Source organism: Lampetra fluviatilis, chromosome 45 (genome assembly GCF_964198595.1).
Source record: "Lampetra fluviatilis chromosome 45, kcLamFluv1.1, whole genome shotgun sequence".
In the NCBI taxonomy this organism is placed as follows: domain Eukaryota; kingdom Metazoa; phylum Chordata; class Hyperoartia; order Petromyzontiformes; family Petromyzontidae; genus Lampetra; species Lampetra fluviatilis.
The window spans coordinates 5,253,853-5,325,941 of record NC_136319.1 but is presented as its reverse complement, the minus strand read 5'-3'; the positions used below and the strand labels follow the sequence as shown (position 1 = coordinate 5,325,941).

Below are 72,089 nucleotides of genomic sequence, written 5' to 3'. Positions count from 1 at the left end.
TGAAAATGTGCTTAGAAATGGCTCCGTGGTCTTTACCTGGTAACATGCAGTTCAAAGAGAGAGAGAGAGATTTAGACTTAAAACTTTCACCACTGCAGGAATTCATATTCTTGGTTCTTTCGGTAAAGTCACGCAAGATAGGAAACAAAAATGGTTGAGGGACACTTCTGAAAATTGAGCTACACAGCTCAGTCGGGGGGGGGGTGGGTCTTACCTGGTAAAAAAAAAATATTTTGAGATGTTTGACTATCGTCGTTGTTGTTGTCGTTCCAGTTACGTGGATTCTGACTCTGACTCGGGAGAAGGAGACGGGGCGGAGGAGGACGACGACGAGAACGGGGAGGGAGACGGCGACGCGGGAATGGACCCTGAGATGCAGGCGGCCTTCGAGATTTTCTGCCAAGAGGCGGAGAAGAAGAAGACCAAGGCGAAGTGAGCGCGAGAGAAGCACGGGGGGCGGGAGGGGGGGGGGAAACGCGGAAGAACGGATGATTCTACACGAGGAATGGGGGGCAACGGGGGGGACATGGAATATACGGGGACAGACGCAGGGGAGGTCCAGCGGGCAGAGTAGCGGCGGGCGTGGGGGGGGGAAAAGAGAAAAGGCTTCGTGGGAAAGGAAGGAGAGACCGAGAGAGGAAGGAGAGACACATGGAAAAGAGGAACATGTGGAGACACGAAAATCTGCGGTACGTGGACAGACAATTAATCCTTCCCCCCCCCCCCGCAACCTCCGATTTAGCAGCGTTGGCTACGTGGGGTGCGAAAGAAGTTTCGACGTACGTACAAAACGAGGCGGGAGACACGGGTAGGACGGGGGCAACTCGCGGTGTAGATGGAGTTTCCACGCCGGTTCTCATCAAGCGACAAAATTGCTTTTTAATCACGGCGACTTTGCTACACGACTTTCCCTCGTTTGAAAGCGAGCGAGCGAGAAGGCGTCCGTCGCAACCTTTGACCTCCACTGGAGTGCCGCCGTCATGAGCGATGGGGCAGCTTCACACCCATGACCCAGCAGTAGCCAATAGCAGTTGTGGAATAAGATAGCCCCTCCTCCCCCCACCACCTAACCGCATCATGTGACCTTTCAGCCAATGGCAGACGAGATTCTGCTTAATGCGCGCGTGCGTGCGTGTGTGAGATAAATTGTTGCTTTTAAACTATTTTTTCGCATTTAACTTTTCGTTCGTTTCAAGTTGAGGTTTTTATTCTGGTATTGCCGCGGAGAGCCGATTCGCAAGACCCAGGTTGTACACAGAGACACCGCAGCCCAAGAGAGATCTAACTCTGAGACAGAAGGGGGGGAGAGCAGTCATTGCCCTGAAACATCCTGGAAGATTTGCCGGCGTTGGTGCACTCAAGCCCGACTCTCGCTGCTGACAATGTCGCCGCTGAAGTTTGAAACTCGTGTGAAATGTACACATGTGCGTTGGACTTCTTTTGCGCTATACGTAGCCAACCGTGCTCATTGGAGGTGTGGATGGAAGGACAACATAACAAAACGCCTAAAGCAGTTTTAAAGAAATTCGTTTTCAGTCTACATTTAAAAGTGCACAGCCCCGGTGGCTTCCTGATACCTGATGGGGGGAAGAGCAGTCCTGACTGCTGGAGTTTGCGTGATGATGGTTCATGTTCCTTCATCTGGCCCCAGGCCAATGGGGTGAATCAGTGCGGCCTTCTGTTCCTCCACGATGCCCCACTCTCCTGGATTCTTTGTTCGTGTGCCGTGAAGATGATGGGGCGGCGCATTGCCGAAAACGTCGCCGATCGTGGTATTGAGTAAATCCCCGAACATCTGAAGACCGACACCCCGGAAACGGGAATTTTTTGCGGGAATTTCCACTCGAGTTTGCTCCGAATTAACGCCGACGTCGTGGGGAAATGATGCGCGGCTTTTGTGGCGCACGCACGCACACACACGCATGCGCACGCACCACAGGGCGACGAGTTTTGTTATCGTTGCCCCTACCCTCCCGCCAGGACAATTATAACGTAACCGACGATCTTAGAACAAGAATAAGAAGAAGAAGAAAATAAAATATGGACTTGTTCTAGAATCCGAAATCATCCGAAACAATGCTTCAATCCAAAACGTTCCATCCCTAGTCCATGGCCACCAACACAGCCATAAGAGGATTTGCATGAACATATTTTCGTCTCTTTGGGACCTTTTTTGGCAGCGTCCAAATTGATGAAAAGTAAGATCAGGTTTTACTCTTTCTGGAAATAAAACAAGAGTTGTGTTAAGGTGTTCCAACACCAAATGGATACCTTTTTGCAAGGCATCAGTTTGACAAACAATGCATATATCATCATTCCGTGTGGTTAATGCAGACTTGATGACGCCTTGCTAGAAAGATATCTGTCTGGTGTTTGAACATCTTAACAACTATATTCTTGGTTCTTTCGGTAAAGTCACGTAGAAGGTAAGTAATTAAATAATAATAACAAAATAAGAAAACTTATTATTTTATTATGTCCCTTCTACGTGCTGACTTTACCGAAAGAACCAAGAATATGAATCCCTGCAGTCACGAAAGATTTAAATTGAAATCTTAACAACTATCGTAATTTGAAGCATCCGTGACTACAGGAATCCATACTCTTTGGTTCTTTCAGTAAAGTCACGTGGGTAGTTCTTCCTAGTTCAGCAGTTCTACTGCTGGATTATTATTTTTTTCCGCCTGAGGACGATCGCTTGTATTGCGATCGAAACGTCGTGATATCTATTTTTTTTTATCTTCTTGGCTTTTTCGGTAAAGTCACGTTGAAGGGAAATAATAAAATAATAAAAATGTTAATTGGAGCGCTGTCTTTCAGACAGCTGTCTTCACCCGAGGACGGCTGCTTGTGTTGTGGCTGAAACGTTGTGAGAATTGTATTTTATTATGTTTTATTTTTATTCTTTTATTATTTCCCTTCTACGCGATGACTTTACCGAAAGAACCAAGAAGATGAATCTCTGCAGTCACGAAAACTTTAAATCAAAATCTATTTCTTTACTTTATTTTTCTACCTACGTGACTTTATCGAAATAAAAAAGAGTATCTTAACAACTCCTGTTTTATTGGCAGAAAGGGTAAAAAACTATTATTTTTCGTCTTTTTTTTTTCTTCTGGAAAATAAAACCGGCCCCGAGATTCTGCTCAAATCCAACTCCTGGCTGTAAGGGGGACGAATTATCGCTGTTACCGCTTTCAATGCCCCCCCCTGCTTGCTGTGGGTCAGTGTTTAGGCCGTGGGTCCGTGTTGACGCCGTGGATGGCGAGTGTTGGTTGAGGCTGTGCTTGCTAACAGTGTTAAAAGACTGCGGGTTTGACGTTGAGGCCCTTGGGTTCGTGCCGAGACCCAAGTTCATATTTTAATGTGGATGTTGCGGGGTTCCGATTAAGACTGCGAGTTTCGTGTTGAGGCTGTGGGATCAGTGTCGAGAATGTGAATCTGACCTCGTGTGGCGCAGCCCCCGGGTACACAGTCTTCGTGTGAAGTAACAATATAAGATCTTTCGATACTTTTGGTTTGTGTTTTCCTTTTTTAAGTCTCCACAAAGTCTAAATGAATTGCTGAATAATTTATTGCTGAGTAAAGGGGCTGGCGATACGTTTATCATGTAGCCCTTAGGATCGCGCGCAGTGTTCATGGACTTTAATCAACAATGCTTGAGCTTCTGTAACCAGAGCCATTAAATTTGACAATTCACACAAAAAATACTTCAACTGGTTCTCTGCAGATGTCTGGTTTCACTATCAAACACTTGTTTCAAATGTAAACTGCGTGCGGCAGAGGGTTGAGAGGGTCCTCGGGTTTTAGTATGAAGTGTGGAGGCGTGGTGGAAGTCGAGATGAGCGAGAGCATCGGGGGATTTTGTCGGGCGACTTCCGTTGACGTCATAGAAACCAGACTGAGAATCCTGATACTCTGGGGGCTATGAATCCACACATCTAGGATATGAACCCATACATCTGGACAACAAACCCACAAACTTGAATAATCAACCCAATTAATCCGGACCCCGAGCCCCATCACCAATTGGGAGTTGTGGGAGTGGAGTGTCTCATGGTACAAAATACCCAGGCAGGTGCTTAGTTTTGGTGGGGCTGATGGTAAGGCCCCACCACTTAGTCGCACGCTCCAGGTTCAGCAGCAGCAGCACCTCCAACTCCTCCTCTGAATGAGCAGCAATTACGAGATCATCGGCATACATAACGTGGTTGACCAATAGGGAGCCTTCCCTTGACAGCACCCGGGCATCGATCAGCCTCCCATTGTATCTGTACCAGATGGAAATTCCGTTGATATAGCCGTCAAAGGCTTCACGAACTACGTGGTCAAAATAGATGTTAAATAATGTTGGAGCGAGAGGACATCCCTGTCGCACCCCAAGGTGAACAGGGAATGGCTCCGATTCTCGGCCATGTAGTTTTACCCGGGCCCGCTCACAATCATGAAGGTCCTTAATGATTGTGAGCAGAGGGACTCCATAAGCACAAAGAAAAGCCCAGAGACCAGGCCTACTGATGGTATGATAGGCCTTTGCCAGGTCAATAAAGCAGAGATGTAGGTTATTTTTCTACCTACGTGACTTTACCGAAATAACCAAAGAGTATATGGATGTAGGTCTTGTTGGAATTCCCTACACCTCTGCTGTAGAAGACAAAACATGGATCTGTGCAGGACCGTCCTTTCCTGAAACCACATTCAAGCTCCCCAAGCCTCTCCTCGGCGTGCCTGGCAAAGCGATGTTGAATAATCCTTGCCAGGACCTTTTTCGGCAAACTGATAAGTGATATGCCCCTGTAGTTTTTACAGTCTGTGCGGTCCCCCTTCTTAAAGAGGGGGACCACCAGGGCATCCTTCCAATCCTGCAGAACCCATCCAGTGGTTCAGACTGTTGTTATGATGTCATGTAGGGCAGTTTGTGCATAAACGCCACCCTCCCTCAGCATTTTTCTTGGGAAATCATCTTTGCCCGGTGCTTTTCCTGGTCTCAAACTCTGGATCGCCTTCAGTACTTCCTCAACAGATGGCACCTCAGCCAGCAACTCACAGGGCGTGACTACTTTCAATATTTGAGGCACAGCAGCCTCAGCAGGGTCATCCCCACTTTGCCCCATGATGTTTTCCAGGCTGAGAGATTTCCCCTCCCACAAGACCTCAGAAATGCTCCACAAATCTGTAAACCTGTTCCTGGGGTTGGAGATTGGATCACCATTCTTTCCCCTAATGATGGTGATAGGTATGGCGCTGCAAGTAACTTTTTTGATGGCATTAAATAATTATTTGTGATCGTGGGCCACTGAGGCAAATTCCATCTCAGTAACCCGCGACCAGCACCGATCCTTGCAGCGCCTCACGGCTCTCCGAACCTCCTAGTGAAGGCTGTGGTATGCAGTAGACAGTGGGATGCTGTAGACAGTGAGTTGCCTGTCGCTTTTTCTCAGCCAGCCTGAACACCGCCTCTGTCAGCGAGGGTCTGGTGAGGTCTGAACCGTGTACCCAAAGCAGCCATTGCAGCTGCATTTGCAACAGTCCTAAACCTCATCCATTTCCCCTCGGCATCAGGAGGAGTGGGGATGATGCCAACCCCAGCTGGAAGCGATAATGAAATTCTCACTTGCAACTTTCATCAGCTAGCTGAGACCAGGCCACTGTGGGTTTGAATGGGGTCCTGGGTGTACACCCACCACCGGACTGGAAGAATGGTAGGCACATTTTGACTTATCACTTTCGTGACTGCACGAATTCATCGTCTTTGGTTCTTTCGGTAAAGTCACGTAGATAGAAAGAATAATCAAAATGAAAATAAAGTGAATAACAATATCACGACGTTTCAATCGCAACACAAGCGGTTGTCATCAGGAAAAGGGGTTAGCCTCTAAAGGCGAACTGTTTATAAAGGTTTGGAGATGGGCGTAGCCCAAGTGTATCAGCAGCACCAGGAGCATGGGTGGGGCGGCAATGCCAATGCAGCAACAATGCCAATGCAGCAGCAATGGCAATGCAGCAACAATACCAATGCAGCAGCAATGCCAATGCAGCAACAATGCCAATGCAGCAAAGGGTGGCCAAGAAATCACTGCACCCCGCTCCACACACCACACTGCTGACGGTGGAGGTTGATTGACAAGAAAACACTAGTCAAGTCATGACCCAAAGTGGTTGATGACATCTTTCCAATGATTGCGGAGTCTATAACCTTCCTCTCGGTGAAATCGTGTCTGTATATATGGATGGCTTCATGGACGAATCTTTGTTGATAGCCAGTCAGCTTGCAAAGTACCATCGTCTTAGAGAAAAAAATTTAGTGTGAGCCAGCCTCATTAAAATAATGATTAGCCACGGCAGAAGTATTGGTCCTACCGCGTTTCAAATCTGCCTTATGTTCACGAACACGGTCCGAGACATGTCGCTTAGTTTCCCCAATGTAACTGCTGCCGCAGATACAGCTTAGTTTGGAGATGCCGAGATATTGCATTTCAGGAATCTTGTCTTTCACAGGTGGGATCAGATCACGCATTTTATGTACTGTGTTAAATCGGACCTGGATCTTGTGTTCATGATTTTGGAAGTATTTTTGGTTACCCCTGCTATGTATGGCAGGGTGATGGTTTTGATTGGATCCTCAGATGGCTCCTTCCTCAGAGTTGGGGTGATGTATTTGCGGATTGTGTAGTCAGACTATCCATTCGCCTTGAGAGCTTGGTGTACGTGTTTGAGTTCACTGGTTAGATGTTCATGGTTGGAGATACATTGAGCTATATGGTGTAACGTTTTGATGAGGGCATTCTTCTGGGATGAATGGTGGTGGGAATCAGGTTTTAGGTAGGCGTCAGTATGGGTTACTTTCCTGTAGACAGAATGGCTCTTTGAGCAATCTGGTCTCTTTTTCATTAGGACATCCAAGAAAAGTAGCTTTCCATCCTTTTCTACCTCCATGGTGAATTTTATGGCTGGGTGTATGGAAGTGATGTGGTTGAGGAATTGGTTTAGAGCCGGTTGACCATGTGGCCTGATGACAAACGTGTCATCCACATACCTCTTCCACAAGGACGGGCGTAGAGTGGATGCCTGGATGGTGTCCATCTCAAAATTTTCCATGAAAATATTGGCTACAACCGGAGATAAGGGAGAACTCATTGGGGTGCCTTCAGTTTGTTTGTAGAATGTTCCATTCCAGGTGAAGTGTGTATTGGTGAGGCAGTGTCTCATCAGGGCCAGTGCATCAGCATTCAATCCTTGTTGGACCAAATCTTAAATTATTGCAATGGTATCGGGCACAAGAACTTCTAATTCCCTGTGCCCGATACCATTACAATGAGTTCTGATATTACTCCTGTCCATGACCTATAAACTCCTGGACCACATCCTCCAGAGAATCAACCCCCTCATTGAATCAGTGATCTCTGAAAAACAAGCAGGATTTCGGCCTGGACGCAGCTGCTGTGACCACATGTTTCGGATTCTAGAAGAAATTCAAGACCGGCGCAGCCTTTGTGAACTCTCATCAGCCTATACTCTTTGGTTTTTTCGGTAAAGTCACATAGGTTAAAAAGAAAACAAATAGATTAAATCACGACATTTCGGAGGCAACACAAACCTCCGTCTTCAGGTGGAACCGTCACAGCAAAATTACTGTATCAAGTGAAGAGAGCTCTAAGAGACACGACCTTATATACTGGTTAAGGGGAGAGGGGAGGAGCCAGGATGGGCCGTGGGGGAGGTGTTATAAGCTGGTGAGGTGACGACCAGTGCTGCAACTGCGGCTATGCCTGGAGCTGCAGCCGAGGCCTTGTGATGTAGATGGCGTAAGTAGATAGAGCAGGATTACGCCGCCTTTTGTTATGCACGCCGGTGGGTTGCAGGCAAGTAGTGTGTGAAAAGCTAAAAAACTACTATGGCTGTACAATTTGAAGGCAGCTAGAGTTTGGCTTGGTTGATGACATCTTTCCAATGATTGCTTAGTTTAAAACCATCCTCTCGGTTGAAGTTGTGTCTATGTTTGTATATCTGGATGGCTTCATGGACAAATCTTTGGTAGTAACCGGGAGGTTTGCAGAGTACTTTGGTATCGGAGGAAACGATATCATAAGAACCCGCTGTGTTGAAACAATGATCAACTACGGCCGAAGAATTCGTTTTGCCGTGTTTCAAATCTGACTTGTGCTCGCGAATTCGGTCAGAAATATGTCGTTTCGTCTCCCTGATATAGCAGTCACCACAGGTACAACTCAATTTGTAAACACTGGGGTACTATAAGTCTGGAATGACATCCTTTACGGATGGGATCAGATCACGGATTTTGTGTACTGTATTGAATCGGACCTGGATCTTGTGTTTGTTTAGAATTTTGGAAATCTTTTTGGTAACGCCTGCTATGTATGGCAACGTGATGATTTTGTTCAGAGTTTAAGGTGGTTATTTCTGCATGGTGGGAGAAACAGCTTGGCAGATAGTACGGTCAGAGTATCCGTTCATCCTGAGGGCCAGATGTACATGTTTTTATTCACTGGCCAGGTGGTGTTGGTCTGAGATGCAATGAGCCCTATGGTATAGTGTTTTGATGAGGGAATTCTTCTGAGCCGGGTGGTGGTGCGAATCAGGTTTCAAGTAGGAATCTGTGTGGGTGGCCTTCCTGTAAACAGAATGTCCCAAAGAGCCATCAGGCCTCCTGTCAAACAGAACATCCAAGAATGGTAGTTTACCATCTTTCTCCACTTCCATGGTAAATTTGATGGATGGGTGTCTGGAATTGATGTGGTCTAGGAATTGTGTGGTCTCATCAGCCTACGATACATTCTGGATTTAGAGCTTGATGTTGAAGCTCACAAGGACCATTCCCTACCACAAAACAATACGCCTGATATGGACGATGCTGAGCAATGGGCAACAAATCCAGCACACCCCGGTTCCTCAACAATGGATTGGCACTTTGTTCAATACTGGTGTAATGCGGGCGAAAGCGACCTTCCGGATGTGACGTCACGAGGAGGCGGAGCCAGGTGACGTGGGTGAAAGGTAGGGGGTCCTTAAGCGGGTAAACCGGAAGGAGAAGGCAGTCGGGGTGTGAATGGAAAGGTGTGGGGCCACGCGGGCGTACGAGCCGAGGGGGCACCGTCAGAAGCGGGAGCCAACCCTGGGAACAGTAGGGAGCTACTGGGAGGTGTAAAGCTGCAGATAGAGATAGGCAGTAAGGCTGTGTGTGAGGGGCAGCGGGGTGGCTGCCAAGAGTCGCAGGAGCGACGAGAAGGCGAGACAGCACGAGGCTGTCAGAGCTGCAGCAGGAACAGCCAAGGGAGCTGTGTGAGAGTACAGCAGCGGAGCTGCTGTGGGGCTGCAAGAGCGACAAGAACAGCAGCGGGGCTGCTGATGTGGACTGGAGTGACATCGGGACCAGCACAGAGAGAATAAGAGAGACAGCCGTGTGGGAACGCAGTACGGACCGAATAAAGGACACTGAGCCAGAGATCGTGGTCAAGTCTTTTATTACACTTGCGCCAATGCTTTATACGAGTGACATGCCACCAACCGGGTCACGCAATTTGTATATACGGATGACCTTTACCTGGCAACGCAAGCAGCCACTTTCAACGCCATCGAATTTACTCTGAACCAAGACCTAAAAACCATGGGGGAATATTTCCGTAAATGGCGGCTCAAGCCAAATCCCTACAAAGCAACATCCACTGCATTTTATCTTGATAATAGAAGTGACCTGTGGCAACACTGTGCGACACGACCCCACTCCAACCTATCTCGGAGTGGTGCTGGACCGTATGCTAACCTCACCATGGTCACTTGAAAAAGGTAGCCGCCAAGACAAAAACAAGGGTCAATCTTCACCATTGGAACCTCAATTGCCAGTAGCAAAATATGGTAATTGTTTTTTTACCCTTTTATCTGGCAACAAAACTGACACCTTTTTTTTTAACAAGGAGTCATGTTTGCATTGACCACAATGCCTGCAGTCGGAATGCAAACAAAAAACACAACTCTGATAATGTATGCACTGTCCTTGAAATTGATTGGTCAGTTTTGTTGCCAGATAAAAGGGTAAAAAACCAATGATCATATTTTGCTACTGGAAAATGAGGTTCCAATGGTGTAAATGCTTACCCCTAGCTCTTATACTCTGATGGTGCATATGTCTTTGAGTTGTGCGCCTTTTGGCGTCATCTGGTCCAACACCATGTGAGACTAGGCTCTAAGGAAAGCTGTCTCTGGTATGGACCAATCAACTTCAAGGACTGCATACATTATCAGAATTGTGTTTTTTGTTTGCATTCAGACTGCAGGTATTGTGGTCAATGCAAACATGACTCCTTGTTAAAAAAAGGTGTAAGTTTTGTTTCCAGATAATAGGGTAAAAAGCCAATTATCAAGGGTCAACCTTGTCCAGAAACTGGCAAACACAAGCCGCGGAGCCTCAGCACTCAGTGCTACAGACATCAACCATGGGTGGCCCTTGTGTACTCTGTAGCCGATTGCTGTGCACTATACTTAATTTGGAGCTTTCTTGACTGCAGGAATTACTCTTTGGTTCTTTCGGTAAAGTCACGTATAAAGAGAAAATAATAAATTAAATTCTAGCATACGACGTTTCGATTGCAACACAAGCAATCATCATCAGGTATAAATGAAATAGAAACACAAATCTAGTATACTCAGAAATGCAATGCAATACAACAGAGAGTCGGACAACACAACAGTCACCACCCCACCTGGTTGATCACGTTCTTCCTGAGAACGCCAAACCTGAGAGAGAGACAAAACACAGAACCAGAGACATATAGACAGACATACAAGCAGAGACAGACATCACAGAGACACAGAGAGAGAGAGACGTACATAGGCACATAGAGAACGTGCTGTGCACTAGTATAGACCAGGAGTAGTCACACTCGACTTGTTGATGTCCAACTGAACACTGCAATGCGGTGATTTACTGGAAACCTCAAGTCGACCCCAACACCCCGGCTGTCCGTGCTGTCACAAATCTCTCTCCCGCCCATCTGCCACAACGCTGCAACCCTCTGGGAAGTTCCACGAATCGAGGAAAACAGTCGCATTCCCATTCATCAGGACCTCTAACGTTCGTTGACATCGCTTGAAGTCATGCAATTCATTTTGAACCCATGCGCTTAACCTTCTACAATTCGAGTTCAACCCGCCGATGGAATTCAAAAGAACTCGCAAACACCGTGTGAAAGACCCAACGCCCAAAATCCATGGGTTTGACCTTCCAGGAAGCTCATGGTTCACCCTAAAACCGCATCCGCACAGACCATGACAGATGCGGATACCTGATGCAAAAATGGAAAATTAACAACTCCCAAGTGTGTGAATATGGTCATCAAAAACAGAGACCATACAACATCGACGCAATGCCCTTAGCCACTAATACGAATGAGACATTACAGCGATAAACTCTGCTTGCTCCTGACGCAGTTATCTGCCTTGACCAGTTTAACACGTAGCAGGCTTTCGCGACCAATATTATTCATAATAAAAATTTTTGGGTTTAGATCGCGTTACTTATAAATGTGTCGTAACCCTCCACCACCCGACACGGCCAATCAGTAAAAAAGTGTCACGTTGACAAAAAACAAATAGTTCAATACTTTAGCCCACCGGTGTGTTGAAGCGTGAATCCGCCTTGACCAACTGAATATGAAATTGCAGTTGTTGCTCCGCTTCCCGTTTATTCATCAGATATCGTTTAATTATTTTACTAACAGAACCATTCAACTGTGATACAGGCTGTGAATGTGTTTTTCTCAAAGCTGAGCCTGTGTAAATATGCATTTTTTGTTTGTTTTGTGTTGTATTGTTTGTATAGATATATTATTTGTGACTAAACCTAGCAGAGTTCGTAAATCTACAGCTTCGCCTACACAGGTATGTGCTGTAGCCTTGGGCCACATTCCATGTTGTGTCTCATCGTATTTATAGCTGCACTCTCAGTCAGTTTGCTTCCTTATACTGGTAGGAACCTCCTGGTTACATCAGCCCACAGGGGATTATTGTGTCTGTCGTGCATGGAGGGGCTGGGTGGGGTGGGAGGGGCTGGGTGGGGAGGGGAGGGTGGGGAGGGGCTGGGTGGGGAGGGTGGGGAGGTGCTGGGTGGGGAGGGTGGGAAGGGGCTGGGTGGGGAGGGTGGGGAGGGGCTGGGTGGGGAGGGGCTGGGTGGGAAGGGTTGGAGAGGGGCTGGGTGGGGAGGGGCTGGGTGGGGAGGGTGGGGCTGGGTGGGGGGTAGGAGGGGTGGGGCTGGTGGGGAGGGGCTGGTCACCCCGTGGTGCCCTTATAAAACTCAACGTTTAACCTACTCACGCCGGCTTGTGCCCGCCCTCACAGTCGGGCATATTTGCGGAATACACCACGCCGCCGTTGACCCTGGCCATTGACCGAGCAACCCAACGTTGCTACCAGCTCCCTCCGCAGGAATGTGTTTCCTTGTCACCCTGAGTGATGATAGTGATGATGGTTGCTGATGGACTACGAGGATGATGATGTCGACAATAACTACTTTTGTTGGATGATAACACCACCATCCTCCACCACCATTCATGCACCATCATACCCACCACTATCCTCGACCACCTACTATGTGGATAGCTGTTGGGTATCACCCTTACATCCAACAGCCACCCATATACCAACCACACACCCACCACACACCAATCACACATCCACCACACACCAACCACACACCCAACCACCGCATGCCAATCCCACAGTAATAACTGCCCAGTAATACAGATATTTAATCCATGAAAATGAAAGAGCATTCGGCAAAGAACTACAAAAAAATGGTTGATGAAGATGTAACCCTTATTAAAAATGGCAATGCTTAAAACACAGATACTGAAAAAAATAAGGACAATGGAAAAAACGCGAACGAATGTTGACCTTTAATTAGAATGCTTTTACAAGGTGCGGCTTGTGGCAATTCATACGGCCTCACCCTAGCCTAGGGGTCGGCAACCAAAATAAGAGCCATTTTTTCCGAATTTTGTAAAAAAAACTCGATATTTCAAGATGGTGGTCCTTAAGATATATCTTCGCGAAGCAGTCCTCAAAGAGCCGCATGCAGCTCCGGAACCACAGGTTTCTGATGCCCGCCCATGGTAAACTGCACTCCCATAGTAAACTGGACTTCCATGGTAAACTGGACTTCCTTGGTAAACTGCACTCCGATAGCAAACTGGACTTCCATGGTAAACTGGACTTCCATGATAAACTGGATTTCCATGGTAAACTGCACTCCCATGTTAAACTGGACTTCCATGGTAAACTGCACTCTCATGGTGAACTGGATTTTCATGTTAAACTGCACTCCCATGGTAAACTGAATTCCCATGGTAAACTGCACTCCCATGATAAACTGGACTTCCATGCTAAACTGGACTTCCATGCTAAACTGGACTTCCATGCTAAACTGGATTTCCATGGTAAACTGCACTCCCATGGTAAACTGGACTTCCATGGTAAACTGCACTCTCATGGTGAACTGGATTTTCATGTTAAACTGCACTCCCATGGTAAACTGAATTCCCATGGTAAACTGCACTCCCATGATAAACTGGACTTCCATGCTAAACTGGACTTCCATGCTAAACTGGACTTCCATGCTAAACTGGATTTCCATGGTAAACTGCACTCCCATGGTAAACTGGACTTCCATGGTAAACTGCACTCCCATGGTAAACTGGACTTCCATGGTAAACTGCACTCTCATGGTGAATTGGATTTCCATGGTAAACTGTAACTCCCATGGTCAGGGGTCGGCAATCTTTCAAGAATAAGCGCCAGGAACGCAGTGACGTCGTAAAAGCGGGGACCACCCAATTTCAAAGCAGTATATTTCACGATGGCAACATGTTACAATTACACAAAAAGTTACAAACGGTTGAACGTCTTATCAAGTTTTACTAACCATTTTATTAGTACTCGATGTGCCCTCCACCTGCTGTATGGACAACATCGAGACTATAATTGAATTCGTCCCAAACGCCTCTCTTCTCACGTTTTCCTCTGAGGTGCGTGGTCGCCCTGTGCTCTTCCCCTTACATAAACAGCCTGTTTCCTCAAATTGTCGGTACCAACGACGAATGCTCTTTGACATTGGCGGATCAATGCCAAAACGCCGTTGAAACGCACGCTGCACCGCAATTACGGATTCAGTCTTGCTGAACTACAGAACGCAAAATGCCCCTTGTGTTGCGGGGTCGCCATCTTGCGAATGACTGAGGCTAGGGGCTGTTTGTGTGCTGGGGGAGGCATCTCGCGGTAATCATTTGAAACTCTATGCCCCGCCCTCTCTATGCCCCGCCCTCTCTATGCCCGCCCTCTCTATGCCCCGCCCTCTCTATGCCCCGCCCTCTCTATGCCCCGCCCTTTCAAGTGGTAAGAGTTTCATTCATAGGTGGTTTGTGGTTGCAGAGATATAGTGATTTCAAATCGTGTCCATGTTTTTAAAACACCCTGTATATTTGTCTGCTCATATACATTTCCACAACGCGATTAAGCCACTTCGTTGAGCTGCTGTCATTTGTGATGGTCAGGTCGCTTCTATAAAAAGAGCTCCTACAGCTCAGTGGGGTCTTACCTTGTCAAAAAAATACAGTTTTTTATAGTTTATCTCAGAACACAAGCTGGTGCCTACGCTGGAGAGTGGGACGACGCCTCCTCGCTCATCCTCTCTGGCGTCGTCCGTTCGAGGAGCCGTGCACAGCTCACGATTCACGATTTAATTTGTGTGCAGCATTTCCTCGTTATACACGAACTTCCGTGAATCCGCGATTTTGGCTCTTCGCGAATCGCATCTGGAACCTGACTGCATCGCGCGAGAGAGAGGGAGAGAAAAATTAGGAGAGATAATGTGATGCGAGAAAGTGATAAGATAATGCGATGATAAATAAAGTGATGAGAGATAAAGTGCCGAGAGGTAAAGTGATGAGAGAGAATGCGATGAGAGAGTGAGGAGGGATACAGTCATCAGAAAGTGATGAGAGACAAAGTAATGAGAGACAGGGATGAGGGATAAAGTGACGAGAGAAGGTTACGAGAGATGAAGTATTCACGAGCATTTCTAGAACATATCTCTCGTGAATAACAAGTGAACACTTTAAAATAAAAATCCTACAATTGTATTGCAGATTGTGCTCTCGAAATTATGCAATTGTAATAAAGGACTCGATCCTGGGTCTGTCTCCGTTGTCCTTTATTCGGGTTCTTACACTTGTCCCACACGGCCCTCGCTCAGAGCTCTCCCCTTGGCAGCTCCATAGCTGCCCTCGCTCCCGTAGCCTCCACACCTCTGCAGCTCCGCTGCAGATCCCCTGTGCAGTCCTCCGGCTGCCCTCACTGCAGCTCCACCGCTGCCCGTCGTTCCTCCGCGCTTGGTCACCGCTGGCCGACGGTGCCAAGTCTTACTCTGCGTGTGTGTGGCGATCTCACCACTCCTCGACCTCCGCCCTGCGTGGCCTCACTCTAACTCTATCTCCCACACTCTCCCGTCTCTTCCGGTATCTCTCCCTTAAGACCTCACCCCTCTCTCCCACGTGACCTAACTCCTCCCCCCCATGACGTCATATCCGCGAGGCCGTTTACGCCCGCATTACACCACCCTCCCCCGTAGAGAAAATCCAGCCGACCTCGGCTGAACAATAACGAGACAAGTAATGCGAGCGAACACAACCATCACACATTCAAGGACAACGAAGCATACAAAAATATAACAACAACAACAACACAACAGTAAAATTCAACGAAATGTAAGGGACTTTGAGCGCGTTCGGGTCGCCGGTCCGTCCCGGACGGGCGGCGGCCCTCCTGCAGACCGGGAACGTGACGGGGTTTTAGGAGCGACAGGATGAAGTCCTCCTGTCGCTATTGGAAGCCCGTCAACGTCCCGGTCCCGTGTGCCTGAAGGCCCAGCGTCGGGGGTGCGTCGCGATCGTGTCTGCGACGGGGTCGGAAGGGCGGCGGGGCTCGGAGTCCCCGCAGCCGTGGTAGGCACACCCCGAGCAGAGTCTCCTGTCTCCAGCAATGTTACGGCCGGCTTGTCTGTAAAAGGCACGACAGGCGCTCTTGCAAGGTCAACAGGCACAGGCAAGGATGAGTCGGCAGCCACAGACTCCGGCAAGGCAACATCGGGAGATGACACATCGTTTCGAGGGGCCACATATGGTTTCAAGCGCGACGTGTGAACGAACCAACGCCGAGATCCAAACCGAACACGCGCAGACTGTGGGTTGGGAACCTCGATGAGGCGAACCGGCCCTTGCCATGGTTTGTGTAATTTAGGAGAGGTACCTGGCCGCACCTGCGGGCAATGGAGCCAGGCCATGTCCCCCACCTTCCAGGGGCACTCCCCCTTCGAGCGTCGAGCACACCGCTCGTTCCGGGCCTGGGCTTTGGCAGTAGCCATGCGGGCCCCCTCCCGTGCCTCAGTAACCCGGCGAACGGTATCCCGAATGTAATCAGGAAGAGGCTTAGCAGGTCCCCTCACTCCAGTTCCCAACTGCACATCCATTGGCGGCACGTTCTCGCGACCATACATAAGGAAAAACGGCGAATATCCTGTAGCCGCATGCGGCGTCATTCGGTATGCCGAAAGTACCCCAGGGATATGCAAATCCCAATCCGATTGTTTTTCACTCACGGTGTGACACAACATGGCGGACAATGTCCGATTGAGCCGTTCGACCATACCATCCGTTTGCGGATGGTAGGGAGATGTCCGTATCTTTTTAGTTCCAAGAGCCGCGCACACCTCCCCCAACAATTTAGAAGAAAAATTACGGCCTTGGTTTGTGAGGAGCCTCTCCGGCGCCCCCTTGTCCATAACGTACCCGAATAGAAAGGCTTCTGTGATAGACGCCGCTGACTGGTCAGGCAAAGGCCAGGCCATCGGCCAGCGGGAGAGGTACTCCACCCCAACTAGCAAGTATTTATTTCCCTTAGCGGATGGCGGGAAGGGTCCCAAAATGTCCAACGCCACCAATTCGTTAACTCTAGACACCTGAATAGACTGTATGGGCGGCACATATGGTTGTTTAGGTGGTTTTCGCCGGGCACAATCGGGACACGCGCGAACGTGACCGACGACATCCGTTGTCATACCGTGCCAAAAATAGTCTCGCTGCAGCGTCAATAGGGTCTTCTGCACCCCCAGATGTAAAAGCGTGTCCCCATGCAGAGTCCTAATCAACTCGTACCGCAAGGATGCCGGTACAACCAGACGCCAGCGTTCCTGTAACCATTCCCTCCACATCAGCAGACCATCGCGGAGAGCGGTTTCCGGCATACCCCCCGTACCCAGTCCCCCACTCTTCTTCGCAGTCCGATTCCGTAACGAGACCAATGAACCATCCAACATTTGTTCCCGAATCCACACAGCCCTTGGAAGATTCAGAATCCCATCAGCCGGTCCCGGCTCCTTTGGAGCTTCAGGCAAGTCGACCGCCAACGCAACAGGCTGAGGGGGTTGCTGAATCGGCGCACATCTATGCGTCCCCGACGCGCACGCGCAAGGGGATTGCTGCGGCAACCTAGAAAACGCGTCCGCATTCACGTGACGCACCCCCTTCCGATGGTGAATTTGGAAGGAAAATTCTTGCAGCGTGTCCAACCACCGCGCCAACTGGCCGGATGGTTGGTCCATCTTAAGAGCATACTGCAAGGCTGCATGATCCGTGCGAACAATAAACGAACGACCATAGAGATACGGTCGAAATTGGCGGAAAAAGAAAAGAATAGCCAAAAGTTCCCTGCGTGTGACGCAGTAGCGAGTTTCTGCGGGAGACAAAACCCGGCTACCATATGCCACCACGCATTCCACACCACCTTTTGATTGAAACAACACGGCCCCAATGCCCATGTCACTCGCATCCGTATCCAGAATGAAGGGGTGATCGATATCAGGATATTCTAACGTCGGTGCCATAGCCAGTCGATCGCGCAGGCCCTGAAACGCCGCCTCTTCCGGCGGTCCCCAAGCAAATTTCCTTCCTTTACCCGTAAGGAGGTGCAAGGGCCTCGCGATCGTCGCGAAATCCGGAACAAACCTCCGATAGTATGAGGCAAACCCCAAAAAGCGACGTACATCCCCCACCGTGGCCGGGGTTGGCCAGTCACGGACGCATGCTGTCTTGTCCGGATCCGTGGCCACCCCGTCCGCACTTACGATATGCCCCAAATAGCGCACGGACCGTTGCAGTAGGTGACATTTCTTAGGCTTAAATTTCAAATTTGCGGAACGCATCCTGGCGAACACCGCCTCCAACCGCAGTAAATGCTCATCAAATGTGCGGCTGAAGACGATAATATCATCTAAATATATCAGACATGTCTCCCACATCAACCCCGATAACACCAACTCCATCAACCTTTGAAATGTGGCAGGGGCAGCATTTAGCCCCATCGGAAGACAATTAAATTGGAATAACCCCTGCGGCGTACGGAAAGCAGTCTTCTCCCGCGAGGGCTCGTCAAGGGGAAGCTGCCAGAAGCCCGAAGAGAGATCTAGCGTTGAAAAGAAGTTCGCCCCCGACAAGGCATCGAGGGAGTCGTCCATACGCGGCAGGGGGTACGCATCTGCCACAGATACTTTATTCAATTTCCGAAAGTCGACACAAAATCGCAATTTGCCATCCTTATTTTTAACCAAAACAACAGGCGCCCCCCATGGGCTGTTAGATGGAGATATTATGTCCGCAGCCAACATGTCATCCACTGCCCCTCGAACCTGATCTCGCTCCGCCGGACTCATCCGATGCGAGTTCAACCGAATAGGGGCAGCGTCCCCTGTGTCAATATGATGGTAAAGCAACGAGGTGCGTCCCAAGTCCAAATCGTCGGAGCTAAACACATCAGAATAACTCAACAATAATTTACGAAGCGCACAACGTTGTTCACCGGAAAGGGAAGAATTTTCCCCACACAATTCGGCGATCCAGCGATTATCAGCGGCACCAGGACCTGAAACACCACCAACCACGACCTGGCTGCCCAGATGATCTTGTGCCGTAAACGCCGTAGTGGCATGTGCCACAACCGTACCAGCCCGCACACACACATTTTCGGTACTTGCATTAAGCACCTGCAGAAACGGCTGCTGGTCAGGCCGGACAATAGTTTGCGCCCCAACGAGCGCCGCTCCGCCCGTTATAGTGGCGGACGGCGACAACAAAATCCCAATTGCACCCTGACGACCAGGTACAGGCTTCCGATATCGCAAGGGGATAAGCATCTGTGAGCCAGGTGGAATATCAACAGATACCTCGGACAGCGCCTGCACCTGAGCGACCGGAGCAGGTCGCCCCCAGGGCGACGGTAGAAATGTAATTTTTCGCCCACCCGGTAATTCAATGCAGTTTTGATTAATTCGAATTAGAATGGGCATCTTGGCCAGGAAGTCAGTTCCCAACAAGCAAGGAACCGCGAGGGACCTCGAAATTAACACAATTCCCGAGGCCGACACTCCCCCGATAGATATTGTAGCGTCCACCTGGCCCACAATGCCCATGCTACCCCCGTTGGCAGCGACGCAGGAATCGTAAACCGGACGCACGGCCTCAGGTGGGATGTTCAACAGATGGAAAATGACATCCGATATAATGGTCGCGGACGCCCCTGAATCCACTAACACACGTACGTCCACCCCTTGTATAGAAACAGGTACGGTGGACGAACCAGTAGCGGCCGCGACGACCCGCCGTGCCAATTTATGCCACTGCGTTACCGAGCGACGTGGCCCAGTCGATGGCCTCCCCCCGTTATTAACAACACCCGGATCGCACGACAACGGTGATGAGTGAGGTGTCAAGCCTTGCCGGGTGTCTGGTGCGCACCGACTTGCCTGTCCTGGAGGATCCTTCCGTGGCACGTCCGCTGACGAGGCCTCCTGCTGGGGTGGATCCGGGACGCGGGCCCAGCAGTCCCTGGCGTAATGGCCTTTACGGCCGCAGCGGAAGCAGTCGATGTGGTTGCGCCGCGCCGCAGGCACCCCGTCTCGACGCTCCCGTGGTGGCGGCGCAGATCGCGGCCCCGGCGTACTGCGGGCCGACCACTGAGCAGAGGCGGCTGTCAGCTCCTGCGGGCCCCCCCCGTCAGGAACGTACACCGCCTTCTTGGGATCCCAACCCGCGGCACCTTCATCGACGATGGGCCCCCCCGTCCACGCCGTGACTTGCTTCCAACGGCGCAGGTTGAACTGGGCATCAAGACATTTAGCGGCCGCCCGGGACGTGAGCTTTTCGTGGCCACACACGGGCATAGGAATCCCCAAATCCCGGGACAGCTCGAGCATCTTACCCAAGATGAGAGGTTCGAGCAGGTCAGGCTCCGTCTCCGGGTATGCAGCCATGGCCAACTCCAATACCGCACCCCTGTATGCCACCGGCGACTCCTCGGGTGCTCGCTGACGTTGAACAAACCGGCGATGAGCATCATCCGGTGGCTCATATGCATCTGCCATCTCGTCGAAAACTCCTCTCAATGTTTTCTTCTTCTCGGCCTTTATAGAGCGGAAGAATCTCACCGACTCGTCATCGAGAAGAGTCGGTAAAACCTCCAATGCCTCAGCGTCCGTCCACCTTGCTGAGCGTACCGCCGCCAGAAATCTGCAGGCGAAAGCACTCCAATCGCCCCCGATGGAGAATTCTTTAACGGTCGTGAGATGACGACTGCGACTCCTTGTTGCACCGTCCTCAGCCGATGACTCACCAGGCGGCATATTCAAAATGGCGTCGCATCGCAACGTGTTTAAGATGGCGGCCTCTCACCGCGGAGAGCGCAAGATGGCGTCTTCCCGCCGTTCTTCTCCTGCCATGCCCAAGATGGCGTCTTCTTGCCGCGTGGCCAATGGCGCCAACAGCGGAGGCAAGGCAGCGACCTGCGGACCTCCATCGGCTCTCCCCAACGCCGTCCCCGGCGTGACGAGCTCACACAATTGCGCGAGCACGATTTTCAGTGTCTCCAGCTGCGCCACCATCTGCCTCCATCGCCAATCCGCGTCCTCTGGTGCAGACGGGTCCACCGACGCGGCGACATCTTGGACTCCCGGACCCGCACTTGTTCCCGCACGGATCTCCTCCTCCATCGCAGGCAGGTCGACCGCCCGAGGAAGGTCGTCGTCGTCGGATGATGTAGCAGATAATGGCGCAGGAATATTCTTTCTTCTGAGCTGTTTTGACATGCCATTTCACTTCTGACACCAGTGTAATAAAGGACTCGATCCTGGGTCTGTCTCCGTTGTCCTTTATTCGGGTTCTTACACTTGTCCCACACGGCCCTCGCTCAGAGCTCTCCCCTTGGCAGCTCCATAGCTGCCCTCGCTCCCGTAGCCTCCACACCTCTGCAGCTCCGCTGCAGATCCCCTGTGCAGTCCTCCGGCTGCCCTCACTGCAGCTCCACCGCTGCCCGTCGTTCCTCCGCGCTTGGTCACCGCTGGCCGACGGTGCCAAGTCTTACTCTGCGTGTGTGTGGCGATCTCGCCACTCCTCGACCTCCGCCCTGCGTGGCCTCACTATAACTCTATCTCCCACACTCTCCCGTCTCTTCCGGTATCTCTCCCTTAAGACCTCACCCCTCTCTCCCACGTGACCTAACTCCTCCCCCCCATGACGTCATATCCGCGAGGCCGTTTACGCCCGCATTACACAATTATCAAAGATGGTCACCGCATTGCACGCTTTTCAGATGCCCTTCTTCGCCCATATATTAGGAAGCCACTGGAGCTATGCCCCTTCAAATCAAGATTAAAAATAAATTTCTTTAAAACTGCTTTTTGTCTTTAGTTTGTTGTCCTAACCCCTGCACCTCTGATTAGTACTGTTGGCTACGTATGGTGCCAAAGAAGTTAAACGTACACAAACACATTGTCCTGCGGAGGGAGCTGATAGGAACGTTGGGTTGCTCGGTCAATGGCCAGAGTCAATGGCAGCGTGGTGTATTCCGCAAATATGGCCGACTGTGAGGGCGGACACAAGCCGGCGTGAGTAGGTTAAACGTTGAGTTTTATAAGGGCACCACGGGGTGACCAGCCCCTCCCCACCCAGCCCCACCCCTCCCACCACCCAGCCCCTCCCCACCCTCCCCACCCAGCCCCTCTCCACCCAGCCCGACCCCTCCCATTTTTGGATTCACGACGGACGGACGGACGGACACAATAATCCCCTGTGGGCTGGTGAAACCAGGTGGTTCCTACCAGTAATACATACATTCTGCATCACACGGTGATGAGCAGTGCAACAGCCCTTCCTGTTGGAGAACACCCCCACGGAAGCGGATATCGCAGAGTTACTTCTTGAGATTCCTTAAAGTCACCGCTGGTGCACAGACACACAGGCCGTAGAGAGCAGCATTTGTCCCCACTCGCACTAATGAGAGTGATGTTCGTTGAATTAATTTTGACAAAGTGGTAAATGTAATTTAAAGTGGGGGGCTTTTTTGTGCAGTCATTGGTGATTTCACGTAAACAATTGTCTTACTACAGTAGTGGAAGATGGCAGCAGCCTTTACGAGGCCCACCGTTGTTGAGTGAGAAATCACAAGGAATGCTGCCATCAATGTGACTGAACATCGATTGTCGATCTCCAGGTCTCCAGAGCAACAACGCAAGCCATGCTAACAGCGTTCATTAGGGCCGACCAATGCGCCAGATAGGCCCTCGGACAAGGATCCCCCAACTTAACATTGAGGGACTCTCCCGGGTTAAGTGCGAGTACCTGGTGAACATAATGAACACACCTAACATCGATGTCCTGACACTCCAAAAAACCCACGTCTTGGATGCCCTATATGCCAGTCACTACAACGTCAATGAATACAACTTCATCAAGAACCATTATCACCCGAAATATGGTTTGGCCATATATGTGAAGAACACCATCACAGAGTTATACGCCTTCCCACCAACTTAAAAAGAAGCCACCTACACCACCAGTATCAAGACAGGGGAACTGCACATTACCAACGTGTACAAAGCCGGGAATTCAAAATGGCCAAAGTCAGCTCTCCCAAGTGCACCAACCCCAGCCCTCTATCTTTGTGTATTTAATAGCCACGATACTATGTGGGGCTATGCTGTAAATCAGGCCAACGGTGAAGGCCTCACCGACCGGAAGTCCACCGAAGATCCGCACCTGGTTTTCGATCCCAAGCAGCGACCAACTTTCCACTCGGCTCGCTGGCAACACCACTACAACCCGGGCCTCACCATCATTTCCAAAGATCAAAGTGGGGGTACAATTCAAGTTTTTCCGAACGTCAACATAGACCCAGACCCATTATCACCCACATCGCCATCGAAACACCCGTGATTGTGTCAAAACGATTACCAAGGTGAAATCTGGTCAAATCTGACTGGGAGCCACTAAAAGCAGGCTGTAGAGCGAGTGGTGAGACGAATTGCTGCCACACCAAAATGATATCACCGTTTTGTTGTCCTCCTTAACGCATCCGCCATGAAGAGCATCCCCTGAGGCTTCCGGAAAGAAACCACTCCCTGCTGGACAGAAGAGACCCATGACCTGCTCTGACAGTACAAATGGTCGAGCAGCCCACAGATTGGAAAGGCCCTGCGAGTGCCTGTAGACTCAGCCAGACACCAACGGCGGATTGAGTGCATTGAAGGCACATGGACTTCACACACTCCAGCCACCGTGCCTGGGCCCTACTACGATGCCTGGGTGCTGCTGATCCAAGCCAGCAGAGATGGGATCCCCCCAGAATTGCTCCCACCACTTAGGTCCTAGGGGACTCCAATGGATGGCAAAAACTGTACATCAAAACCATGAAAACCGGATGCATCCCAAAAGCATGGCGAGAGGCGATAGAAATTGTCATACCCACGGCGGGCAAGCCAACCGACGACCTGGGAGGCTATAGGCTGACAGCACTCCTGTGCATGACCCTGAAACTTCTGGAACGCATCATCATCCTCCAGAGAATCATACCCCTCGTCGAGTGGGTGATCCCTGAAGAAAAAGTGGGATTCAGGCACTTTTTAGAGCTGGGACTGACTGACTTGTGTAAAAATGTGCGTTTTTTTAGACGGTTAACCCAGAACAATTTGTAAATCTACAGCTACGCCTACACGGGTAAGTACTGTAGCCTTGGGGCTACATTCCATGACGTATATCGTGGTATTTAAAGCTGCAATCTAAGCCACTTTGTTTCCTTGTTCATTGCCACCGTGAGCCATGGTGATGGTGGTGATTAATTGATTGTTACTGGTGGATGATGATGACGATCATGATTATGATGACCACCACCCACACCCCCACTAACTGCCCCATCGGACACCTGCCAATCACTCACCACGACCTATTGACCCATCTTCAGAGCCGACCTACCCACCTGATCTCACTCCTGATCACCCTCCAGCCCGACCACCTGCCCACCTACCCGTATCCGGCCACTTAACCGCCCTCCTGCATTCAGACAAGCTCCCTCACCCACCCACCAACCGGCACATCATCTGCCCATCCAGCCAATCACCCACCCACTCAATCACCCACCCAGCCAAACACCCACCCACCCAGCCAATCATCCATCCAGCCAATTACCCACCCACCCAGCCAATCACCCACCCACCCACCCACTAAGTCAATCACCCACCCACCCGGCCAATCATCCGCCCACCTGACCACCTGTCCATCAAATCCAGCCGACCACCAAACACCAGGACTTAGAATATTTAGCGATTCACACGTGAAGTGGAGAGACCACGAGACAAAAAAATGAACGGATGTTAGTTGACAGAGACAATTCAAAATTCTGATACTTATACACACATTTTGAAAGACACGTACAATGACACAAGAAAGATTGTATTTCACCTTGCAAGTCGGTACTTTTTACAAATGTGTGGTTTGCTGTCCAAATACACAGCCTCACCCGAGCCGGTACAACCAGTCCATGGGATAAACCATCACTGTTTCCATGGTTACCGTGGGTTTTTTTGGACAGATACACGTGGAACATTCTAAAGGCGCGTCTCGAGGTATGCATAACTTAACTGCAGGTGAAGTCATTTATTATTTTCGTTCATCGCTGCTGTGTGAGCTCCTCAACCAGAGTCTCCTGAACACCCCTGTCAATGATTATCAACATCTCACGAGATTATAAACAGAAAGTATTTTATTTAAATATATTTTTCCCGAGCCACAGGAAGCGAGTACTTTGAGTGCAGCCTTGGGTCATGGCGAGCGCAGCTCTCTCTGAGAACGTGGACCATGAGTTGAGCTGCTCCATCTGCCTAGACACGTTTGACTGCCCCTCTACGCTGAGCTGCGGCCACTCGTTCTGCCTCCAGTGCCTGGAGGACGCCTGGAAGGAGACAGACTCCTACTGCTGCCCGCAGTGCCGCAAGACCTTCCCTCGACGACCCCAGCTGACCAGGAACGTGACGATCACCAACCTCATAAAGCAGCTGCGAGTGACTGAGACCATGGCTGCTGCTGCTGGTGGTGTTGTTTTCTGTGACCACTGCCCAGAAGGCAAGACGCCTGCAGTGAAGACTTGCCTCAAGTGTGAGATGTCCTTTTGCACGGAGCACCTCACGCCTCACCTGGAGAGGGTGAAGTTGAAGGACCACGTCCTGGTGGCTCCGATTGCGAACCTGGAGCAAAGAAGATGCATGAAGCATAAACAGGAGCTCATGTTCTACTGCAAGCAGGACGTGAGCCTCGTGTGCATGGCCTGCACCATCACCGGAGAACATAGAGGGCATGATGTCGACACGCTGGAGGACGAGCACAGGACACGAAAGGTGGGTTGAATGAGAGCTGCTCAGGAGCGAACGATATCGTGACCTGAGCTTATAAAGTGCAACACCAACATCTCATTAAATCAAAACCATCATGGATGGGATTATTCTCTCTCCACCTTCGTTTTTTTTAATTTCAGGCTAACTGCCTTAGCCTCTTTTTCTGGTGGGGAATTATAGAGCCATCACTGTGGAGGTTCTCCGTCTGTGGTGGAGCTGAGAGGTAGCAGCTCAGGGAGTGGAGTCTCCTCTGGTGACTTCGTCTCTTGCAGAGTGGAGTCGGAGAGGAGGCACGAGCGGTGGAGGAGAAGAGGAAGAAGGCGGAGGCGTCCGTGGAACGGATGAAGGCCGCTCGCAAGGACGTGCAGGTACCACGCGTGGACTCTGTGACCCCGTGACCTCCACCCTGCGAGGAGTCTGTGACTCTCTCCCTATGAGCACAACTCCGTAGATTCAAGTGAACTCCGAGTCATGAGTCAGTGTGTAATAACTGTGCAGAATATTACATTATTATGGCTGTGGGTGCTTGAGATGTAAATAAGAAATGCTACTTTTATAACGGAGGTTTGTTATCTAGCACCACAGCAAACAATGAATAAAATAACTTAACTGATTTTCTGTGGTTAAGAAAACAAAAGTGCATGGAGGAACGACTATATTTTAAAACTAACAATCCAAAAAATCAGTTAAGGATTTCGGTACAATATGATGGGAAATCGTAGCTATTGCATTCTCAGAAAAAAACATGCAAGATGTGACTTGAAGAGACATTCCAGGAATACAGAAAAATATTTTCCTTTTCATGAAACACACAACTATACTGCAATCAATAAGCAACGCATTTTCTTAAAACCTGTTTTGATTGCATTGTAGTTACCATTCATTACAAAATATTGTTAATTGAGTTTTAATGTCATATCTTTTTTTGGTAAAGATAATTTAGTAATTTCATCTGCTTTTGAGATGTATGCAAGGCAATGGCTCTGAGCTGGTGTTATCAATTGCATGGTTTTCCATTGAAACCAAATATATGACACACGAGGGCATATATTCATGTACAAAACTAGACGCCTTTTAACAGTGATGCTTGCGATGGAGACTTCGCATTCACTCTGCGAGCTTATCTGAAATACCGAAGTTCATCGATGAACAGCACGACAGTCGCTGTCTGAAGCAGTCAGAGCCAGGAGGATCTTGCTCTGTGGATACATTGCATGGGTCGATACGTTGGCTGATCGCACCGGAGCTCTCCGTGCAAACATTTGTAATGCGAGCGTAAACGGGGTTCGCTGCTGGGCTCTGGCCCAATCACACGGCCCGGGGTATTGGGGGGCGGATCCCAGTATGGGGGCATATGGGAGGGCCCGCCGTTCACCTCGGGTCCAATCGGAAGCGAGGTGAACGGGGGTGGAGCCAGCAGGGCGCTATGGGAAGGCCGGATCTGACGGTCCGGAAGGAGAGGAGTCAGGATCACGTAGTGAAGGGGATATAGGTGGGAGCCCGGAAGGGCTCCGGGTTAGTTGTTGGAGTGAAGAGGCTGGACCACGTTGGGTGGCCGGAGGGGATCCGCGCCATCAGCCACGTGGCTGGAGGAGCTTCGGCACACCGTCGGCCAGCGGAGTGGGGGAGCAGAAGAACTGACGAGGGAGCGCGTGCGGGGCGCATGTAAGGAGCTAAATAAAGAGCAACGGAGACCAGCAGTGTGTGACGAAGTCCTTTATTACACATTGATGACCTTCCTCGGGATTGGAGGTGGCCCAGGGTTAGGCCGAAGCTGACCTGGACGCGCATGATCGAGGCCAAACTCAAGCATGGTAATCTAGGCTGCCAATACTCTGCATGGCGTGGAACCCAGTACAGCGTTGCTTGGCGATGTATCATGAGCACTGCTACACCATGCGCTGCTAATAATTGACTAGGTTGTTGGGGGGCGCCCGGGTGAGTCCCTCAATGTTCAGTTGGAGGATCCTTGTCCCAGGGCTTATCTGGCACATTGTTTGGCCCTGAACATGACCTTTGGTATGGTTTTTATTGTTGCACTGAAAACTGGGAGTTTGGTGATTCATGTTAGAGCGCTTTCATAGTGATTTCTCACTGAACAGAGTGGGCCACGTCAAAGCTGCCTACTTCCACTTCAGTATAACATCGAGGTCTTGCCACAACTGTTCGTTGAGCAGATTGTTTAACCATACTTTACCATATTGGTCCATGTGGGTTGGTGAAGACAACCCAGCATCCATTCATATATGACACACCACACAATTTGATGGCCACTAAAACACCGCTACCTGGTGATAGGGCCATGAATATGAATTCACAGCATCCATCACACGCCCCTTGCAGGATTCCATAGTCCAGACCAAGGCTCGCATCTCAGGCGAGTTCACCTGTATGAGGGCGACGCTGGATGAAGACGAGAGGGTTGCTCTGGACCGCGTGGACGTGAAGGGGCGTGAGCTGCTGTTCCGGATCGAGAAGAACATCGCTCATTACGAGCGCGAGATCAGCGAGCTCCAGGCAGCAGCCACGCGCCTGCGCGCTCTGCAGGAGGAGAGGGACGCACTCACGTTCCTGCAGGTAGAGCATTCACAGAGCCAGGGCGAGTGCCCAGTTCGCGTGTTCATTACATTTGCAAACGTGGCACATGCGATGCAACACAAAGTTCAGAATATTGCAAGTTACATTAGAAATACAATCTAATAAAAAAATAAATGACTGCTGAATTTACGAAGAAAAAAATAAACGACGAACTCAAAAATCCCACGCGTTAATGGTTGGTTATTTGCGGTTGGAAATGTATGAAAAAATGTAACCACGTGGTCTTGCAATGTACAGATTTAGGCTACTTGACACTACATTTAAATGTCGATTTAAAGCTTTCGTGACTGCTGGGATTCATCTTCTTGGTACTTTCGGTAAAGTCACGTAGAAGGTAAGTAATAAAATAATAAAAATAAAACATAATAAAATAATTCTCACGTTTCGGCCACAACACCTGAGGACGGCTGCTTGCGTTGTGGCCGAAACATCGTGAGAATTATTTTATTATGTTTTATTTTTTATTATTTTGTTATTTCCCTTCTATGTGACTTTACCGATGGAACCAAGAAGATACATTTAAATGATTCGTGTAACCAAATGCTGAAAAGGGAAGGGCTTTTAACATCAGGAAAGCCAGGGACACTAGGAGCGTGGCGCTCTGGATGTAATTCACCTTTGCAGTGGAAATATTTGTATATATTTGCATGTTGGTTAATTTCACTGTAACTCGATGTTGAGTGCTATGGACGCCTCTCGCCGTGACATCGGGTACTGAGTGGCAACGGGTTACGAGGCCACACCTTGCTTATGAGGACCATGGAGTCCAAACGAGTCCACGGCTTTGTCTTGTTTACAACCAACAACACTGGGATACGCGAATGGCTGAGCGCAGTCCAGCTCATCGCGTCTACCAGTCACCGTGTCGTTAACGTGGCTGACTCGAGCCTCCTGTGTCTGACTCTTGCAGGTTCACCTGAAGACGACAAACAGGTAAGGGACTCATCATGAACTCACACAGATGAACACACGAGGTGACGCCATGTGTGGGACATGGGCCGCGTGATGGTGAGGATGCTGTGTTATGATAGTCATACCTCGGTTTACGAAATCGATGCATTGCATGACATCACTTCGTTCTCGGAAACGTCTTTACCAGAGTTAGATATGAACAGGGGAGGGTTAGGGAGATGCGTTCCAGAACTTCAGAGAAAGCGGGAGAGGTGGGGGATACAAAAGGACAAAATGGCTCCACAGTAGCCTTCACTTTGTCCGCTTGGTTTAAAGTGTTCTTATAAGATGAACTCTGCTAACCCCGAATGAACACGCAACTTAACTTGTCATCTCTCTCACCTCTACCCGTCTCGTGATCTGCATGTTTTGTTTCCAAAGAAATTGATTCACACTGCAGGCGTTTTCTCAGTAAGCCTACAAGCACTCACTCGGTATGTTGTTTAGATGACTTCAAGGGGGTAGCAAAAGAATTTTTCACTGCAAAAAAAAACCCCATGATACATTGCTTTTGTTACCAACAAGAGGAGCTTGAGCAATGGCGGCCAGGAGAGAGAGAGTCACAATGCTCTTCGCTGATTGGCTGCTGCTAATGTAGAGCAAACAAACTCCACTCGGTCGTGCTCACAGGGTAGGGGCGCAAAGTTAAATGCCTTACTCTTTTGGATCACTTTGCATAATTTCTGAAGATATACATTTATTATTTTTGCAAATACAGTCCGTTCTCCTATAATGCACAGTTTCACAGCTAGAATTGGATATAACGCGATGAATGTATTCGGGTACTATTTTTTTTATAACGCGAATTGGATATACCACAATCGAGTGAACAGAACTCGGTCATGCGAGTAAGAATAAGTGGTTGTACGGCTGCCTCAGCGTAGCATCACACATGGCACTGGGATGCTTCTAGATGATACCCTTGCATCTCAGCCTTTGTCCAGTCCTGTGTACGCATCTCATGTGTTATCGCGGACTGTGCTTTACCTGTATATTATATTTCATTTAGTATAACGCGGGTTTTACATAACGTGGTGTTCTTCAGGAACGCAACGACTACCGCCACGTTATAGGAGAACATGACTGTGGTGTGACTTTCATTCAATACAAACCGCTGCCAGCGTTCACTATAGTGTTTTTGGTTAGCCAGGTTACTCGTGCGTTGAGTGTGGGTAAAGTCGGGTGAGCGGCGAGGAAACCCTTCACCTGAAGGCGACTCATCAATAGGGTTGTGGTCTGTCTTAAATTTTGGCAAGCCATCTTACAAGTTTCCACACGGTCGTGCAATTTGCGAACATCAAGTTACTCAAAACGTACAACATACAAACTCGAACATACACTCGCACCTATGTTCTAGCACATTCCTAAACACACTAGTGTGCTGCACTAGTAACGAATTGGCATGTTCTGTTTACGTGACAACCCTTACTAATTGGCGGTGTCGGATGGTGGCGGGTTTAACAACACATTTATATTCACGTGATCTAACCCAAATAACCTATTATAGATAACATTGGTCGCAAAAGCTTACTACGTGTTAAACACACACACACACACTCTTAGATAAGGTAACCTTAGCAACTGCTGGCCATTAAGGCTACTTTGCCTATCCTTCAGGATATGGGTATTTTCCCATTATTGACCAAAGCATGGCGAGTCCCACAGGATTTCACACTTTTGCGAGTTAACTCCGATTTGTTTCAGCTTGTAGCATTATGTTACCTCACCACAATCACTTTTGAAGATGCAAAAACACAGCAATCACAGATCACCACTTCTCAGCAAGTCACCACAATGATCATGATCAGCAGTATCTTCTCACAATATTAGCTGCAATGTTTGCACCGGCTCTAGGGGTGACGCTAGAGGCATCCACCTTGCACTCCTCTATAAAGGAGGATAGCTCCCAGAGGATTCGTCAACCCCGGTATTACTGTACAGTAAGTCCTGGGTTGCAGAAGACCCGACTTGTAGAAATCCGACTTTACGGAAATGCTCTCATAAATCATGTAAAAAACAAAATATGCGGAATTTTTGCGTTAGTTACGTAAGCGCAAATAGTGTAGCATGGTTGAGGTTGTGGGCGTATACCGAGGCGCGAGGCGTAAGCCCCGCTTTATGCCTCGCTTCACCAAAACACTGCCTTCACCAAGCCCGAGCTTCACTAGGATTAAGGTAAATGGGAATTTTTTTTTTGCGTTAGGTAATTTTTTTCCTTTGTAGCATTACGTAAATGTTTATTTTGTAGGCTTAGAACTATAATTTTTCCATTTTTGTATTGATAGTTTTCTTCATGTTAAGTTTATTTCATGAGTTATTTAGGGTATGTATTTTATTTAACACAATTACACTTCGATTGCATATGCTCTCAGCCAACAGCGATCGGAGAAGTCTAGGCCTAGCCTAATGCACGTTAAATGAACATCCGGAAGTGACTGTTTTCTGTTAACAATTAACATTAACATGTTTCGTGGCATTCATAAACAATTGGATAGAGTGTATGTTCCATTAGTTTAATTATGGATAGTGTTAGCGTAGATATTCGATGAAATTAAAGAATTCTACATTTGAAGTTTGTTTCCACAATAATCAAGATAAAACATTTTTTGCTGGGGTTGTTCCACCTGATGACGGAAGCTTGCGTTGCCTCCGAAACGTCGTGATTTAGTAATTTTTATTTTATTTTATTTTCACATACGTGACTTTACCGAAAGAACCAAAGAGTATAAATGAAAGAAGCATAGGAAGTGCAGGGCGTATCTACAGCGATACAGGTAGTGAAACAAAATGGACGACAGCACGATGCAGTACTGAGAGGAATCGAACTCGTAATCTGGTAGGGCAGGCACAACTATTTCTGGCTATGGGATTTTATCTTGATTTCGCGGGAAAATTATTCAGTGTCCAACATACGGAAAATTCGCGTTATGGATCATTCTCGAGAACCTAACTCTTCTGTAAGCCGAGGACTGCCTGTATTATGCAAGACACTGGCTGTGTAATGATATTGAGTGAGACGCTGGTTGTGTGCTATGATGCTGTGTGTTATGATTTGTGTGTGAGGATACTGTGCATGATGAGGCTGTGTGTAATGATGCTGTATGTGATGCTGCTGTGTTGAGATGCTAATGCCGTGTAAGACACTGGCTGTGTGATGACAATGCTACGTGATGCTGTGTAAGACACTGTCTGTGTGGGTCACTGCTAGTTCTGGTCTCACAGGATAGATACTTGGAAGGGAGCTGCACACTCATTTCCCAGCGAAGAAGACATTGAAACGATCAGCGCCCTGCAGGGAGCTGTGGTCAGACTGTTGGCGTTCATGTGTGAGTTCCACTGACTCTTGCCACGTGTGCGTGTCTGTTATTCTGTATTTGTGCTTGTACATGTATGGGTCTTTACCTTTGTAATTGCAATTGCGAGAGTGTAGAAGTTTACAAACTTGGACAGTGTGCCTATTTTGGCAGCGGAGGTCTCACTCTAAATCATGTTTTTGTTTGTTGCGATTGCACCCGATTCAAGAACAGAATGGTTCACAGGGCTATACCAATTAAATGAAACTGAAACAGTCAAGCAATATTATCTTTTCATAAGCTGTGTATTGCTGTGTGGAAGCCACCTGGTCTGTCACTCCACATGAAGCTTCGGGTCTTCTCAGTCATAGTTATGCCCTCCCTTCTCTATGTTTGTGAAACGTGGAGCCCTCTAAATCAATGTCTGCGCCGGTTTGAACATTCAGGTTGGCCTGCCTACGATCCATGCTGGGTTTAACCAGACTAGATTGTGTGAGTTTACAGATCGTTGAAGATCTTGACACAGTCCCATCAGTGAGCTCTTCCGGAAAGAAAGGCTGCATTGGCTGGGTCATTTCGCCTACATGCCCAGTCAAAGCATGCCCAAATAGCTTTTCTTCATCCGGGTAGATGGGTTGAAACGGGCACAACAATGGAGGGCAGAGGAGTGATGCTTACAACAACGAGTGGAGTGCCAGGTAGCTAAAACGCAGAAAATTGGCCCAATGGGGAGCATAGTTAGTGCACCTCCCAGTCATCTCAGCAAGTCAACCCATGGCCCTTCAACACTTCACGTGGCCTCAAAGTGCCCCTAGCATGGCACAAGTGCCGTGGTGACGTCACCGCCACTTACTGGCGAACAACAGTTGTTGTAATTGTGTCTTTGTGCGTGTATGGATAAGTGGGAGTGTGTATGTGGGTAGCGGCAGTCTAGCAGTTATCGCGCTGCACTGTGAACCCACCCACTCAAGTTAAAACCTGCTCATGGCACAGAGACCTCATCAAGCAGTGGATTGACAAAGTGCTGTACATGGTATTACATTGGTAGTTATGCACAGGCATACCCCATATAGCGTGGGGGGTGCGTGCCTGGAAACGAAAGCGCTAGGTGAATCAGCGCTATACGGGGTCATTATAGCATAGGCACGATGGAGATGCGTTCTTGACATCATAATTTATCATGTACGACCAACACATCAGGGGTTCATTAGGTTATTGGAACAATAATACAAATGATAAAACATTATTTATCACTACCGATGGTACAAAAATGTAAGTAAGATGAACAGTGTACTCACCAGTACATAGTGTGACCGGATATGGTGAACTTGGCAGCACTGTAAGACAAGATGGGAGCTACAAATTGCGCCTGGTGGTTCAGTCAAATCTGTGATCAGACACCCCCCTCTTCCCGTGAGTGGTGCAGTTCAATCTGTGACTTGATCCCCCCTCTCCCCGTGAGTGGTGCAGTTCAATCTGTGACTTGACGCCCCCGTTTTTAGAGGAAAGCGCTCATTGGTGGAGAGTGAACGCCGCACCAACTCAAGCATGATGATAGCGCTCGCTCATTGGCTGTGGGCAGAGAGCCTAAATGGGCGTACACTGCTTTAAAGTACGGCTTTTCATCCTTGTATAATATTTTTTAGATATACTGTACACAAATAACTATTTAAACAAATATTTGCCCGGGAACAGCCCTATAACGAATCAGCGCTGTACGAGGTAGTGCTAAACGTGGTATGCCTGTATTATATTATGAATGTATGTATTATAATATACGTGCATGTTAATGCATGAGTGTTATTGTTATAGTTGTGCTATTACACAGATACTGTTATTATCGTTACAAACAGATGGACGCTCACCGACTCTGGACCCACACTCAGCCCATGACGAACTCCAGACCTCCTCGGATCTCAGGACGGTGACGTGGATCGGTGTCGCCCAGGGTCGCTCCGATCACCCACAACAATTTGATCGCTATTACCAAGTCCTGTGCTCCGAGAGCTTCTCGTCGGGCCAGCACTACTGGGAGGTGGACGTGGGGGCCGTGGGAGAGTGTCGGGTTGGAGTCGCGTACGGGACGATCGCACGGAAAGGGTATGGTGATGAGTGCGAGCTGGGACAGAATGACTCCTCCTGGGTTTTATATAAAAATGACAACATCTGCTGCATGGTTCATGGTGGTGTCGGCACCTCACTGCCAATGAGGGAGCCTCCCCGGAGAGTCGGGTGTCACCTGCACTGGGAGGCAGGGCTGCTGTCGTTTTACTGTGCCGACTCCATGCAGCTGTTGCACTCCATTCATCACTCATTTAGTCAGTCTCTCCACCCTGCACTGGGTGTATGGGGTGATGCCGGTGACTCAGTAAGGATTCTGGATCTGAGTCGTGCATCCTGAGAGCACGGAGTGTTGGTAGCGCAGAGAACAGGCACAACGCACACACTCATGCACACAAGTGTAGCGGCATCGTTGAACGTTGAGTGTAACTGCCGCTGTAGTAACGGCTTTGAGCCAACAGGGGGCAGAAGGGAAGCCGATGAAGATGAGTGAGTCCGTTAGGCAAAGGTAAACCCCAGTGTAGCTCGGGACCAGGGGTACAGACCCCAGACCCTCAAGAGGGGGGCTGCGGGATAACGTCACGCTTCAGGCCCCTCCAGACGGTTCCAGAAGGGAGGAGGGGCTAGGGGTGGAGAGAGCCAGAAACCGGTATAAAAGCCGGTCCCCTAAACGGGACCGGCAGTCGTCGTTTACCTGAAGACCGAAGAGCCACCCAAGAGACCTGGAGCTGCCACCTGGAAGACCCGAAGCGAAGAGCCCAAATGGCAGAACCCAAACCACTGGCTAGGGTCGGGACAAAAGCTTAACCAGTGTAGGGTCAGAGCATAACCAGGGTAGGGTTAGCGCATAACCAGTGTAGGGTTAGAGCATAACCAGGGTAGGGTCAGAGCGTAACCAGTGTAGGGTTAGAGTGTAACCAGGGTAGGGTGAGAGTGTAACCAGTGTAGGGTTAGAGTGTAACCAGGGTAGGGTTAGAACATAACCAGTGTAGGGTTAGAGTGTAACCAGGGTAGGGTTAGAGTGTAACCAGGGTAGGGTTAGAGTGTAACCAGGGTAGGGTTAGAGCGTAACCAGGGTAGGGTCAGAGCATAACCAGGGTAGGGTTAGAGCATAACCAGTGTAGGGTTAGAGTGTAACCAGGGTAGGGTTAGAGTGTAACCAGGGTAGGGTTAGAGTGTAACCAGGGTAGGGTTATAGTGTAACCAGGGTAGGGTGAGAGTGTAACCAGGGTAGGGTGAGAGTGTAACCAGGGTAGGGTTAGAGTGTAACCAGGGTAGGGTGAGAGTGTAACCAGGGAAGGGTTAGAGTGTAACCAGGGTAGGGTGAGAGTGTAACCAGGGTAGGGTGAGAGTGTAACCAGGGTAGGGTTAGAGTGTAACCAGGGTAGGGTGAGAGTGTAACCAGGGTAGGGTGAGAGTGTAACCAGGGTAGGGTTAGAGTGTAACCAGGGTAGGGTGAGAGTGTAACCAGGGTAGGGTTAGAGTGTAACCAGGGTAGGGTGAGAGCTTAACCAGGGTAGGGTGAGAGTGTAACCAGGGTAGGGTTAGAGTGTAACCAGGGTAGGGTGAGAGTGTAACCAGGGTAGGGTTAGAGTGTAACCAGGGTAGGGTGAGAGTGTAACCAGGGTAGGGTGAGAGTGTAACCAGGGTAGGGTTAGAGTGAAACCAGGGTAGGGTGAGAGTGTAACCAGGGAAGGGTTAGAGTGTAACCAGGGAAGGGTTAGAGTGTAACCAGGGTAGGGTTAGAGTGTAACCAGGGTAGGGTGAGAGTGTCACCAGGGTAGGGTGAGAGTGTAACCAGGGTAGGGTGAGAGTGTAACCAGGGAAGGGTTAGAGTGTAACCAGGGTAGGGTTAGAGTGTAACCAGGGTAGGGTTAGAGTGTAACCAGGGTAGGGTGAGAGTGTCACCAGGGTAGGGTGAGAGTGTAACCAGGGTAAGGTTAGAGTGTAACCAGGGTAGGGTAAGAGTGTAACCAGGGTAGGGTTAGAGTGTAACCAGGGTAGGGTGAGAGTGTAACCAGGGTAAGGTGAGAGTGTAACCAGGGTAGGGTTAGAGTGTAACCAGGGTATGGTTAGAGTGTAACCAGGGTAGGGTTAGAGTGTAACCAGGGTAGGGTTAGAGTGTAACCAGGGTAGGGTGAGAGTGTAACCAGGGTAGGGTTAGAGTGTAACCAGGGTAGGGTTAGAGTGTAACCAGGGTAGGGTTAGAGCTTAACCAGGGTAGGGTTAGAGTGTAACCAGGGTAGGGTTAGTGTAACCAGGGTAGGGTTAGAGTGTAACCAGGGTAGGGTGAGAGTGTAACCAGGGTAGGGTTAGTGTAACCAGGGTAGGGTTAGAGTGTAACCAGGGTAGGGTGAGAGTGTAACCAGGGTAGGGTTAGAGTGTAACCAGGGTAGGGTTAGAGTGTAACCAGGGTAGGGTTAGAGCTTAACCAGGGTAGGGTTAGAGTGTAACCAGGGTAGGGTTAGAGTGTAACCAGGGTAGGGTGAGAGTGTAACCAGGGTAGGGTTAGAGTGTAACCAGGGTAGGGTTAGAGTGTAACCAGGGTAGGGTTAGAGCTTAACCAGGGTAGGGTTAGAGTGTAACCAGGGTAGGGTTAGAGTGTAACCAGTGTAGGGTTAGAGCTTAACCAGGGTAGGGTTAGAGTGTAACCAGGGTAGGGTGAGAGTGTAACCAGGGTAGGGTTAGAGTGTAACCAGGGTAGGGTTAGAGTGTAACCAGTGTAGGGTTAGAGCTTAACCAGGGTAGGGTTAGAGTGTAACCAGGGTAGGGTGAGAGTGTAACCAGGGTAGGGTTAGAGTGTAACCAGGGTAGGGTTAGAGTGTAACCAGGGTAGGGTGAGAGTGTAACCAGGGTAGAGTGAGAGTGTAATCAGGGTAGGGTGAGAGTGTAACCAGGGTAGAGTCAGAGTGTAACCAGGGTAGGGTTAGTGTAACCAGGGTAGGGTTAGAGTGTAACCAGGGTAGGGTGAGAGTGTAACCAGGGTAGGGTGAGAGTGTAACCAGGGTAGGGTGAGAGTGTAACCAGGGTAGAGTCAGAGTGTAACCAGGGTAGGGTTAGAGTGTAACCAGGGTAGGGTTAGAGTGTAACCAGGGTAGGGTTAGAGTGTAACCAGGGTAGGGTTAAAGTGTAACCAGGGTAGGGTGAGAGTGTAACCAGGGTAGGGTGAGAGTGTAACCAGGGTAGGGTTAGAGTGTAACCAGGGTAGGGTTAGAGTGTAACCAGGGTAGGGTGAGAGTGTAACCAGGGTAGGGTGAGAGTGTAACCAGGGTAGGGTGAGAGTGTAACCAGGGTAGGGTGAGAGTGTAACCAGGGTAGGGTGAGAGTGTAACCAGTGTAGGTTCAGAGCTTAACCAGTGTGAGGGTAGAATAGTCCGGAGGAAATGCCTCCTTAGTGTATGGGGTGGAAGGGGACGTATCCCTCTGTGTTACGTGAATGTTAAATACACGTGCTGCCTCCAGAAGAGAGAAGACTCCTCAAGTTTTGTACCCACTACACAGACATAATACAAATACCCGCCATATAGCCTTCAACAGACTGTTGGGGCAAGTTATGTTAGTGAGCACTGCAAGGTTGGCCGAGCTACTGGCTGAGGTGTAGGGGAGAGCTCTACTGAGGGGAGAGGGGCTGATGGGAGCTGTGCCTAACGGGGGTGGACAAGGGATGGCTCCAGTGTTGGTGTACGGTGCTTTTTCTGCAATATTTTGCTGTCTTTTCTTGGATTTTCCGTTTGCACATAGTCACTATAAGATGTTTTCTTGTTCATGTTTTTGTTTTTTGGTTATTGCGGTTGCACCCGATTCAGGAGACGAATGGCTCACAGGGCTATACCTAATAAATGAACTTGAACTTGAACTTGAGAGGCTTCTGCTCAGAGGTGGGGGTCCAGGAGCTGCGAGTTCTGAAAGCAAGGAGCCGCACTCCTGGTGGTGCTGGGACTATACTCTTATTTCTTTCGGTAAAGTCACGTAGGTAAAAAATGAAATTAAAATTAATCAAAAATTAATCAAAAATAAAAACAATAAAATCACAATTGATTTTATTTTTTATATTTTTTATTAATTTTAATTTCATTTTTTACCTACGTGACTTCACCGAAAGAACTAAGAGTATGAATCCTTGCAGTCACGAAAGCTTCAAATCTGGTGCTGGGACTGACCATCAAACACATCGCCTATAGCCCCCACTCTCGTAGCACTGCTGGTGGGGCATAGACGTAGGCCATGGGGACAGCGCCTGCGATGTGATTTACTGGGCAAGAAACCTACTGCAAGCCTGCATTTTCATTTCCTATTTGACCCCTAACAAAACAACACCTGCCTATTATTTGGAGAAACACAAGGCCATGACTGCTATGTACTCTACTTAATTCAAATATCGAACCTCTCAAACACCTAAACGTCTACTATGTAATGTACGTATATTAATTGGCTGCAATACATTTCCACGTCATAAGCCACTTCGTTGAGCTGTCATTTGTGGTCAGGTCGCTTCTGAAAAAAAAGTTATATCGCTCAAGTGGGCTTTACCTAGTAAAATAAAAAGAGTGTATAGTTTATTACGTTTTAAATATTGACAATTATGAGCGAAATGGGCTTTACCTACTACTGGGGCATTGGAATGCACTCTCAGAATTCCTTGTGGCTAAGGGGATGTGTAAAAACACATTTTATAATTTTATCTGGTGGGACAGATTTGTAAAGGAGACACATTTTCTGCTTGTTTTATCTTGTTACTTATATTCATAATGATGATGTTGGTTGTTTAGCATCAACAATGGGGTGATCAGTGACCAAGCACTCGTGCAGAATGGTTGTGGGGCTTTTATTCATGGGGCCAGGTTTCTCTTTGCTGACAGAAATCAGGAACCGTCTTTGTCTTTGAAGACATAATTCAATTCAGCACCTGAAGATTTCCACAGCAATTATCGGCTCCTTGATCTCTATTGGAGTGGTTAACCACGTGCTGCCTTACAGCCATCAACTCAGACTCTGATTGGGTGATGGAGCACGAGGTTGAATCGGAATCAGGATCTTATTTTAAATTGGAAGAATCAGATGAGCTCAGAAACTCTTTTTCACAATGTCCAGTAAGGGGTGGGTCATAGAGTTACAAGGAACACAATACAAACACCGAAAGGAGTGCAAAGTATAGGAAAGCTAAGCAAGTCACTAAATATGAATAGAAAATACGTAAATAATGAAAGTGCGACTTATCAAGCAAAGGCAGCTAAAATAAAATAGTCCAATATTGTCTGCTGACAGAAATCGGGAACAGCTTTTGTCAAACCAAAATTTAATTCAGCGTCTGCAGACTTCCCTTTTGGAGTCGACAACCACGCGGTGCCCCATAGCCACGGGCTCGGATTCTTGATTGGCCGAAGTAGCACGAGGTCGATCTCAGAGGCTCGAGGGCCGATATAACGAGAGAGAAAGGCGCCCAGAGGCAAGGGGAGGAGCCCTCGCTCGGGGCCAGCTACCACAGCAGGGCGCCTATAGCCACCCTCAAGGGACTTGCAGTCATTGGCCCAAGGGAGCTGGCGAAAGTGGAGTCGCTCTGCACGTGGCAGAATCACAACTCCGGTGTTTTCCACATTGCACCAGGTACTCGTTTAAGGCGGAGTGGAGCTAAGGGAGGCCCAGAACCGGTTTTAATTTTCGCCAGTGTGTGATGTTACTTTTCTTGCACTATTGGGTTTTATTTCTGGAATTGGTTTGGATTTTATGGATATGTGAATGCATGTGTAGTGTATAGAGGGCCATGCGTGGATATTGTGGGGTGGAGTGGTGGTTAGCACAGTGGGGTAGCCAAGAGCTCACTGCAAGCAAGTACTGAAAACACGCTTCACGTGAAACTTCGGGAGATACACGCCATTCCCTTGCAGTAACTTGTTAATTGGCTGATAACACCATAATATACAGAGGATTGTAGAGCTCGGGAAATTGTTGATAGCGCCGGCTCACTGCATGGCTGCTGCTATCTTCCTTCTCGTCTGTGGTTCCTCCTCTCATCTCTGAGTCGCCCTCTCTCATCGAGAGTGAATCTGGCGCACAGTGGCGCCTTACAAGTTGGTTTATTATTATGACTACTCCTTAATGTGAGACAACAATCCGGTGTGAACCCAACCTTGATTCTCAGGTGTTTAGAAATGCATAGATTCTTTTTTGACGCGTTGATTATATCGAACCAATTGTGTCATTGCGTGAACGCTAATCACATTGTGGTCTGGTCTGTCTGATTTCTATTTGATGCATTGCTGTCGTGTGTTTTGTTTTGCTTCCTTTATTTTGGCGACCCAGGTCACTCTTGCAATTGAGACTCATCCCTGACTCCTGAGTTTTCACCTCGTTGAAAAACTTAACTTGATCATTAGCAGTATCAGCAGAATTAGTAACATCAGCAGGAGCAACAGCATCGGCAGCAGTAGCTCTATCATTCACATCATCATCCGGGTCGGCTGTGATCCTCGTTTCCTCTCGGAGTTGGGCAGCGTCTCGGCTGATGTTCGCTCGCGGGATCGTGGAGAGGGCTGCGGCTACGGGTGGTGGTTCAGTGTGAAGTGTGCCACTCGCCAGTCTCAGAGCGCCCTTGGGTTTGGTGTCAACGGAACCTCATGGTACGAGGCTGATCGCAGCAGGAAGTTTACACGTTTCCTTGTCAACGACAACCATGTACCGCATCAACTAAGACCTCAACAATGTTACTCGCCACTGACTCGAGTCTTGATGCCCTTTCTGGGATCGTGCAGTTACCATCCTAGAATCTCACCCAGATCTTGCCAAACGCTGGCAAAGTGTAAAACGAGGACATCCAGAATAAACACCTCAAGACTCACACATCACACCTTCTGGCTTTGACATTCCTCCTCAAAGACACTCAAGGAACCATTAACCGCATCATAACCTCAATCGGCAGATTTTGACATTTCTCTCCGTGAATAGAACATTTCAAAAAAAGCCACAGGATTGCATTTGTGGCCATGCAACCCAAACTATAGAACCATATAATAAACCACTGTGGTTTGCACTCCTTAAACGGAAGAATATCAAATCTACATGAACCCTCTACTGAAGCCCTCTCATCGTGGCTTGCAGACCTCGATATTGACATTTAGACTATGAGACCTCCTTTACCAGTGGCAAAATATAGCAATAGGTTTTTACCCTTTCAACTGGTAAAAAAACTGACACCTTTATACAAGGCATCATGTTTGCAATAACCACAACACAAGCAGTCAAAATGCAAACAAAAAGAAACAACTCTGATGATGATAATGATATGCACTGTCCTTGAAGTTGATTGGTCCACACCCGAGACAGCTTTTCTTAGAGCCTAGTCTCCGTTGGTGTTGGACCAGATGACGCCAAAAGACCTACAACTCAAAGACAGCGCACTATCAGAGTATTGAGAGCTCGGGGTAAGCATTTTGACTGCTTGTGTTGTGGTTATTGCAAACATGATGCCTTGTATAAAGGTGGCATTTCCAAGCAACATTGGTCGACGAGTATTTTAACTGGCATGCGGCGCAAGAAATCGGTGCCCAATAGGCATGGGACGGCAAGTGAACGTGAGATCAAAACTGGTCCTTCCGCGGTGATATTCCCTATAGCAATGCGCACATCAATTCGCCCCAAAATACCCATGCTACCCCCATTAGCAGCAACGCACGCCGTCATTAGCCGGTCGGATCCGTGACGTAGGAATGGACAGGAGATGAAAAATAACATCGGAAATTATGGTGGCAGACGCGCCAGTGTCCACCAAAATACGAACATCGATCCCATCGATGGTACCCCGTACCGTCGAGGACCCCGACGCGGCTGCTACCACCCTGCGGGCCAATTTTTTCCATTGTGTCGCAGAGTGCGGCATCGACACAGGTGCACCACAATTACTGTCCGGAGTGCAAACATGTGTGCGAGTGGATGGGTGATGTGACAAGACCTGCCGTGTGTCCGATGTGTGCCGACTTGCCCGAGGGTGCCGTGGATCCGCGTCCGGTAGAGGAGATGGAAGCCGGCCCGACGGGAGCTGAGAAGGCTGAGGTCGTCAGCGGCAATCCCGGGCGAAATGGCCTCGTTGGCCACACTTAAAGCACGTGGCCGCCGTCGCCCGGCGGTCGCTCGTCCCGGTCCCTGCACGTGGTCGTTCGGCCCCATCATGCTGCTCGCGCGGCCAGAGTTTCGGGACCCAGCGAGGAACAACAGCCATCACCTCGTCGTCGCTGGAGTCATTGGAGCAGTGGATGACCCGACGTGGAGACCACCCCAACGGTGGACCGTCTATTTCGGGATTCCCCGTCCATGCCGCCATCTGATCCCAGCGTTTTAGGTTGAACTTGGCGTCCAAGCAGCGCGCCGCCCATCGAGATGTAAGCGGTTCGTGGCCGCACACCGGCAACGAGATGTTCAGTTCCTGGGCCAGCTCAATCATTCTGGAAAGGATGAGAGGATCCAGGAAATCAGCTGACGAATCAGGGTAGGCCGCCATGGCAAGCGCAAACAGCACCCAAGCCAAGGGCGATTCCTCCCAAGCCAAGGGCGATTCCTCTGGTCCTTGACGACGTGACATAAAATTTCTGGTAGCCGCCGTCGGCGGTTCGTAGAACTCTGCCATTTTTGTGAAAGCGTCACGCAGCGTCTTCTTCTTGCTCGCCGGGATGGATCGGAAGACCGCCAAGGAGACATCATCCAGCAGCGTGGGCAGAGCCTCCAGTGCCTCCGCCTCCGTCCATTGCACCGACCGAAAGGCTGACTTGAACCGCCACGTGAACGCACTCCAATCACCCCTGGCGACAAATTCCTTGATTTGAGGAAGGCGATGTCCGCGGTGAATGTCCGACGCCTCGAGCGTCTCCAATCCCGCTCCCCGCGTATTTCGCGGCTCCGTCAAAATGGCGTCTGACGGCCGCGTGGCGGCAGCCCCGCCCAAGATGGCGTCCGGCGGCCGCGTGGCAGCAGCCCCTCCCAAGATGGCGTCCGGTGGCTTCATTGCAGCAGCCCCGCCCAAGATGGAGGCCTCTTCCTCCGCGGCAGGAGCAATGGCGGATGTCGTTTCCCGCTGAAAATTCTGATCATCGCTTGATTCCGAAAAAAACGGCGTATAAAACAAAGCACTTTGTTGCAATCTCCGAATGTAAACAGTCGCATGGAACTACTAACGTTTATATTTAGACTGTAGATGTCCATAATGCAGGTTGTTTGGGTTAGATCAGGGGTGTCCAAACTTTTTGCAAAGAGGGCCAAATTTGATAAAGTGAAGATGCCCGGGGGCCAATAGTTCCTTCTGACATTTTTTTTACCACAAAAGTTACACGAAAATACACACATTGTTATAAAACATTGTCTTTGTCACAATTACCTTTATTTTTCAAATGACAATGTAACTAAATATAAGCCACTCAGGCAGACGTGAACAACTCTAAAAACACAATTCTGCCTATCATTCAGTCAGATAACATTGAACAAACTATATAGAATACCTTAAATTTCCATGAGTTAAATATCATTGCTTCATGAACATTTTAAACAGGAGTTATAAGTAATGCAAAGTGGTCTGTTATCATTAAACTTTAAAACAAGTGAATTTTGCCCTTGACTTTTACAAGATCTTTCAGAAAGCAATAGTTTATGTCACATATACAGGTACATAACATCAACAGTTATAACCAAATCTTATTCAAGAGATTAATAAAACAAGTGCCATAAGTCCAAGTGCATTAGTGTGCTTTGAGCTTTTCGCTGTTAATAGTGACAGATGTTACCGTTCAAAACACTCAATTTCAGATTGATAAAGGAACAGATAACTTGCTGACACTAATGAGAAGGGTGATACTGAGATCTAGATTTCAGTAAAGAGACCAGGTCTGGCTTGAGGGCTGTGGTTGAGATGCGTAAAATGTCACGCAAGTGGGAGTCACTCATCCTTGACCTCAATCGGTTCTTGTTTAAGTTCATGACTGAGAATGTTTGCTCACACAAATATGTGGAGCCGAATAAGCTCAGCATTTTCTTAGCGAATGACCGCATTTCTGGAAACCTGCTTTTGTCCAGCGGCCGATAAAAGTCAACAAGAGAACACTGCTGGTGTTTTCCGCGGCACTCATCATCACACTGCAGCTCAATGAGCTCCAGCTGCAGCTGTGGAGGAGCATCATCAGGGTCCACGGAGAAGGGAGAAGAGAAAAGCAACATGTCCTTTTCAATAACTGCAAAGTCCCGAAAGCGTTTGTTAAATTCCACAGAAAGAAGTGTGCGGTGCAGGGCTCTGTTTGGGACAAGTGTCTTTGGAAAAGTTGCAGTTTGGTTCCAAAGGCCTTGATGTGAGTGTATAGCTGGCTCACCACTGCATCTTTTTCTTGAAGATTACCATTCAGTGCATTCAGATGCTTCATTATGTCAACCAAAAAAGACAGATTTGCCAGCTATACAGGATCGGACAGTTCTTCCATTGGTTGTCCCTTCTCACCCAAAACATTTCCAATTTCCTCTTTGAGAGAGAAAAATCGCTGCAGTGCGGACCCCCGACTTAGCCGCCTCACATCGTTGTGATATATTACGTCACCGTATTCAGCCTGGATGTCACGCAAGAACTGCTGAAACTGTCGGTGGTATAGAGCTTTAGAGCGAATATAATTGATTGCCTTTGCCACTGGTTTCATAACATCGTCAAATGTTAGATGTTTGGCGCAGAGAGCCTGCTGGTGAATGATACAGTGAAGTTTAATAGCGTTACCTGCTTCTTCGCTGACTTTATTGCAGATCAGTGTGGACAATCCACTTTGCTCACCAGCCATAGCAGGCGCACCATCGGTAATGATCCCAGAAACTTTACTCCATGGTAGTTTCATATCATCAACAGCTTCACAAACAGAAACGAATACGTCTGTTCCTCTGGTGTGCCCTTTAAGGCTTTTGAGGTCAAGCAGCTCCTCTGTCACGTTCATGTTGTCATCAACTCCTCTTAAAAAATAAGTAGTTGTGCAGTGCCAGATGCATCGGTGCTTTCATCGCAGGCTAATGAGAAATAATCAAAAGCCACTCCCCTGTCCCCCAGTTGTCTCTGAATATCTGACGATATGTCCTCAACTCTCCGTGCCACAGTGTTGCGTGCCAGGCAAACATTCATAAATTCTTGCTTTTTCTCGGGGCAAATGTTCTCCACCATTTTCATGACACAGTCTTTGATAAACGCACCTTCAGTAAAAGGTTTGCCATGTTTAGCTATAAACATGGCCACTTCATAGCTGGCTTTGGTGATGTTTTCCTTTGACTCACAGGCCCGCGTGAAGAATCGCTGTTGCGATGCCAGAGCAGCTTTGAGTTGCTTCACTTTTTCAGCGCGGTCACTCCCTGTTAGCTTGTCGTATGTTGTAGCATGTTTAGTCACGTAGTGTCTCTTTATGTTGAAATCCTTAAACAAGGCAACCGTCTCTTTACAAATTAGACAAACACAATTGCCTTCATTTTCAGGGAAGAAGTATTGTAATTCCCACCGCTCCTGAAAGCGGCGGCCCTCACTGTCAACTTTTCTCTTTTTTTTTGCAGTCGCCACGGCAGAAATTATTCGAGAAGGGTTCGCGGCACGGATGCAGAGCCAGATAGCATTAGAATGGTGCTGCCACCGTGTGGTGAAAGGAGAAATTACATCTTTAAAGTTTTATGATTTATTTATTCTGACAGAGCTAGCGAGCCATAAATAGCACATTATAAGACCGAAGCTGCGGGCCGTATACAATCTGACCGCGGGCCATGATTGGCCCGCGGGCCGGACTTTGGACATGCCTGGGTTAGATGGTTAACCCAATAAAACTGTATAATGGATATTGGTCGCGAAGGCTTACGTGTTAAACTACTGTAGATGTGTTATGGTGATTTGTTAACTTTCCTTGTGTAATAAAGAACTCTCTCTCAGATGTCGATCTCCGTTGTCCATTATTGGGTTCGTAGAATCTCGATACCACGGCGTCTCGCTCAGGCCCGCGTCCCGCTCGACGACGTCTCCACAGCCTCGGCTGCTCCGATATGCAGTCTCCCTGCTGCTCCAAGATGCAGTCTCCCTGCTGCTCCGTTAGGCAATCCTTGCAGCCAAACCGCTGCTCCGCTATCTAGCGTCACTGCTGCCCCGTACACAGCTAGCCTCTCACAGCCCCATTAGCTCTCTCCGTCTGACACCGATGGCTGATGGTGTCGACGTCTCCCACCGCGTGGCGACCGCGCCATTCTCTCCGTCTTGCCCAGCGTGGCCTCCTCGTGTCTCACTCCGTCTCAACTCCCCCTTCCCCTTCCGGTTCTCTCCCTAAATCCTCTCACCCACGTGACCCAGACTCCGCCCCCCCTCAATCCTTGCTCGCATTACACTTGTACTTGTGTAGTGCTCGAACCGACACGACAGCTTCTTGTCTTTCCTCATTACTTTGTTTCACGTATTTCGCTCAACACTCCTCCATCCAACATCGCTCAACGTTCCTCCTGCTAACACCGATCCACAGTCTCCTCCACACTCTCCGCTTGCTCGACGCATTCCGCCGGCCTCACTCGCTCCCCATCACTCAAAGGTGGGACAAAGTCATTGTTATGCAAGTCCAAGTCGAGTCGCAAGTCATCAAATTCATGACTCGAGTCTGACTCGAGTCCAAGTCACATGACTCGAGTCCACATCTCATAGGTGGGACAAAGTCATTGTTATGCAAGTCCAAGTCGAGTCGCAAGTCATCAAATTCATGACTCGAGTCTGACTCGAGTCCAAGTCACATGACTCGAGTCCACACCTCTGCCATCACTCCTCCGTCGACTCTCCTCTCCACTCTCTCCGCCAGTTTGGCTGCTTTTTATCAGCTCCGCCGTCCCACTTTGTCGTAACTACATCAACTTCTCTTCCCACGCTCCAGCCGCTTCCTACTGGCTTCGTCGTTTCACTGTTACTCTACACTTCTCCACTGCTACCCTACGCTTCTCCACTGCTACCCTACGCTTCTCCACTGCTACCATACGCTTCTCCGCTGCTACCCTATACTGTTACTAGCTCTGCTGCTCAGACTCTTCCATCCTCTGTCTCTTCCCAGGCGCGAACTCCCGTTTCCTCCAAAACCCCTAAATTTATCCCCGAGCCAATTAATTCCAAATTAATCAGGGGCATCCCCCGCAACGCCACTCGCCCCAGCCCCCGCTGCTACGTGGCATGTTTTTCCAGACACTGCGGCGCCACTCCGCGACAACAACACCCTCTCGCCCAATCAGCGCCCTGCACCCTTAATTACTCCCTGCCACCATCCTCAGACATCATGTCACCTCCTTTGGGACAACAACAACGACCGACCAACCAGCGCCCTGTGTCCTCATTTGCTCCCACTGTACGCCGCATGCGCGCACACCGACTTCAGCGTGTGACGCGTATCTCAAGCACTACTCTTGCACTACTATCATGTTTGTGTACTGTTTGTTGTTGTAACGTTCTTACCCCGTGCTCCTACTGGACATTTGTTGAAAAGAGCTTTACATGTCATCGGATTCCTCCTGCAGTATAAATATTCCGATTCTGATGTACGTCAGTTCAAAGATGCCAATGCTGGACTTTGGACACATTAATTGCAGAACAAAACTGCGTATGCATTTGTGTTCGTGCCTGACATTGATAACGGGGCTTAAACCATCAACTCGTTTCACCGGAGAACCGTGTTTAATCACAGGTCACTGCTTGCATTCGAAAGCCCGCGTATCAGGATGTGTTATTTTCACGATAGTGATCATGTTCTTACAAAGCCCATTGTTGGCACTGGTTAAGGCCAACGGCGCGAATCTACAGGTACCTCTAGACAGGTATGTGCGATACGGAGCTTGTTTTTACATTTCTTAAACATCTGAGCACATTCCATGGGGTGCCTCGTGAGGTTTGTAACCCCGTGTAAAGTAATTTACATCCTTGTTTCTTGTCTGTGTGCGAGCCCTGATAAAAAAAACACCACTCACCATCTACACACTACTCAACACCCGATATCCCCACACTACTCACCATCCAATATCCACACACACTACTCAACACTCACCATCCGCAAACTACTCACCAACCTCCATCAACCAGGAAGAACATCTCCCCCAGGAATAAACTGTTTTATAGATATTCAGAAGGATAGAATGAGACCAAGAAAGAACTGCAAAGCGTAAACACAGATCCTCACAGAAGAAAGAGTCAATGACACAAACAAACAAAAAGGCAGCGCCAACCGACTCGCCCTCGCCTTAAATGGAGTTGTTCCTCCAAATATTCATGACCTCCTTCAGCCACGAAAATTCCATTAAGATCATCAAGATTCTCAGGTTGTGCATTGCTCACTGTCCCACGGTCTCTAGGCCACACACGTGACGGTGCCGTGGCAAAAGCGGCACCTAAACTCTGAAACTCGTTGTCCTTCGAGGTCAAGGGGACTTCCGAGACACTGCTCATCTTCACATCTCGACTAAAGCCGTCTCTGTTTAAAATGGCTTTCCCTCTTTAGTTATGTTCAAATGTCTTTCTCACTTCTTTTCTTGTTTAATATACACTATTTTCTGCCTTTCCGTGCATAGCGCCCTGAGAGCGATTGTTTAAGGGCACTTTGTTAATATAAATAATGATTAAATAATTATTATTAAACAGTTTGTATTAAATTATTATTACTTTCCGGACACGCCAGTTGGTTCAGGGCACGGGGTCGGCGACCTGCGGCTCAGGAGCGGTGTGCGGCTCTTCAAGGGACCGCTGCTTCGTGAGACGTTTTTGATTATCAAGGACCACCACCACCACCGTCTATCGTACTCACACCACGTTTTTATTTATCAAGGATCACCACCACCACCGTCTCTCGTACTCACATTGCATTGCGGCTCTTGAAATAATTAGCTGGTCGGTTTTTTACTCTTTGGTTGTTTCGGTAAAGTCACGTAGGTAGAATCAAAATAAAATAAAACAAATGACGACGTTTCGATCGTAGCACAAGCGATTTTTTCATCAGGTGGGATAACCACAGCAAGAAAATGCTGAAGCTGGTGGGAGAGCTGCCGTGGCAAGAGGTTATATAGGTTAGAGAGGGGGGGGGGGTATGGGGTAGGGGGGGGCGTGAGCGTGCCCCCTCCCCTTTTTTATCGAAAGAACCAAAGAGTATGGATTCCTGCAGTCACGAAAGCTTCAAATCAAGATTGGTCGGTTTTTTTGTTTGTTACCGAATTGGAAAAAACTAAGAAAAATGTATCTCCTTGTTATTTTGGTTGACGACCCCCTGGTTTAGACGAATCGTTTTTTCTAAACCTTGAATACGAACTGACAGCTGTGTGGTTTGCTCGGCAAAAACGCACAGCCTCACTCGAGCCGGAATGTTTTTTTGTTTACGTGACAAACCTTACTCATTGGCTGTCGGGTGGTGGCGGGTTTAACGACACTTTTATATTTACGCGATATAACCCAAAAAAACGTTATTATAGATGATATTGGTCGTGAAAGCCTACGTATAATTGTAAACCTTTAATAAGAATTTACACAGTGCAGTTAAACAGTGGAAAAACAGCCTCACCCAAGCCGGTGTAACCAGTCTGTGGGACTAACCCATCACTGTATCCCCTGTTCACAGTTGAATTTTGTATGAATATATCAATTGCGTCTATTAAACCCTGACACTGTGAATGTAACGCCACGTCTACACAGGTGAGTACGGGCTGCCGCGTGCAACATTCCAGGGCGCGTCTCGTGGTGTTTATAATTTAGCTGCAGGTGAAGTCAGTTCGTTTCCTTGTTCGTTGTCGCTGCTCTGTGATTTATTAAATTAATCTTGCCGCGTTGGCTAGGAGATGTTAACTACCTCGCCTGGTATACAGGGGGCCGTGGGTTTGATTCCGACCTTGACGTCTGTACATGCACTTGGAGTTTGCTTGTTTCTCTCCCCGTAGTCGCGTGAATTTGTCTCCGGGTTCTCCGATGTTTCCCTCCACACTTAGACACGTGCGTTTAGTGTTTGGCTGCGAGAACTGCCCACGTAATAAGCCACGTCGCTGAGCTATTATTTGTGGCCAGGTCGCTTCTGAAAAAAGCAACATACTTCAGGGGGCCTTACCTGGAAAAATAAAAGTTATTTATAGAATCGGCCAACCTCAGTGAGTCCAGGATGTAAAATATTAACATTAACAATAGGTGATGAATATATATTTGTTAGGTTGCAAATATTTAAAACCTCTATTTTTTACGCATAATAGGAAAATGTACAGTGAAAGTCATATCGATAATAAGTTTAAACAAAATATGATGTTTGTTTAGCCAGGGGCTGTTCGCTGTGGCAATGTGTGAGACCATCCACCCGAAGACCCAACCACTCAACCGCACGCCCTCCAGGCCACCCTTTCTCCCTACCTCACCGCCTGCTCGCCCACCCATCAAGCCATGATCCTGCCCATCTGTCTCCCCTCTCAACCAAATGACCACCCCCACTCACTCACTCAACCACCACCACCCACTCACTCGCACCTTCGATTAGCACGAGTGGCTACGTATGCTGCGAAATAAGTTCAACATTCATACTCACCCACTTACCCACACACCCACTCGCCCACACACCCACTCGCCCAACCACTCATCCACACACTCACCCACTCACCCATTTACACACTCACCACTCACCCATCTACACACTCACCCACTCACCCACACTCCTTCGATTATGCACGGTTGACTACGTACGGTGTGAAATAAGTTCAACATACATACAACCACCGTCCACTCAGAATAAAACGGTGTCGTAGGAAAAAAATATTATCGATAGATGAACAGAGGATGCATGAAGCCAGTAGTTAAAATATTTAGTTGATAAAGGTTGAAGACGATTACAGACTGTGAAGCTGAAACAAACAGACCTTGCAAGAAAAACATGGATAAAGACACAGATGGGAAAAAACCTGTTAACCTTGACATTAGAATGTTTGTACAATGTGCGGTTCCACTGTGGCAATGCACACAGCCTGACCGTAGCCAGTCAATCAGCGTGTGGGACAAATCATTATCGCTGTGTCCCTGGCTGCTGCTGGGTTTTGTTTGTACAAATATTATACCACTTGAGACCGGTCAAAGCTATGTATGTATGTCGAACTTCTTTCACATGGTATGTAGCCAACCGTCATAATCATGAAGTGCAGGGGAAGAACAACTATCTAAACACAAAAGGCAGTTTAGGCTAACACAGTGCGTTACTGTAACGCGACGTCTACACAGGTGAGCCTGGCTGCCGTGTGGAACATTCCAGGGTGCGTATCAAGGTAATTATAACTTAACTGCAGGTGAAGTCAGTTAATTTCCCTGCTCGCCTCCACCGTGTGAGCTGCGCACAAAACACACCTCGTCAATGATATTCAACATTTCAAGAGATTATAAACGTAAAATTATTTTTGTTAAAATATTTTTTTTTCCGAGCGACAGGGAGCGACTAACTTTGGGTGCATTCTCGGTTAATGGCGAGCGCAGCTCCCTCTGAGAACGTGGACCGTGAGCTGAGCTGCTCCATCTGCCTGGACACGTTTGACTGCCCCTCCACGCTGAGCTGCGGCCACTCGTTTTGCCTCCAGTGCCTGGAGGACGCCTGGAAGGAGACAGACTCCTACTGTTGCCCGCAGTGCCGCAAGACCTTCCCTCGACGACTCCAGCTGACCAGAAACGAGACGATCACCAACCTCATAAAGCAGCTGCTGCAGACCATGGCTGCTGTTGTTTTCTGTGACCACTGCCCAGAAGGCAAGACGCCTGCAGTGAAGACCTGCTTCAAGTGTGAGATGTCCTTCTGCACGGAGCACCTCGTGCCTCACCTGGAGAGAGTGAAGTTGAAGGACCACGTCCTAGTTTCACCAGATGTGAACCCTGAAGAACGCAAGTGCAAGAGGCACAAAGAGGAGCTCAATTTCTACTGCAAGCAAGACCTCAGCCTCGTGTGCAGAGACTGCGCCATCGCAGGAGACCACATGGGTCATAAGTTAATCACACTGGAGGATGAGCATCGGACACAAAAGGTGAGGCCCGCGTGGGTTGAGTGGTAGTGGGAGCCACTCAGGAGCGAACAATACCATGACTTGAGCCCATTTTATTAAATTAAAACCATCAGGGTGGGATGATTCTCTCTCCACGCTCTTTTATCTTTCAAGCTAATTTTTTTAGACATTTTTCTGGTGGGAAGTTATAGAACGATCACTAATGGAGGGCTCCTTGATGAGTGGGGCTGAGGGGGAGCCGCATAGGAAGTGGGGTCTCCTCTGGTGGCTTCGTCTCTTGCAGAATGGAGTCGGAGAGGAGATGCGAGCGGTGGAGGAGAAGAGGAAGAAGGTGGAGGCGTCCGTGGGACGGATGGAGGCCACTCGCAAGGTCGTGCAGGTACCACACGTGGACTCTGTGACCCCGTTGGTCTGATCCCTTTATGTGATTGTCTGGAATGTAGATCTGATTTGATGCATCCTTATCCGACCCCACATGTGCGATGCTGAGTCGGCGATTGACTGCCAGGGCAGCGTATACATTTTCACCATTCCCGTAGACATCATTAATGTTCACTCAGCGTGGAGATGGCGATGCCTCAACGTCCACCCTTTGTTCAGTATCGTTTGGTGGAGGAGCATTGGTGCATTGTTCAGACCAGTCCGAATAAAAATTTCTGGTAAGTTGATCACGGTCCTTGACAGGCATCTGAGTGCCAAAACTCACTCCAATTTTTTCCTTATCCAGATTGGCTGCTGTTTCGAGCACCTCTGCCTGGGCCTTTGCAGCAGCTTCTTCTTTCTTGAGTTGTCGGATGCTTAACTTAGCATCCAGCTCAATTGTCTTCCGTGTGGCAGTAGCCACTAGTATACTCTCTTGCTCTTCAAGCTCTGTTTTCCTCTGTGCGGCAGCAGTTGCTATGCTTGCTTCTTCTTGTATGCGGGCCTTTTCAATTAGCATGGCTTCCTCTTCAGCCATGTAGGAGATACGGGTGTTTGCTGCTTCTGCTGCTGCACGTGCCTAAGCTGCAGCCATACTAGTAGATGATGTCTGTGAGTGCGCTGAGGCTTTAGATCTTGTGGTGGACTTTGGTGAGACAGAGTGCTGAGATCGTGTCTCTCTTAAGCCCTCCACACTGTCCATTGCGTCTTGTATTACTGCCTTCACATTATCATCAAGCAGTTCAAGAAAGTGCTCTTGCATGCACACTCCCTCGATGCCCTCGTCTGTTTTCACTTTCTTCAGGAGGGAGATGTATTTATTTGCCAGCAGCTTGTAGCTTGAACTGCTCACCTTCACTCGATGTATGGCCCGCTGAATTGAGGCCACTGTGTCTGAGGCGTTTTGAGCTTCAGATAAAACTGCTTCAACCCGGTCCCATGCTCTTTGTATTCTGGCATCAACGTTTTGCTTCTCAGCGTCATAGCTTTCCAAGGCCCGTTGTGTCATCCTGACCTCTCTTTGGGACCTTGAACTCCTTTGGTCCTCTTGAGACAGAATGCGAGGTGCTGGATTGTTCAAATCACTTGCTTCAGCATCTCTCCCTGCTGAACTGTGGCTTTTCATACTGTGATGCTTGCAACACAAGTTTAATGTAGACTTGCTGCAGAGCTGGCTGCTTGAGAGCTCCAAGCCTCAGGAGCTGGCTGGTTGAGAGCTCTAATAAATGTCTTTTCACTTGGTTGAGAGCTCTAAGAAGAGTGTCTTTTTACTGTCTCGGCATTGCTATGCACTGCGTTGCACCACTATCCGAGTAGTTAACCTCGCATTCAATACACTTTCAGAGCCAGTGTGAACACCCGACTCTGAAGTATTTAATTAATTGAACGAGATAAAACTGATCTTAAAACACAGCACAAAAGACAGCATCTGTTAATACTTGGAATATCAATACAATGAACCCTGCAGAATCATAACATTGTCTTAGATAAAATTAAACTCAACAATAGGTCCTCGATGGACCAGGAACCTACATTAGCATTGAATACAAGAGAATAAGCTACTGTGTTGAATAATGTCACTTCGTGTAATCACCATAATGCAGCCTAAATGTACAGCGCTTCACATAACACTGAACTGTGGATGAGATACTTCTTCATCCTTGCTCTCAAGATGGCATTAAAGTTACATGGGTACAAGCCTGACTCGACTTTTTCAATTACAAGTAACATCCACAATAATGCAAGTGGCAGGCTTTGTTGTTGACTAGGCCTCATATTTATCGTAATAATTTAACGCCATTATAAAGGCATTTACAGCATTATAACGGCAATCCTAACATTATAACAGCATTCCTAGTATTTTAAGAACATAAACGAACTTACAGATAATGCTTCTTAAAGTCCCACAATGAACAGATGCACCTGTCTTCACTGAGACGCTGTTTGTGCATCCATTTTGTACTCTGTGTAATGGCTGACACCCTGCCTCATGGCACGTGACCAAACTCAACACCATATCAGGAAATTAATGTGTACGCACACCCCCATACCTGCCATGAGGCAGAACATACATGGACCCTGTGAAAATAGTAATCCAAAATCGCTCTGCATGAAGAAAAGAGAACATCAATGGATATCCGATATACCAATGGATAGTTCTTCATAATGCGTGGCTCTCAAACAAACTCAATGCACATATCAATGTGGAAAATTGTGCATCTGTTTAAAGTGTAAAATATCTAAACAAGTATGTATATAATGGACATGACGCTGCATCCGTTAAACTCCAAAAAGAGTCAGCAATTGGTGTTCTTGAACATGACAAATTATTATTTTCTTCATGGAAACTATGTGAGTGCTCCAGAAGGAATGTGGCGTTTAAATAATATTGCAATGCCAGGTCATCAACAAGTAATCGTTCATGAAGGTCATTAATACGAAGCTTTACATAGAGAACTGAGAAAAAACATATGCTTCTAGCACAGTTTGAACTTAATCAAATACACACAGAGGCAAAAGCTCTGGAAAACATAGAAATACAGAAAAGTATACTTTAGACAAACTACTGGAGAATGGAAACAACGTATGAGAGTAGGAAACGGTGTCATAGGAAGGAGGCCGATCGTAAAGCATTCAAAATAGTAAACGTTATTATTTATGCATGCTACTGACACGTGGTGTTGGAGCTGAAAGGTGTCAAGATCTCAAAACTCTAAATGGAATAGAATGCGACACATTCCAACGAGCCTGTCAACAATGTCCATCTAAAGGACGACATGATGTGGCACGACACTCATACTGAAGGAAGTGAAACAGGAATGTCAATCTATTTGAGACAGTTTGTTTTGCAATTATTTGTGGCTTTAGAGAACCAGAAAATCTACCGGAACTTTGGGAAAGGCTTAAACAATCATTGAGCAGAAACTTGATCACACAGTACTAAGAAAAACTGCACCCTGGTAGGCTCTTGCAGAAATCAATTATAGATTGCAAGCGTATGGTCTCAATTTGCTAAAATTAAAGCTGCTCTCAGTTGGAATGCTGTCAGTATCCCTGAATTAAGAATCCTTCGACGTTTCAGCAGAATAGGGCAAAGCGATTCTGAATACAAAAAAACTGAACAACAATCAGTGCCATGTTGTTGATATCTTATTAAACGTGGTGTACGATGATTCCGATGATACCAATAAGTGTTTTTTGGGTGGTTCTACTGGAAGTGGAAAAACTTTCGTAGACTTAACATTGCTTCAACAGGAATACCAGCAAAACTTTTAGCTGGAGGCTGATCTGCTCATTCAGTTTCCAAAATCTCTTTGAAAATAACTGCAACATTGACTTGCAATATAAAGCCATGCACGAAGCCAGAAATCTATTCCAATCGAAACTAATAGTCTGGGATGAAGCACACACGCACGTCAGGCTGTTAATAGATTATTGGGTTATCGAACAGTAAATGTAAACCATTTGGAGGCAAGTCCTCCTGGTTACTTTACGTGGTTCAAGGCCTCTTACTGGTGTATGTTGTATAAAGAAGCATCATTTCTGGGGAGAATTACAGGTGCTGAAGCTGAAACAGAATATGCGAGCTCTGGAAAGTGAAGAATAATTTGTGGAATGGCTCCTGGAAGTAGTTGATGGAAAACAGGCGATACATCTACGCAATTATACGTTGACATTTACTTGACTACGATTACTGCTGAACAGCTTAAATGAAGCGCAATACTGAGTGTTACAAACAGAGACTCTTTTGATCTCAACAATGGAGCTGAAGTGCTTTTCAAGAGCGTGGGTACTATTGTGAGTGACGATACTGCTGATCAACTTGCATTCTTAGAAGATGTATTAAACAGTCTTACTCCAAACGAAATGCCTCCTCATGAACTGAAACTTAAAGTAGGAGCCGTTATCATGCTCCTTAGAAACCTAATTTCATTGTGAGGACTCCCCAAGGGTACAAGACTTACTCTTACTCAAATACAAACAGGCATAATCGAAGCAAAAATTATCGGTGGAGCAACCTCAGACAGGGTACCTATTCCAAGAATCTCACTCATTCCATCAGACACAAATTTACAATTCAGTTTAAAACGCTAAAAAGTTCCCCTTACGATTGGCTTTTTCAATGACAATCAATAAGTAACAAGGCAAAACTATTGATAAAATATGCCTTTACTTACTTAAGCCTGCTTTTAGTCAGGGACAATTATATCTTGCTCCATAAACAGTCAGTTCGTGTGATTCACTTCGTGTCGTGTCGGAAAAGAACCCAGAAATTGACAATTGTGTCTTTAGATAAATCTTTGTTGAAAAATATGATTAAGAAAATTAGTGAATGTTTAATTAAGATCTGCTAGATCGGTGAATGTTTCACCGGGTAGAGCTAGTATCGTATAAAGCCCTTACGAGTGGGAACACGCAGCAGTGCTGGCCAAGGAAACGTACCCCCCCCAATCATTCGCTCAGCCAATGAGAGGGACGCACGCTGAGCCAACTAGACCCCACCCCCCGAGATTCAATTATCACGATTTATATTACATTCTTAAAGCAATCGGTTTATTTTTTTTTAATGTTAGCGAGGTGAGAACTCACTCGACCAGAATAGAGTCCCAGGCACCACCTAAAAGGAACCTCACGACAGAAATGGAGACTGAGGATTTCGCTAAGATAACGGAGGTCCTGGAGCTCTTATCTGAGAATGACCCCGAACTGGGAGTGCAGCAGCTGCTCCACCCTCGTCTCCCACTGCTGCCATGGTAGCAGGAGTACAGTATAATGCACAGTACGTCATACTTAATGAGGTTTTTATAATTAATCATTATTATTCATGAAATAATGTTTACCATCTGTATTATTGGTGCATTTACGGATACCCTAATGAATCTCTCATATATTGGTCATCCGAAAAAAATGACACTGACGGGAACGCACCCCCCTATAAGCAATGGTATAATGACCCCTTTTAGCTCTGATTCGATAAGCGCTCACTTCTTCAAGAAGCATATTGAGCGTTTAGCGAGGTCTGCTGGTACTGATAAAATAATTCAGTCCCAAAAGGCCGTGGGGCCAATACATTGTGCACAAAATACTTTTTTGGTGATGTGGAGAGACACATCTATGAAGGTGAATCGTGTGCTTATCTGTTTTTGCAAATAATATACAGAACCTCACCAATACACTTCTGGACGAAGGTTCCGCAACATCATGTTGATCATTGAGGCGAGTTGGCCATACTTAGTTGCGCGGGTCAGTGCAGGTTGGTGAAGCTAGAATAAAGCACTGGTTCATATCTTACTCATCACGCAGCTCTCTAATCGTGTTGGAGGATGGGGAGGCAGCCCAGCCTAGGCTGGGGGGCAAGGACACTCCAGTAATGTGGGGTAGTATCAGCAGCGTGGAAGGACACGTCGTCAAACCTAGTTTTAATGTATCGCGATTTTAGCGAAAACATGGAGGTACTTTTGAGGTTGCGACTGGGAATTTGCAGAGTTAGGAGGTCCTTACATATTTGGCAGATTTGTTTAAAAGGAATATTAGGTCTTCTTGGTTCTTTCGGTAAAGTCACGTAGAAGGGAAGTAATAAAATAATACAAATAAAACATAATAAACAATTCTCACGACGTTTCGGCCACAACGCAAGCAGCCGTCCTCAGGTGAAAACCAGGTCTGTCGAGGCGACAGCGTCTGAATGAAACAGCACACGTGCTTGGAGCATATATATAAGCTGGGTTGGAAGGGGGGAAAAGGGCGCCTTGACAAAAGAATATGAAGACAGCCCATTGGTGGTCTGTACACCTATCCAGGGAGGACACATTGGAGGTGATACAGAGGTTGCAATAATGTGTTGATATGGAGGCATCAAGGTCAAAGTGGGCAGCCAGGTGGTATAATGGAGCAAGAGGCTAGGCGGTCAATGATTTCACAGGAGTCAAAGATGGGGAGGGTGACGGCTTGGACTAGAAAAGATGGAGCCGAGGTGAGACAATATGTTTATTTATATAGAAGATTTCGGTTTTTTATCTTCCTGGCGATATGATCAATGTGAAGGGCTAGATAGCACATATATACCTAAAGTTATCGACCTGTTCAATGGGATGTGAGTCCAAGGAGACAAGGCAGGGAAAAAAAGGTTTGGAGTAACCGGAAAACAATCTGATTTTGGTGTTAACCGCATGGAATACAAATTAATAGAATCCATCGCACGGCCCTTGCATGATTCCATGGCCCAGACCAAGGCTCGCATCTCAGGCGAGTTCATCCGCATGAGGGCGACGCTGGATGAGGACGAGAGGGCGGCTCTGGACCGCGTGGACGTGAAGGGGCGTGAGCTGCTGTCCCAGATCGAGGAGAACATCGCTCATTTCGAGCGCGAGATCAGCGAGCTCCAGGCAGCAGCTACGCGCCTGCACGCTCTGCAGGAGGAGAGGGACTCGCTCGCGTTCCTGCAGGTAGAGTGCTCGCGGAGCCAGGGCGAGTGCCCCAGTTCACGTGTTCATTACGGACAGTCCTCGACTGACCAACACAACTCGTTTCTCAGCCCCATTCGTAAGTCAGAACACAACAATGTACTCTATTTAAATGCCGATACAGTCGGTGTTAAGAAATGTCTTATGGTTCAACAAAAAACTGGAAGTACTGTTAAACTCATAAATAAAAAAATATTGTACATTATCACGTAACACAGTACAATAATTGTATAGTATATAACACGTAAGATAAAGTTCGTAAATAAGAAAAAAAAATCGGTTTTATTTTCACTTACCTTGAGTTCTGATCCTGTCTTGCATTGTTGGAAGACACGCACACGGGGCACACGTGCACACACAGACGTACATGACACATCCAACGCAGCTGTGCCTGCTGGAGGAGCTCACCGATGGGACTTTGTCCAGATCTTTCAAGGATTTGTGAGCTCCTCACACAATCCAGTCTGGTAAAACCCAGGATGAATCATAGGCAGGCCAGCCTAAATGTTTCTAACCGGCGAAAATGTTCCATTAGCGGGATCGACGTTTCGCAAGCATAGACAAGGGAGAGCATGACTATGGTCAAGAAGACCTGAAGCTACGTGTGGAGTGACATACCAGGTAGCTTCCACACAGCATTAAGCAACCGATGAAAAGATAATGCCGCTCGACATGTACGCCCGTGGGCGCACACACACAAACACACACACTCCCAGCGTGCAGCTGACTCATTACATCTCGAGGAGGATCGCTCCGCTGAAAAGAGTTCCGCAGTTTAGTTTGCAAGTGTGAGAAGTGTGAGATCGGAGATGAAGCGTGACATTGGGTACCGAGTGGTAATGGTTTCAGAGGCCACACCTTGCTGATGAGAAACATCGAGTCCGAACGAGTCCAGGGCTTTGTCTTGTTTACAACCAACAACACTGGGATATGCGAATGGCTGTTCGCAGCCCAGCTCATCTCATCTTCCAATCACCGTGTGGTTAACGTGGCTGGAGGTGAACTGACTCGCGCCCCCTGCCCTGTGTCTGACTCCTGCAGGTTCACCTGAAGGAGACAAACCGGTATGGACTCAAGAACTCGCACAGATTCACACACGGGGTGATGCTGTGCTTGATGATGTGTGTGTGAGCGGATGATGTGTGTGAGTGGATGATGCTGTGTGTGATGACGCTGTGAATGATGATACGGTATGTGATAATACTGTGTAAGGAACTTGCTCTGTGATGGTGTGATCATGCTGTGAATTATGCTGTCATGATGATACTGTGATGGTGCAGTGTGTGATGCTGCTAAGACAAGGGCAGTGTGAGTCACTCCTGGTTCTGGTTTCACAGGAGAGACGCTCAGAAGGGTACTCCACCTCCATCTCCCAAGGAAGAAGACATCGCCTCGATTACAAACCTGCTAGCATTTATGTGTGAGTTCCACGAACTCTTGTCACGTGTGCGTGTGTATTATTGCGCGTATAATTGTGCTCATACATGTGTAGTGAGTCACTTCTGTACTACTGTTCAGGAGGCAACAACGTTTATTCTACATCACGTAACACCGTTACACACGGGACTACAATTGACCAAACTCTTACACTTGTTACACACGAGGCTATATTATGCCTATCTCTTGCGCACACGGCGTAACTATAACTGGGTCAGAACAGCCCATTTGCTGTCTGACCCACGACGGCAGAGACGGAGATGAAGACGTAGCAATTGGGTTCCATTCACCTGCAGACAGCCCCGATATGCGATCGGGGCTCTCCATTTATCCCTCTCGGCGCGAGATGGCTCCACCCTTGGTAGTGCCCTCTTCTGGAATCTTCCTTAAGGTTCCCGACTACCTTGCACGTGCCACTTGCCCGGCTCTGCCCTAAACCACGCCCCCTTCAATAACTTTCCAAAAGGTCCCCAGCTACCCTTCCCATGTCATCTCGGTCACCTTTCCCCCCCAGTTCTCACCCCGGCCCATCACGTGCTTCGCCCGATGCCGGGGTGACTCGTTCTCACGTGCCCCCCTCTGCCAGCAGCCCTCACCCCGTTCCCCTGTGCAATTACTCGCTGTGCTGGCGGAGGCTGCTATTCCCTACCCTGTAGGTAGAACTAATTTGCCTCTTTTTGCTAGCACCCTGTACCACACCCCTAGTGACCCATTGTATGGTACTGCATGGTGTGCTAGCCTCCGCCCATATTCCCTTGTCTTACAGCACTTAGCGCTACTCCGCCGTAGTGATCCATTTAACATCACTACATCACCCCTCCCCCCCCCTATAAAAACAGCCGTCCCAGCTGACCCCTATGCCTCAGGCAGCGGGACGACCCATTGTAATAACACACAGTGACCGACCATCAGATGACTTTGCAAGTCAACGACAACAACGACCGTAAGTCCCTTCCTCACGATTCAATAACAACAACAACCATACGCCCTTTTCCACGAGTCAACAACCCAACAATATAAAAATATATTTATACGCGACGCACCGCAATAACCCACCCATGGACTATGTAGAGCACCCAACGACCGCTGGTCTGCCACATCCCACGAACCCAGGAAGGACCCAGATCAATCGGTTTCTAGCTGTGGCCTCATGCCAGGTGGTGTTGGAATAAATAAGATGACCAGAGTGGCCATTTAAATTGCCCAGTTCTGGAACGGGTTCTTATTTACGGGCCCCCAGGTGGGACAAGGACAGATTTACCGGGGGCTCCGGGGACAACTTGAAGTTGGCGTAACGGGCGCGGCCCCTCCCAGACAGAAGAAGGGGGGGGGGGGGAGGAAAAGAGGATATCAGCCGCTCCCTCCTCCTTAGCTGGCCTTCCGACGGCGTGACAGATGATGCTGTGGATGTCAGTAGCTGGATCCCTGTGGCAGAGAAACAGAAATCTGATGAGGCATACCCTCTGTGGTCGCACACCCGGGCTCATTGGGGCACATCAGACACCCGGCCTTGGGTAGTGGGGATTAAACATCTTGACAAGGCGGAAAATACGGTTTCAGCCACGAAGGGTGTACATACCAGCGTCCGCGACCAACTTGAATCTGAACGCATTGGGGCCTCTCAACCTCTATCACCTTGATCGGGCCCTGCCATGGTCAATGCAACTTAGGGGATGGGCCAATGGGCACCTGGGGGCAGTGCAGCTATGACCTCTCCCCAACGTTCCACGGCTTACCTGACGCCCAGAGCCCTGCCAGTTTTTCGTTTGACGCTTGCCATTTGGCCGAATTCAGACAGGACGCATCCCGCGCTTCAGAGAAGCGTCTTATCGTGAGGCGCATGAGTTCCGGCACAGCGATCTTTGAAGCGCTCGACTGAATATTCAACTGGGCTTCAACGGGGGAATCACATTCTCTTCCGTAAATCAAAAAGAATGGGGAGAACCCGGTAAAGGCATGAGGGGCCATTCTATAGGCCGCGAGTACGCCCGGAACGTGTAAGTCCCAGTCGGACTGTGCTTTGTTGACCTGTTGGCACACCATATCCATGAGAGTCCTATGCAGACGCTCTACCATCCCGTCAGTCTGGGGATGGTCGGGTGAAGTCCGAAATTTCTTACTGCCCAATAGGTCGGATACTTCATTCAACAATTGGGAAGAAAAATGTCGGCCTTGGTCCGTAAAGAGACGTTCTGGGGCTCCCTTGTCTAGGACATACCCATGGAGAAAAGCATCAGTAGTAGACACAGATGATTGATCCTGCAGGGGCCATGCCACAGCCCACCGTGACAGGTATTCTACTCCCACGAGCAGAAATTTATTTCCCCTCGGAGTGGTGGGAAACGGCCCGAGGATGTCAAGAGCGACAAGCTCGTTTATGCGCGACACCGAAATAGACTGCAACGGCGGTCGTGCCAGCCGTGGTGGGGGATTTCAATGCACGTGTAATATGAGGATGCACCCGGGGGTAACTGGGCGATGATGAGAGGCTCTGCTGGCCTCAGCCCGCAGCCAATGGGACGTCGAGCCAGGGGCGTAGCCCTGGGGCTGTAGAGCAACATCTAGAAGGTTCCGGGGTGAGGCTTATGATTGGCTACGTGGCATCACGTGAGCCAAGTCATATAAGGGGTGGAGAGAGACAGCTCGTGGTCAGTGCACAGGCCTTGGCAAGGGCCTGTTAAATTGATAGAGGTTTGTAATCCCCAATGAGTTCGCATCCAGTCGGGGTTGCGTCGCTGGTATGTACACTCGTCGCGGTTGAAACCTTATTTTGCACCACACACTGGCCCTTCATCCCCACTTGCTGACCTACCGGGGTCTGATGTGCCCGACGTGCTACCTGGCTTGCCGGTTGATCCCCAGGGGGGAACTGTTCTGCCTCCCACAGACACACAGGACTTGAAGGACACCGCACCTCCTGATGAGCGCCCTCCAGCCAGACCTGTTTCTTCCACGAAGGACGCTGGGCCTGCCCCGACACCGCTGCCCCCTCCTGTTGGGCAGTCATCAAGACGACCCCGTTCTGCCGCGGGGGACGGACCAGCATTGCGCACACGCTCTAAATCACTTCCATTCCATTAATGTTGTTGTCATGTTGCGCCTTCGTTTCCAATGCTGCATTGGTGTTCCTTATCTTCCCTTAAGTCACATATTGTTCGGCGCCCTAATGTTCATTCGTGTTGGTGTTTCTTATCTTCTCTTAAGTCGCGCATTTTTCGGCGCCATAATGTTCATTCGTGGGTTTACACATCTCTGAGGTTCGTTACGGTGCATCGCCCTTTTCCCATGGCTGACTTTTCACACGGGGGGGGGGGGGGGGGTGATATAATATGAGGATGCACCCGGGGGTAACTGGGCGATGGTGATAGGCTCTGCCGGCCTCAGCCCACAACCAATGGGACGTCGAGTCAGGGGCGTAGCCCTGGGGCTGTATAGCAACATCTAGAAGGTTCCAGGGGTGAGGCTTATGATTGGCTGCGTGGCATCACGTGAGCCAGGTGATATAAGGGGTGGAGAGAGACAGCTCGTGGTCAGTGTGGAGAGGTTCGAGGAGAGACCACGTCTGCGCCTCCGGCACGCCAGTGGCCACGTGGCAGGCCGGAAGCTGTCTCCCGAACACCATTAGCCAGCGGTGTGAGGGAGTGAGGAAAGCAAGCGAACGCCATGCTCGAGTAACGGGAGTAACGGGAAAAAGGAACCCAGAGAGCTGTGTAAATGAAGAACGAATAAAGACAAGACAAGAGATACGATATTGTCCGGAGTGGGTTTATTACACACATACTCCACACAACCCTGAAGAATGTTGTGGACGTCCCCAGACATTCCAGGCCAAAAGGAGTCACTCTTCAAGGAAGACAAAGCCTTCTGCACACCAAGGTGCATCAGCCGCACATGGGCAGCACTCACAACTTCACTCCGCAGGGCAGTCGGCACAACGATGCAGTGGCAATGCACTTCTGCATCCCACCACTGGGGACATAACCCCTGGACCCTTCATCATGCTCGCTGTACCGATGCGGCGACGCATTTTTGAAAGGGGAGCGTCCTCCGCCTGGAGGCACCCCTTCTCGTCGAGCGCAAGACCAATAGTGTTGTCACGCGCGACCGCCGCTACTGGTGGTTTGGCATCCACAGACACTACCATGGTGCAAGGCACTCTGTCACCCACCGGTTTTCAATGCCCGGCCCCAGTGAAACATGCACACAGGCCCTTTGGCAGCAACCAAGACAAGGCATCTGCGTTACAGTCGCGTGACCCCTTTCTGTAGGTGACTGTGTAGGAGTAATCCTGCAGAACCTCCAACCAGCGCGAGATCAACTTGCAGCATATATTGCAGGGCCGTGTGATCCGTACGTACCACAAAATGTGTACCGTAGAAGAAAGGATGGTACTGTGCATGAAATTCACAATGGCCAGCAACTCACGGTGTGTAACGCAATAGCGCTGCTCCGTGGAAGACAACACCCAGCTCGCATACGCGACCACACTTTCCACCCCATTTTCCACCTGTGACAACACGGCGCCTATTCTGGTGTCGCTGGTGTCCGTGTCCAGCACAAATGTCCAGCACAAATGGCGTATTCACGAGACCATCTCGAAACGAAACAAAAGCGGCCCCCTCTTCCCCACCGCACCGACATCTCTGACCCTTTGCAGTGAGAGCGTGGAGCGGTTTCGCAACTATCGCAAACCCGGGTACAAAGCGGCAGTAATATGACACAAACCCCACAAAACTGCAAACTTCACCCGCTGATGTGGAGGTTGGGCACGAGTGGCTTAAACTTCAAAGTTCACCGCCCGCATTTTGACAAACACCGAGCTCAATTGCTGTGAATGCTCTCGAAACGTGCGCCCAAAGATGATCACATCATCTAAATAAATCAAGCATTAATCGCATTGGAATCCCGGTAACACCATTTCCATCAGTCTTTAAAATATGGTAGGAGCCAAATTAAGTCCCATTGGAAGAGAGTTGAACTGAAAAAGCCCTTGTGGGGTGCGAAACGCTGTTTTTAGTTTGAAGCTTTCATCTAAGAGCAACTGCCAAAACCCTGACAGCAAATCCAAGGTGGAAAAAAGTTGCACACCCGACAAGGCATCCAATGAATCATCCATCCATGGGAGCGGAGAAGCATCAGCCACGGAGACCTTGTTCAACTTTCCAAAATCCACACAAAATCTCATACTCCCGTCCTTTTTCTAAATCAGAACAATGGGCACTCCCCATGGACTGGTGGATGGAGAAATAATGTCGGCGGCCAACATCTCGTCGACCGCCTGACGCACATGGTCCTTTTCTTTAGGACTAAACCGAAACGAATTTTCCCAGATGGGAGCGACATTGCCCATAACAATATGATGATGCATTAAGCACATTCGACAAATATCAAATTTACTCGGAGCAGGGCTCGCAACTCGCCCCTCTGCTCACTCGTCAAATCCGGGTTCTCCGAGCACAATGCATCCATCCACGACTCGTCCATCGTTGCTCCACGCTCCACCGAAACCCCAACATGAGCGGCCACTTCGCTGGTACCTTCACAACATGCGGCTGTCACGTGGGCCAAAACCGTACCTGCCTGCACAACCGCTGTACGCAACCCTGCATTCAAAACTTGGAGGAAGGATTCCTGATCCCCCCTTACAATAGTCTGGGACCCTACCAGCATGAGAACCTTAACAGCCCTGTTCGAGGGGGACAGGAGGACCCCCCCCCCCCCGCAGTAACTTCTCGGGTGAACTGCTTTTGCAATCACAATGGCACCTGGGGGAACTCGAACAGTCCCCCTCACTGGGGCCTGAACTGTAGCATTCACCATACTTAATTGAGTCGGGGCCGGCAAAAACGCTAAACAACCCTGGTCAATCAGTATTTTAAGGGACATTTTCTTTAAAAAATGAGTCCCCAACAGACAGGGCACAGCTAATGACTTTGAAACCAGCACCGGTCCTGTCATCTCGATATCACCAATCTGGACCATCGCATATATTTAGCCCATGATACCCAAACTCCCGCCATTAACAGCGACACAAGAACTACCAACAGGTCCCAATCAAGCCAATTTCAGTGGCAATGACCTATAAATCAACTCAGAAATCAGTGTGGCGGATGTGCCGGTATCTATCAGTACCCAGACTTCTACACCCTGCACCATCCCTACAACTGCGGATGATCCTGCCGCCGCCGCTACGACCCGATGCGCCAGTGCTGACCACTGCCCCAGATGCCGTGGCCATCCAGCACCCTCAAACCCCCGCATCTCATGTGCCGCGACATGATTAACCCCAGCGATGTGCGAACCCGACATGGTCTGTGATGAGAGATGCATGAGGTGACTGTGTAGGCCAGGTGTGTGATGCGCTGCGACTTGCCTTAGGGCTTGTTGGAGCGGAGGCCAGTGGGGTAGAGGACGGCGGAGACGTGACGAGCTGTCCCGGCTCGGTGCAGCATCCCTTGGAAACGTGGCCGGGCAGGCCACACTTGAAGCAGGTAATGGGCGTCTTCCACGTGGAAGAGGCGAACTTCCCTGGCTGTTTCTGCTCCTGCCACCATTCCACATCGGTCACCAACCACTGACTCTCCACCAGCAATACGGAGACCAGAGGGAGCTCCTTCTCCTCTGGCTTCTCGATCACCCCCGACTGTTCAGCGCATGCGTCTATCCCGACTTGCCGCCACAGATTACAATGCGCCTGGATGCAGCACGCTACCCTGATGAATGTCAAGTCATCATCTTCTGTGACGGGCAAATAAATCTCCATTTCTCGTGCCAACGCCAACAACCTTTCCAATACCAGGGAGTCCAACCCCGCATGGTCCATCTTAGGGTATGCAGCTTGGCCCAGCGACATTAGCGTGCTGCGGAAGGCGAGGGGCATCTCGACCTCCCCCCGTCTCCGCATGGCAAACTTATGTTGCACGTTGGACGGCAAGTCAAAAATAGCTGCCATCTACATGCACGTAGTCGCCAACGTTGCCCTGTCGGTAGGACTCACTTTCCTCTTTCTGCTAGCACCCAGTTGCACGCCCCTAGTGACCCACTGTATGGTACTGCACGGTGTGCGAGCCTCTGCGCCCTTATTGCCTTGTCTTACAGCACTTAGCACTACTCCGCTGTAGTGATCCATTTAACATCACTAAACATGTTGCAGAGCTGTGGTGTAGTGGTTAGCATGCTCTGCTACAAATCCAGCCAACACCAGTGATGCATTATCTGAACCTGTCCTGGGCCTTCTCTAGGTCGACGCAGCCTCAAATGAGTACCTGGGGTGGTGTGTAGTAAACATCACCACTGGGGAGACAGAGACGGCCGGGTGTGGAGCTGGCCACCCACCTCCTCGTGTACCATGCCAGCCTTCATGTGTGCTTGCTTACAGCACTTACCCAAAAAGTCTGTTAAGAACATACATGGGTATCTTTGTATGCTTCTGTATGGATGAATGTTGAACCTCTTTCACACCGTAAGTAGCCAACCGTGCTAGTTGGAGGTGTATGGATGTATGTGTAGTGTCTTGTAAAATCACTCAGACTGACACGTTGTAACAAGTCACCTGCTTACACTTTATTAACCTATTTCCGCACCAGTTGTAGGCGCTACTATCGCTATCTGTACGACCACTTCTGTTAACCATTTCCCACTCTTATTTTGTTACACCTCACTAACCTGCACACAGCAGCTCTCGCTCTCAGCAGCTCCGCACTCAAGGCTTCGCACACAGCGGCTCTCACACAGAGACTTGCACACAGCGGCGCTCACACAGTTTCTCCTACTCCACCGCTGCCCTCGCCTACGTTCCCTCAGACCCACTCACTCGTCCGTCCCGGGTGGGGGGATTAACCATCACCCGCCCGGCGACTCGTGAGGGTTGAGGTCCATTCCCGTATTTAGCGGCAGTGGCGAGACGTCTTCTCTCTCTGGTCCCCAGCAACACGAACTCCCGCTCCACTCTCAAGCGTGTCCTTATATCCCCCTTCCAATTGTCCAGCTCCTCCCTTGTGTCTCTTTAGGGCCAGACAGGCTGGCGCCTGCCAAGCCATCAATCACCCCTTATCGCACGTCTCCCTGGCAACACCTCCGGTGTCAGCGTGCAACCCCGGGCCGACCTGGTCTGCACCAGCTTCTCTCCCAAATTAGGTGGCGGTTTGCTCGTGCAACCTCATATTGCACACGCGCACGTGTTTGTCCTCGGTTGTACTTCGCCAACAGTGTGTGTCACGTACTTCACCACACTACATATGGATGAGCAAGAGCGAATACGGATGTTCAGTGAAGATTGGATGGTTTGTACACTGAGATACAAACATGGTCACCTACAGGCTATTCACAGCCATGGCTTGCATCAGTTCAGAACCAATTCTGGACCTCTCCTAGGTCGATTCCGCCTCAATGAGTACCTAATACGTCTCGCAAACAGCAGCAAAGCGGAAACAAAGGCAGCCTGCTGGATTTGCACGGTTCAATGACCGTGGAAGAATAGCAGGCGCATCTTACATATGACTAGTCGATGTTCAGAGGGCAGATCAGCTCCACGGTAGGTCCTGGTGTCAAGGATATGGGCTCGCATCCGCTGGTTCATCACTATGTAGTCCAGCAAATGTTCTTGCTTGGACCCGGCATGCATCTGTAATGGGTTCCGGAGACACTTGTAGAGGTAACTTCTTTATTACAATACAACACTCCAACAGTCCTGATACTCTGTTACAGCCTAGGTACACAGCCTAGGTGCACAACCTAGATACACTACTTTGGCTACGCTCTGGGGTCCTCCGGCTACAATTTCCCTAGGGGAGGCTACCTGACCCGACCCAGCTAAGGTGCTGGTCTGGACTCTGGCTTCCTCGGAACTCGCCCTTACAAGGACGTAGAGCCGGGAGTCCCAGAGTCCCACCACTGGCCCTCACAGCGTCTCGGCCCTTACAAGGACAAGCGGGACGAGGGGGTCCAGGGTCCTAAGCTGGCTGGCTGGCGGGTCTTGGGTCTTGAGCTGCGACTGGCCCCGATCGGCCAGGGAGCTGCCCTTTTATGCCTCGTCCACAACGAGGGGTGGGGTTGTGTGCGCCCCCAGATATCCCACAGAGCACGCACAGCCCCCCCCCCCCCGTTGGTGGCGCCAAGGGGCTTAACTGTCTGGGGTGCCTGGGATCCTAGCGCCTGGCGCCGAGGGCTTATCTGCCTAGGATCACAGAGCCCCCAGCAGCCCCTCCCCTCTTATGGCACTACACATTCATGATGTTGTGTGGATGCGCCGATGCCGGAAGAGCGTGTTGGTAATTATCCATCACTACACTATCACACACACACACACACGTGTACATCACTACACCATCACACACACACGAGTGTACATCACTACACTATCACACACACACACACGAGTGTACATCACTACACTATCACACACACACACGAGTGTACATCACTACACTATCACACACACACACACACGAATGTACATCACTACACTATCACACACACACGAGTGTACATCACTACACTATCACACACACACACGAGTGTACATCACGACACTAACACACACACACACACACGAGTGTACATCACTACACTATCACACACACACGAGTGTACATCACTACACTATCACACACACAGACGAGTGTACATCACTCCACTATCACACACACACACACACGAGTGTACATCCCTATACTACCACACAGACAAGAATGTACATCACTACACTATCACACACACAAACGAGTGTACATCACTAAACTATCACACACACACACGAGTACTCTTTGTTTTTTTTTCGGTAATGTCACGTAGGCAAAAAATAAAATAAATGAAAACAACTAAATTAAATCACGACGTTTTGGGCGCAACACAAGCGTCTTTCTTCAGGTGGGGACAACGTAGCGAAGGCACAACCGCTTAAGTGTGTCTAAGAGATGGCTGTGACGAGGAATTATATAGTCGTGGGGGATGGAGGGAGGGGAGGGGCCATGGTGAGTGTGTTGGCGGGCTGTGGACTGGGAAACCACGATATGAAGAACGGGGAGGGCGTTGGGAGGCAACGCATGGAGCTCAAACTGAAGCTTTGTGATGCAGGGGGCGGAAGTAGATAAGAAAGCTCAGATTAAGCATCCTTTTGTTATGCTGCCTGGGGGGCAAATTAGAAATGCACAAGATGAACACTAACTTGTTTTACACTTACTACCCAGGAACAAAAAATGTATTGCATAGTGTTATCTCAACCGGTCATGGGCCTCCTCTGGGTTAACTCTGCCTCGAATGAGTAGCTGGTGAAGTGTGCAAACCTCCCCACAGGGGAGACAAAGGCGGCCGGGCATGGTGTTGGCCAACCCCACCCCCTCGTGTGCCGTGCCGCCCTTCACAGGTGCTCACTGAAAGCACTTGCTCCTACAGTCTGTGAAAGGTTACGTGGGAGATCTTTGTATTTGTTGTACACACACAGAGACGCTACGGCAGTTTTGATATCCACGCTGCTGCTGCGATCCACTGCCACCCACGGGCACTACCGCACAGAGCGCCCCACCTCCTCGCATCTCGCAGAGGTTGGGCCTGGGTAGGGCTCGCATGGGTGGCCACCACCGTGCGTAGCAGGTGCTATAGGCTGCGGGGTTACGTGGCGGGCAGCAGATGGCAGGGCAGACAAATGCATCGCTGTACTGTACTTCTGTGCTCACGTCAGCTATGCCGCCTGCCTTCACCAACGTGCAGTGACCAGCGTGGTGAAGTATAGTCAAATATTTCCCACGACCCGCACAGTGTAGGGAGGCCCTCATCCAGCAGTGAATTGACAAAGTGCCCGTTACATGTCATCACTCCGAGAACTACGCATTACAACGTTGTACAATAATACTTATTATGAATTTCTCTATTGTAATGTACGTGCGTGTTAGTTCACGAGTGACATTGTTATAGTTGTGCTGTTGTTACACGGCTACTGTGATTATCGTTACTGCAGACGGACACTCGCCGACTCTGGACCCAAACTCGGCCTACAACAACCTCCAGATTTCCTCGGATCTCAGGATGTGTTATTTTCACGATAGTGATCATGTTCTTACAAAGTCCATTGTTGGCACTGGTTAAGGCCAACGACGC

The 72,089-nt window shown here is 48.9% G+C and overlaps 2 protein-coding genes across 2 annotated transcripts in view; both read left to right on the top strand.

The window, feature by feature from the left end:
• The window catches only part of LOC144947531 (uncharacterized), a 2,858-nt gene extending 2,408 nt beyond the window's left edge, over positions 1 to 450 (top strand). Inside the window, exon 2 of the mRNA XM_078876752.1 lies at positions 274 to 450. Within this exon, the coding sequence (XP_078732878.1) occupies positions 274 to 436 (163 nt within the window). The 3' untranslated portion in view covers positions 437 to 450. The remainder of the gene's footprint in view (positions 1 to 273) is intronic.
• A 24,757-nt stretch (positions 451 to 25,207) lies between these two features.
• On the top strand, positions 25,208 to 35,017 carry LOC144947483 (E3 ubiquitin-protein ligase TRIM11-like). The gene is made up of 6 exons (XM_078876711.1): positions 25,208 to 25,777; positions 26,047 to 26,142; positions 28,118 to 28,351; positions 29,283 to 29,305; positions 32,546 to 32,649; positions 34,470 to 35,017. Exons 1-6 carry the CDS (start codon positions 25,208 to 25,210, stop codon positions 35,015 to 35,017), a joined length of 1,575 nt encoding a protein of 524 aa, XP_078732837.1.
• Positions 35,018 to 72,089: the final 37,072 nt, after the last annotated feature.

Bases quoted from the DNA above. Each gene is read 5' to 3' on its own strand.
- LOC144947483 (XM_078876711.1), top strand. From the start codon at position 25,208: ATGGCGAGCGCAGCTCTCTCTGAGAACGTGGACCATGAGTTGAGCTGC. The intron at 26,143-28,117 runs GTACCACGCGTG...CGCCCCTTGCAG, and splicing joins CCGCTCGCAAGGACGTGCAG to GATTCCATAGTCCAGACCAA. The intron at 29,306-32,545 runs GTAAGGGACTCA...CTGGTCTCACAG, and splicing joins CACCTGAAGACGACAAACAG to GATAGATACTTGGAAGGGAG.